General features: G+C 53.5%; 1 protein-coding gene across 7 annotated transcripts; it reads left to right on the forward strand.

Annotated features, from left to right (window-relative positions):
* The first annotated feature begins 4,693 nt into the window (after positions 1 to 4,693).
* FBXO25 (F-box protein 25) lies at positions 4,694 to 57,320 on the forward strand. 7 transcript variants are annotated; one of them, XM_044225732.1, is made up of 11 exons: positions 4,694 to 4,776; positions 12,949 to 13,089; positions 34,266 to 34,369; positions 35,307 to 35,356; positions 37,736 to 37,828; positions 47,439 to 47,532; positions 48,333 to 48,517; positions 51,302 to 51,481; positions 53,422 to 53,557; positions 55,733 to 55,759; positions 56,293 to 57,320. In XM_044225732.1, the coding sequence occupies exons 2-11, from the start codon at positions 12,956 to 12,958 to the stop codon at positions 56,490 to 56,492; spliced, it is 1,203 nt and encodes a 400-aa protein (XP_044081667.1). In that variant the 5' UTR covers positions 4,694 to 4,776; positions 12,949 to 12,955; the 3' UTR covers positions 56,493 to 57,320. The 7 variants fall into 7 exon arrangements, with proteins under 7 accessions (XP_044081667.1, XP_044081668.1, XP_044081666.1 ...); XM_044225733.1 differs by having other exon boundaries at positions 4,700 to 4,721; XM_044225731.1 differs by having other exon boundaries at positions 4,724 to 4,812.
* The last annotated feature ends 12,304 nt before the right edge of the window (positions 57,321 to 69,624 follow it).

A 69,624-nucleotide genomic window follows, 5' to 3' on the forward strand; every position in this document is an offset into this window, starting at 1 on the left:
TTCAATCCATGAGGATCGTCTATCTTTCCATTTATTTGTGATTCAATTTCTTTCATGAATGTCCTATAGTTTTCAGAGTATAGGTCTTTCATGGTCTTGGTTAAATTTATTTCCAGGTATTTAATTCTTTTGATGCCATTTTAAATAGGATTGTTTTCTTAATTTCTCATTCTGATAGTTTATTGTCAGCATATAAAAAAGCAATATATTTTTATATATTGTTTCGTATTCCACAGTTTTACTGAAGTGACTTATTAGTTCTAATAGTTTTTTATGGAATCTTGGGGTTTTCCATACAATATCATGCCACCTAAAAATAACAGCAATTTTTTAAAAGATTCTTGTTTTTTTTTTAATTTATTTGACAGACAGAGGTTACAAGTAGGCAGAGAGGCAGGCAGAGAGAGAGGTGGGGAGCGGGCTCCCTGCTGAGCAGAGAGCACGATGTGGGGCTCGATCCCGGGACCCTGGGATCATGACCTGAGCCGAAGGCAAAGGCTTAACTCACTGAGCCACCCAGGTCCCCCAAATAACAGCAATTTTTATTTCTTCTTTCCAATTTGTATCCTTTATTTCTTTTTCTTCCCTATTTGCTCCAACACAGCCATGCTATGTTAAATGGAGGCGGCAAGCATCCCGTTCACCGCTGTGTGTAATGGCAGCTGTGGGCTTGTCACAAAGTTATACCGGATATTCCCCTGATGTTCACTTTGCTGCAGTTTTTTATCACACACAAACATGGAATTTTGTCGGTTTGTTTCTACATGTGCTGAGTTGATCATGTGATCTCTACCCTTCATTTTGTTGACATGTTTGTCACACTGACTCCAAGATGTGGAACCCTAGTCACCGCCCTGCAGTAAACCCCACAGGACTGCGACAAACGATATTTTTTTGACGTGGTACTGAGTTCAGTTTGTTCATAGCTTGCTTGGGACTTTTGTATCTATGTTCATCAGGGTTATCGGCCCGAGATCCTTCTTGTTGTATTCTCGTCCAGTTTTGGTATCAGGAACGTGGGCTCTTTGGAAAGATTCCTTCTATTCTGCCTTTTGGAGACATTTCAGAAGGATTGGTACTAATGTGTTTCTGAGTGTTTGGCAGAACTCGCCAGGGACGCCATCTGGTCCTGGACTCTTGCTTGTTGGGTGGTTTTGATTACTGATTCGATCTCCCTACTAGTTATCAGTCTGTTCAGATTATTTTTAATTTCCTCATGATTCAGTCTTAGTAGGTTGTGTGTTTCTAAGAATTTGTCAGTTTCTTCTAGGTTGTCCAGTTTCTTGGTATGTAAATGTTTATCTCAGTCTCTTGAGGGCCTTTGTATTTCTGTGGTATTGGTTATAACATTTCCTCTTCCTTTCTTTCCTGATTTGAGTCTTCTCTCTTGGTGACTCAGCTAAAGGTTTGTCAATTTTTTTAAAAATTTTTCATTTTTTATAAACATATATTTTTATCCCCAGGGGTACAGGTCCATGAATGTCAATTTTTTTTTTTTTTTAAGATTTTCTTTCTTCGAGGGAGAGAAAGTGTGTAAGAGCACAGGGCAGGGGGAGGGGGAGAAGCAGCTCAATCTGAGCAGGGAGGCTGACGCGTGCTGTGTCCCAGGACCTTGGGATCATGACCTGAGCTGAAGGCAGATGTTTCATGGACTGAGCCCCCCAGACGCCCCAAGTGTTTGTCAATTTTGTTTATGCTTTCCAAAGAACCGGCTCTTGGTTTTATAAGTCTTTCCCACTGTCCTTTTAATCTCTATTTAATTTTAATTGATTGATTGACTGAATTTACTTCTGTTAGTGCCCTGAGGCCGGTAGCCTGCTGAGAATTGCCCAATTGTTACAGCGCTGTTACAGCACCTAGCAGTGCACAGCTCCTTGGTCTCCAAGGCCAGGCAGTCAAGCAGGTGCCTGAGGGGCAGCCACAAAAGCCAGGGCACCGGATACACGTGAAGGCTGCCTGCCAGGAGACACTGGCACTCTGGAACGCAGCGGAGGAGGGGACACAACATGGCACTTGCCAGTGGGACTGAGGCAGAGCGGGAGTGTACAAATGGTGCCCACCAGCTGGAGCAAGACACCGACAGCAGGAAGATGGTGCTGCCAGTTTCTGTCCCTAGAAAGTCTCCCAGCAGGTTCCCGTACATGTGTGCTAATTAGGTGCCTGCCCCATGGTCTTACATTTAATATAAGCAAATGATCATGCTTCACGTACAGTCTGGGCACAGCTGGCTGCTCTGCACTGGGTGCAGAGCCTTTCAAAGGTCACTTCGCAGTTCTCTGTACCTTCATGGGCGTCATGGATAGGAGTCACATTACTTTTCAAAGCTAGATGTTCTGGGGGCTCCTCTCTCAGGTGCAGGACTTAAAAGTTGGGGTTCCCAGTGTGGGGTTCAGACCCTTCAGTCCTCAGGAAGAGTCTCTAGGATTTGAGTTCCCTCCTGGGTGTGGGTCTCTGAACCAGCGTGGGTTCACACTGAAATTCAGTCTCATTCTCTCCGACCTGCTTCAGTGTGTTCCATGAGCATTTGCCCAATGTATAGGGCTCTGTCTGCTGGTTTTTAGGTTGATTTCAGAGGAAAATGTTGATATGGAGCTGTAGATTCTGTGTCTGTGGGAAAAGGGGAGTTCAGGATCTTCCTGTGTTGCCATCTTGAACTAAAATCCAAAAAATATAATTTTACAACATTAATCAGCAGAAAAAAAATTCTGTAGAACTTTTGGGGTCCACGGGCTACACATTTTTACCCAAAGGTAGTTCAAGCCCCTAACTGTAGGTAAGTTCATGCAGATGTAGCAAACCCATAGATTGTAACTCTGAACTACAGAACGGAATTTATAGGCGAGTTCAACATCACTAGGAATAAGAATGATATGTCTGAAGATTTAGGTACTATGCCAGACCACTGAGGAAAGGTTTTCATTGTATGACTCTTTTTTAACCTCCAAAGGCATATTTTGTTGCCAAATACTTTGTTTCAAATAGTTTAATTAAAACTTAAATAGTCAAAACCATTGTTTCCTGGGTGACTGGCTGGCTCAGTCAGTAAAGCCTGGGACTCCCAATCTCAAGGTTGTGAGTTCAAGCCCCATGTTAGGTGTAGCGATAACTTAAAAATAAAATCTTAAAAAAAAAAGAAGAAGAAGAAGAAGAAACTATTGTCTCCTGGAAAACTCGAAATCCCATCTTTATTATTTTCTTCTATTACTTAGCATAGTGTCTATTCTGTTGAATGGATTTAAGTAAATATTTCAGATCTTTAGACCAGGAGTCAACAAATTATGCCCCAGCCAAATTCAGCCAGTATCTTTTCGTAAATAAAGTTTTAAGAGAAAGCAGCCACACGGCGGCTTTCCTGCTGCGACAGCAACGTTGCTTTGTGAACACAAAGTGAGTGGCCTCGGAGGAAACCGTTTGCGGTCCAGGCGGTACCGGATCCATGTACCAACGGCCGCCAGCACGCCAGGCGCTACAGCGTGAAGAGCACCCTAAGTTCCTCTTGCTACTTTTTTTCACATAAATTTGACGAAATTAGATTTTTAGGACAGTCATGTTTTACAAAACACAGATCGGACTATGCGGGTTTTCAGTGTCTTGATTCCGGGGACCGTCATTTACTGGACATCAGTCATGGGAGTGGACTCATCACTGACTGACGGCTTCACGCGGCGTCTCGGAACGGGGAAAATGTCTCTTGGAAAAATGTACAATTGAAGCTCCTCATTCAGAGAAAAAACTGCTTTCCCAGGATAGCAGTTGACCTTGTAAGATGGTGGATTCCGAGGGTTAATTTGGCTTGAAAGGAAGCACAGCATGTACCCGAGCCCTGGGGTCTCGGCAGGGGCCACATCTGGAAAACTGTAAGCAGTGATGCCCAGTTTCTAAGGGTACCTGTGTGCTTTGTAATCACCCACTGAGTCTCAAGAAGTACAGTCAAGGGCCGCCTGGGGGCTCAGTGGGTTAAGCCTCTGCCTTCAGCTCGGGTCATGATCTCGGGGTCCTGGGACCCTGCCCCGCAGCGGGCTCTCTGCTCAGCGGGGAGTCTGCCCCCCCCTCTACTTGCGATCTCTGTCAAGTACATAAATAAACTCTTTAAACAAAAAATAACGCGACGCCCACCCTGCAGCCCAGCCCCGCCCGCTGACCCCCACATCCCCGCTCCCGGAGGAGCCGGACCCCCGCGTGCCAGCGAGCCCCCGCGGACGATCGCCCCGCGCGGGGATCTGGACCGTCCAGCTGTCCGTACGCAGAGAATGCCTGAGCCGCGCGGCGGGGGACCGACGACCGCGGGGCGCAGGGGCTCCAGGGGTAAACTGAGGCTCGGGTAGCTCCGGGGAGCAGGCGTGGGCGTGGGCACTGGGGCGGGGCGGGGTCAGCAGAGCCGAGGGGGGGGTCGCGGCCGGACCACCCGCTGGCTCCCGGCCCTGCGCAGCGCCCCCCCACGCCCGCAGGTAAGCGCAGCGCGCCCTCCCACGCGCGGACACCGCCCCGCACCGCGCCCGCGGGTTCGCGCGCGCCCCCCCCCCGCACCCACTGAGCACGCGCAGGAGGCGGCGGCACGGGCCCATTGCGCACGCGCGCGCCTCGGCCTCGGGAGCCGGGTAGCAACACGGCCACGCGGAGCCGCAGCTGCCAATCGGCGCGGCCCGGGGCGGGGCTTGAGGTCGGCGCTCCCCGGTAGGCGGCGGACGACTTCCGGCAATAAAGCTCGGCGCCGCTGTCAGGTGGGGCCCGAGGGCGTCTGCGCTCCCGCGGGGACTGAGGCGGCGCGCGCTCCAGGTGGGGACGGCGAACCCCCAGCCCTCCCCGCGCCAGGTAGGGTCGGGGGCCCGGGGCGCGCCGGTGAGGACCGAGCGGCCCTGAGCCGCGCGGCGCGGCCTCCCCTCGGCCGCCGCCCATCCCCGCGCGCTCGCGACCCCGCCGCCCCTGGCCTCGCGCTCGGCGGGCGCTGCCTTCGGGGGCCTGCGACGGCTCCCGGGGCCCCTCCCGCCGGCGTGTCCGCCCCCGCGCGCCCCGAGCTCTCTTCTCCCGGGGACGCCCGCCGCCTCCGCCTTGCGGTCCCCGTCCGCGCCCCTCCCCTGCCGCCCGACCCCCGACCCCGGTCCTCGTTCGCGTCCCACCTGCTGTCCGGTCCCCGCCTGCGGCTCCCGCGTCCTGCCCGTGCCGGGCCTGGGTCCCCTGGCCCTTGTCCGCGGTGCCAGCTCCTCCGCGAGCCTGTTCCTCGGGCCTCGGTCCCCGCCCGCGGCTCCCGCGTCCTGCCCGTGCCGGGCCCTCCGTCCTCCTCTTCGGCTCTGGCTGCGTCCGCAGTACCGGTCGGCGGCTCCCCTGGCCTCCCTGTGCCTGACCCTTGGTCCCCACCCCTCTGTGGCTCCGGCGTCCTCCCCAGGCCTCGCCCGGGGCCCGGGCGCCCTCGCCGAGCCTGCCTCCCCGCGCTGGCCGCCGACCCCGGCCCATGCGTCTTCCTCGCCCCTGGGAGCCGCTGCGCCCTGCGGGCCTCTGCCGCCCAGACGCGCGGGTTCGAAAACTCGGGGTCCCGAGAACATGCGCCCGCCTCGCCTTCCCGTGCTTCTTCCAAGTCCGCATCCCGCAGCCCCAGCCGGGGGACGCCTCCTGTTCCTCGGAAGAGCGCACCGCCTCTGGTGGCCTTTCCACGTCGCGGGCCGGGGTCCGTCGCTGGGAGGCCTCTGTGGCCGCGCGTCGGGCCCTCGGGACAGCCCCGGTCCCGGCCAGCGCTCAGCTGTCTCTGCTGCTCCTTGGGGGCCGCGCTCCTCCGCGTGACCCGGCCGTGGAGGGATGGGGGCCGGCGTTTCCCAGCACCGGACAGAGCAGGTTTTGTCCGTTTTCATTGACACAGAAGCAACGAGGCGAGACTTGGGACGCGTGTGCCGGGGTTGTCGTTGGGCCGGAGCGGGTGCTGGTGCGGCCGCCGCCGTCTTCCCCGGGCGCGCGGCCGGCGGTCTCCGTCCTTGCTGCACGTGTCGTCTGGAACACGGACCTGCCGGGGGCTCCGAGTCTGCTCACCCCCGTGTCCTGACCTGTGGCCTTGCCTGACCTGTGCGCACGATGTCCTTCGTGTTTTTATATTTAGGCCAGTCACTACTTTAGACGCCTTTAGTGACTGTGTAATATAAGGTGACACCTAAAGCCCCACCGTTTTAGGACTTTTCCTTTTCACAGGTGCCCAGGAAATGTCATAAAAACACAGGGACAGAGCATGGGCCCGGACGCTCCAGAGATGTGACCCCCGCTCGGCCAGACGCTGGGCCGCACTTGGTTCTATAAAAGGGAGGATTAAGGCTGTAAAAGGGGGGTGTCGGGCACAGCGCCTGGGGGGCTCGGCGGGTTAAAGCCTCTGCCTTTGGCTCAGGTCTGATCTCGGGGTCCTGAGATGGAGCCCCGCATCCGGCTCTCTGCTCGGCGGGGAGCCTGCTTCCCCCTCTCTCTGCCTGCCTCTCTGCCTGCTTGTGATCTCTGTCTGTCAAATCAATAAATAAAATCTTTAAAACAAATGGGGAGGTGATGGTAGCATTTTCTGTCTTTCGGGGAGGTTAGGGGCTGAGACCGTGCAGCCAAGTTGTTCAGAGGAGCGCCTGCCTCCCACTGAGAGCCCGAGGTGTGTGCGAGGACACAGCAGCCGAGAAGGGATACCCGCTGCAGGAAGGCGTTTCTTGCTTGGTTCTGCGTCTCTCCTCCCGGGATTTCTTCTGGGCCAGGCAAGCTGGGGAGGTCCTGTGCTCCCGCTTCCTGCGTGTACAACAGCGATGAAGGGAGGATGCGTAAGGCTGGAGCCCCTTTGCTGGCTGACATCAGTTCACCTGAAATGTGCAAAAATGGCAAATCCTAGTAGCTATTGCGCAACCAAGTAGCCGCCCTTTGAGTAGCTTTCTTAAGTGCTTCATTTGAGGAGTAAGTTTTGCCTTTATTTTTTGTATTTCAAATTTTTCAAAACAAATGTGATTTTAATTAAAACTTAGAAAGTGACAGCAATTCAGGTCTTTTAGCAAGGCAGAGCGATAAGTTGCCGTGAAAGTGGTGGGCTGTTCCTCAGTCCGCAAGTGTAATCGTGTTTTTTCCGTCTGCCAGTTTAGATGCTGGGAGTGTTTTTGAAAATTTGGTCCCAGGCATTTCAAATTGCGCCTTGTCTTTTTTTTTTTTTTTTCCTTGCTTTTCCCTGATGGCTTTTTGTTGTTGCTTATAATAAACTCTTCTACCAGAGTCTGCCTTAGTTCGTGAACTGTATGGAATTATAATTTCAGATAAAGCTTCATTATGATCCAGAGAACCTATGTCAGACCTATGAAGTGTGCACAGCCACGGCAAAACAGATGTTTTCGTCTGTGTTGGAGATAAAAACCTTGGGAATGTTGTGTTTTGTTTCCATGGTCTGTGGAGCTGGGCTTCATTGCTTCCAACCCGTATAAATAGAAGCAGCCCTGAGCGCTCGGGCTAACCGGGTGATTTCTCACAGGGGTTGCTGCCAAAGAGTTGATTATCTTACTCAAGACACCAAGCTGACTCTTAACTTCACGTGAAAACTTCACATAAATGTTCTGGGCGTTGCTTTGGAGGCCTGAATAGAAGTGTCTTAAGCGGTGAGTGGGCATCGTGCCTACATGGACAAGGGCAGGGTTGGTGCGTCCTCACGTTGTAAGACAGGTCGTTTGCTGAGCTGTTGGCAGGAGGTTTCTGTTCCCCAAGTTGTGCTTTCTGCCTCCGTTCTCCCACGCCCTTTACCACACAGGTTATCTGCAGAATGACACTGCTCCTACCACTACGTTGCCTAAAAACTCTTAATTATTTGGAGAGTAAAGTCCAAACAGCTTTGACATTCAAGTTTTCCACGATCTGGCTTCCGGTCACCTTTCCAACCTGCCTACCAGCCTTCCCAAAGATTTCTCTATTTCAGCCAACCTGTTCTGTTTATTATTCTCAAAGGTGTCGTGTTTGTGGGCCCACCATTTCTGTAATTGCTATTTTTTTCCCGTTGTCTCCCGTTTACTTAAGATTTAACTGTGCTTTAAGGCCAGCATGGTGCCCTGGTTTTTCTTCAGAGGTCCCAAATGATCTGCTTTTTATTCCGAATTTCTTTTATTCTCTTTATTGCTCATTCAGTACATACATATACATTGTAAAATCTTTTAAGTATATTTACATATATTATTTGTGTGAGTTCCCTCATTTGCTCTTATCTATTTTTTCAAAATTTTAAAAAATTATAATTAATGTATAGTGTAGTTTTTGGTTTCAGGAGTAATTCAGTGACTCATCACTGACATCAAACGCCCAGTACTCATCACAAGTGCCCTCCTTAATGTCCATCTCCCACCTAGTGCATCCCCCACCTCCACCCAGCAATTGTATTACTAGTATTTACCAAAAGGATGCAAAGATACAGATTTGAAGGGTTACCTCTACCCGGTGTTTCTAGCAGCATACCCACAATAGCCAAACTAGAAACAGCCCAAATGTCCTTCCACTGATGAATGGATAAAGATGTGGCTCTTGTCTTTTTAGTTCTTGGACTAGGTGGTACACCTTCAGGGAAGGGACATGCAGCATAATAACGTGCTGGTCTGTGTTTACCTGTTACTGGAGTAATCTATATCTGGTCTGTGTAGCAGTGTTCTGCGTGCTGGCCACTTTTTATAGAAATACCGGTTTTTCTGAATCTGCCGTATATGACATTGGGAGATACGTTGGCAACTGTCGCAGTTGGTCCTCAGACATTTTTCTCTCGTCTGGTTTTTATGAGACTAGATCACGTTTTCAGCAGCATCTTCCCATCATGGTTTGCACCTGCCTTGTTTGGGAGGAGCGCATACTGTTGGAGACAATTTCCGATAGCAACGGACTGGATGTGGTAGTAGCTTCTGCATCTTAGGGTGATTGGTGGCCTAAGCAAGTCTGCAGGATGATACTTACGGGGCACCTGGGTGGCTCAGCAGGTGAAGCATCTGCCTTCAGCTCGGGGTCACGATCTCAGGGTCCTGGGATCAAGTCCCGCGTCGGGCTCTTTGCTCAGTGGGGAATCTGCTCCCTCTCCCTCTGACACTCCCCTCCAATTGTGCTCTCTCTGTCTCAAGTAAATAAATCTTAAAAAAAAAAAACTTACAAAAATAGTGCTGAGATTTAAATAATGATTCTGAAGTATCTTCTAAAATGAGAGTTTGGGTGGCTCAGTGGGTTAAAGCCTCTGCCTCCAGCTCAGGTCAGGATCCGGGAGTCCTAGGATGGAGCCCCGCATCGGGCTCTCTGCTCAGTGGGGAGCCTGCTTCCTCCTCTCTCTCTCTGTGCCTGCCTCTCTGCCTACTTGTAGTTTCTGTCAAATAAAATCTTTTAAAAAAATATAATAAAATAAGAGTTTGAATGAATATGGGACTATGAAAGATGTTTTTCCTGGAAAACCAAGTTTTGTTAAGAAAGTGAGCACTTAAGAGTTGACGCAGGAATACTGTTGAAGGCTTAGAATTTTCTTCTAATTATTTTTGTTTCTTCTAAGCCAGTATAAATGTCTACTTAATAGCCTGTTTTTTGCTAGTTGTAATAAATATAGTTGGGAGATGATAGTTGAACATTTCTGTCTCTCAGGTACTCTGTTAGAAATATTCCACGTTAGCAAAATGCCCCGAGTCTATTGGGATGTGAGATTAATATGACATTATTATTTTTTTAAGATTTTATTTATTTATTTGACAGAGATCACAAGCAGGCAGAGAGGCAGAGAGAGAGGGGAAAGCAGGCTCCCCGCTGAGCAGAGAGCCCGATGCGGGGCTCGATCCCAGGACCCTGAGATCATGACCTGAGCCGAAGGCAGAGGCTTTAACCCACTGAGCCACCGAGGCGCCCCCAAGATTAATATGACATTATTGAAAGTATTTTTGGTTGAGTTGTCTGCTACCTTTTTGTGGCTAAATCCAATATATACTTTTCAGTTCTTACTGTACTAGCTTGTTAAGTGTTGTCCTCTCTCAATCATTCCTTTTTTTAAAAATTTTTATTAACATATAATGTATTATTTGCCCGGGGAGCACAGGTCTGTGAATCGTCAGGCTTACACACTTCAAAGCACTCACAATATCACATACCTTCCCCAATGTCCATAACCCAACCACTGTCTCCCTACACCCCTCCCCCTGGCAACCCTCAGTTTGTTTTGTAAGAGTAAGAGTCTCTTATAGTTTTTCTCCCTCCCGATCCCATCTTGTTTAACTTTTTCCTCCCTAACCCCCAAACCCCCCACGTTGCTTCTCAAATTCCTCATATCAGTGAGATCATATGATAATTGTATTTCTCTGATTGACTTATTTCAATCAGCATGATACCTTCTAGTTCCATCCACATCATTGCAAATGGCAAGATTTTGTTTCTTTTGATGGCTGCATAGTATTCCATTGTGTATATATACCACATCTTCTTTATCCATTCATCTGTTGATGGACATCTAGGTTCTTTCCATAGTTTGGCTATTGTGGACATTGCTGCTATAAACATTCGGGTGCACGTGCCCCTTCGGATCACTACGTTTGTATATTTAGGGTAAATACCCAGTAGTGCGATTGCTGGGTCGTAGGGTAGCTCTATTTTCGACTTTTTGAGGAACCTCCATGCTGTTTTCCAGAGTGGCTGCACCAGCTTGCATCCCCACCAACAGTGTAGGAGGGTTCCCCTTTCTCCACATCCTCGCCAGCAACTATCGTTTCCTGACTTGTTAACTTTAGCCATTCTGACTGGTGTGCGGTGGGATCTCATTATGGTTTTTATTTGTATTTCCCTGATCATGAGTGATGTGGAGCACTTTTTCATGTGTCTGTTGACCATCTGGATGTCTTCTTTGCAGAAATGTCTGTTGATGTCTTCTGCCCGTTTCTTGATTGGATTCGTTGTTCTTTGGTTGTTGAGTTTGCAAAGTTCTTTATAGATCTCGGACACTAGCCCTTTATTGGATATGTTGTTTGCAAATATCTTCTCCCATTCTGTCAGTTGTCTTTTGGTTTTGTTGACTGTTTCCTTTGCTGTGCAAAAGCTTTTGATCTTGATGAAGTCCCAACAGTTCATTTTTGCCCTTGCTTCCCTTGCCTTTGGCGATGTTTCTTGGAAGAAGATACTGTGGCTGAGGTCGAAGAGGTTGCTGCCTGTGTTCTCCTCAAGGATTTTGATGGATTCCTATCTCACGTTGAGGTCTTTCATCCATTTTGAGTCTATTTTTGTGTGTGGTGTAAGGAAATGGTCCAGTTTCATTCTTCTGCGTCATTCATTCCTTTCTTAAAATATGTTCCTCTCTTGGCTTCCTACTCCCTTCCCCATACCTCTTCGGCTCTTCCTCTTCAGTTCCCTTTCTGGCTCCTCTACCTCTTGGCCCTCAAATGTCCTGGTCCCTTAGAGTTTTTCCCTTGGCTCTGTGTGTTCTCTCCTGTGGTATCATTCCTGTGGCTTTGCTTACTACCTGAATGCTGGTGAGTTTCCTGTCATGGTCTCCAGCCTTCCTCTCTCTTCTGAGCCGTGGCTGTTTATGCATTGTTTACCCAGTGTTTACTGAGCTCCCTTGTGTGCTCCATCACCCATAGATTCTCCTGTTCAACTGTCTGGGGTGAAGCTAACACTGTATGTTCTAACAGCCTCCAAGGCTGTAATGTTAACGCACAGCCAGGGTGGAGAACCAGTGAGCAAGAGGAAGGTCACTCCAGGCAGTGGAAGAGCTAGTATTCGAGGTCTTGCTCTCACCAAATTGCGAGCTTTATGAAAGTAATAGTATCTGTGTCCTCATTTTTAAGGTCAGAATTTTTATACCTGGATTTGCACACGTGGATTCCAGGACAGTGCCTGTCGCCATGGGTTCAGCAAAGCTAACAGGCCTGTCTGAAACTGAAATCAGCATCTCTTAGGTGCCAGGAGCTAACCCGGGCTGTCTTGGGTCTCCCCTCACACATCCAGCCAGTGTGGCATGTGGCCCTGCCCGGTGGGCCTACCTGGGTTAGCTGAGCACAGGCACCTGGTCCCTTGGGCTCCACGCAAGGGCCAGACACACAGCGTGCAAGATGGAAGTCCTTGTCTGCTCCTGGACTCTGCCTCCTGAATACTTTTAGACTCTCTCCTCCAGTGCAGCCACACTCCGACCTGGTGGCCAGTGTTCTGCGACCGCCAGTCCGCGCTCCTTCTCCCTCCGGTGCCACCCCCCCCCCCCGGCCAGCTCCAGCTTCCCTCCTCACAGGGGGACCCCCGAGGCTCCTGAAAGGCTTGACTCCCAACGGATCCTTTACGTTCTGAAGTCCCTTCCTAGGCCCCTTTCTCCCTCAGGGGAAAGTCCAGTTCTTTGATCTGATCACTCCCTGTTCTCACTTCTCAACATCTCACACTGTAAGCTTCAGCCAAACTGAAGAGCGCACAGTGCAGAACAGTAGAATGTCTCGTGTCCCGTTGCTTCTGATTTCTAGTGAAGAGCATCTTCTCTGGTGTGATACTCCCCGTTCTTCCTCCTCCACTGACCCCTGCTGACTCTGCGGGGAAGAGCTGAGATGGTAGCTCTGCTGAGCCCGTCCTGACCTATGCAGTGGCCAGCTAGTCACTGTCTTGATGTGTTAGTACACATCAAGGTGCTGTGTGACCGCCAAGGTCTCCTGAGCATTTAGGGTAGTGTAGGCATTTAAGTATTAAGAACTTTATTTTTGGGGCACCTGGGTGGCTCAGTGGATTAAGCCTCTGCCCTTGGCTCAGATCATGATCTCAAGGTCTTGGGATCGAGCCCCATATCGGGCTCTCTGCTCCGTGGGGAGCCTGCCTCTCCCTCTCTCTCTGCCTGCCTCTCTGCTTACTTGCGATCTCTGTCTGTCAAATATATAAATAAAATCTTTTTTTAAAAAAAGAACTTTATTCTTTAAAATGAACAAATGTTCTAAGTGAAAGGAAACTTGTTAACTGCACATACGTTTTTAATGTAAATTACTTCTTTTACAGGAGAACTATGCCATTTTTGGGTCAGGACTGGAGATCTCCTGGATGGAGCTGGATTAAGACAGAAGATGGCTGGAAGCGATGCGAATCCTGGAGTCGGGACCTGGAGAGAGAGAATAACCCGCGTGCTCTCACTCGCAGCGTGTAAGTTACAGCTGCACAGACCCTGTCCTTTGCCTGCCGCCCACGTGCGGTGAGCGCCTTGTCATTGGCTGAGTTCGCCTGTACTCAGGGCTGATGAGAAGCCACACATTATTTAGGGGAAGACTGAGCCTAGTAGATGATCTAGAACCTTCCCATAGGTGCTGCTTTCTTCTATTGAAGACATTTAATCCTTCCAGTAATCTGAGAGAAGGGATTATGTTAACCCCACGTTCTAGCTGAGGAATCTCAGTATATCAGGATGTGGTTCTGGCGGCATACGTCCGAGACCTTGTGCAAGACAAATGCATTTTTCTCTGTTGGGAGCCTGAGCGGGTGGAGTGAGTTTGATCTGGGAAGGAAGGACATTCTGTGTGGCGGCTGTGCTGTCCCAAGAGCGTAGTGTCCTCTGCTCAGCCTGAGGTGGAGTATCGCTCCCAGCGTCTGCGTCCCGGTCAGTAGGGTAGGAGACGAGGAGACGTGGTCACGCTTGCTCATACCTCATTGGCTAGAGCACTAGACTCCGAGGAAGGCGGGGTTTTCTCTGTGCGGGGGAGCATCCCGATGACACAGGCTGTACAAGCTCGGAAGCGCGGCGAGAGAAGTGGCAGTCTGCATCATTGGTGCTGCTGGGGCAGCTGGAGAACTGGGGAGGTCTCAGAACCTCTCCTTCAAGGTGTTGTGGGTCACGCAGTGGATTTTATTCTGTGTTTTTACTTGGCATTTGCATAATTACCAACTGTATTTTTAACTGACGGGCAATCTGATTTTTTTTTATCACTTTATTATTTTTCATCATGATAAGTGTACTTTTCAGTCCCCCTCACCTGTTTTCCCCGTCCCTCACCACCTCTGCTAACCAACAGTGCATCTCTGTTGTTAGGAGGCTGTTGCTGGGTTTGCCTCTCTCCCTTCCTCCCCGCCCCCACTTTGTTCATTTGTGTTGTTTCTTAAATTCCACATATAAGTGAGATCTTATGGTACTTGTCTTTATCTAATTATATTCAGCGTAATCTCCAGTTCCATCCATGTCGGTGCAAATGGTGTGCGTTCATCCTTTCTGACGGCGGAGTCCTATTCTTTTTTGTATATGGACCACATCTTCTTGATCCATTCATCTGTTGATGGACATCTAGGTTCTTTCCATAGTTTGGCTATTGTGGACGTTGCTGCTATGAACATTGGGGTGCAGTTGCCCCTTCGGATCACTACGTTTGTATCTTTAGGGTAAATACCCAGTAGTGCGATGCTGGGTCATAGGGCAGTTCTATTTTCAACATTTTGAGGAACCTCCATGCTGTTTTCCAGAGTGGTTGCACCAGCTTGCATTCCCACCAACAGTGTAGGAGGGTTCCCCTTTCTCCGCATCCTCGCCAGCATCTGTCATTTCCTGACTTGTTAATTTTAGCCATTCTGACTGGTGTGAGGTGGGATCTCATTGTGGTTTTGATTTGTATTTCCCTGATGCCGAGTGATGTGGAGCACTTTTTCTTGTGTCTGTTGGCCATCTGGATGTCTTCTTTGCAGAAATGTCTGTTCATTCTGCCCATTTAAAAAAAAAAAGACTTACTTGTTTTAGAGAGCGAGCACATGAATGCATGTGTTGGGGGGTTAGAGGGAGAGTATCTCACACAGACTCCCCACTGAGTTTGAATCCCAACAAAGGGCTCAATCCCATAACCCCGAGATCATGACCTGAGCTAAAACCAGGAGTCAGACGCATAACTGCACCACCCAGGTGCCCCATTCCACTCACTTTTTAGTTGGATCATTTATTTTTTGGGTGTTGAGTTTGATAAGTTCTTTATAGATTTTGGATACTAGCTCTATATCTGATATGTCGTTTATAAATATCTTTCTCCATCTGTGGGCTGCCTTTTAGTTTTGCTGATTGTTTCCTTCTCTGTGCAGAAGCTTTTTATTTTGATATAGTCCCAAGAGTTTATTTTTGCTTCAGGCCTTCTGATTTTTTTTTGACAGAAGTTTAGTAGCTTTAGCTTAGAGATAGGTTTTTGTAGTATTTAAAGCAGAAATTAATTTATATTTCAGATTATAGTAAAGATAACATGTTACATTTACTGAGCTTATAGTGTGACATTTCTCTGCCATTCTGAATTTTATTCAATATTCATGGCTGTAAATTTTATATAAGATTGGTACTAGTATTAGATGATATTACACGGCTGTGGATTTTCGAAGTTACTTTTTTTTTTTTTAAAAAGATTTTATTTATTTATTTGACAGAGAGAGATCACAAGCAGGCAGAGAGGCAGGCAGAGAGAGAGAGAGAGGAGGAAGCAGGCCCCCCACTGAGCAGAGAGCCCGATGCGGGACCCGATCCCAGGACCCCGAGATCATGACCTGAGCCGAAGGCAGCGGCTTAACCCACTGAGCCACCCAGGTGCCCCTCGAAGTTACTTTTTATCTTACAGTTTTCATGGCAAATTATTTAAATTTGAGCTTGATCAAATACATCCAGAAATGTCTGGTGTCTGATGGACCCTGATGCTGACTGAATTGTGGGGGTCCTGCAGTCAGCGTTCTGGGGGGTCAGCGGGCTGTGCGTATCAAACGTCACTACCGCTCCTCCTTCACTCAGGGATTTGCATGTTTGTGGGTTTTTTCCTCATGCATTTTCCTCCCTCATCCCACACATTTTAAACATCTGAGAATTAAATGCCTTCTGTATACACACAGTTAGAGAATACAGTCAGACCCATTTTCTTTGCATAATAGACTCTGTGTCCGCCTGGCTCACTCCCCCCTCCCCGACTGCTTCCAGAGCCCCTTGAAGTCAGACGCTTCGCGCGCTGGTGCTTCTCCGCATGTGGTGGAAACTGCCTGGTGCCCTTACTGACAGGGCTGCCGTGCATCCGCCGTGGCCCACCCGCCGAACGCGAGGCGAAGGGAGAGTTAGCACTCCGTCTTTACGATGTCCGGGCCAGTGGCTGCTTCTTCCCTACTCCACCTTTTTTCTTTGTCTTTTTTCTTTTTTCTTTGCTCCTTTTTCCTCTTCCCATGAAATGTGTATCCAGACCTGTAGGGAGAAGCCACTGATGACCCAGAACTCCAACAAATGTCTGATATTTTTCTTTCTCTGGAGGAAAAAGCAATTTAATTTTGAACCTAAAATTTGATAGAGTAAAACCATAGGTAACCACCGTTTCAAATTGCTGTGTAAAATGACCTTGTCTTCCCCTGAATGTCTTTGACTCAAACAGCACTCCCAATTCTTTGGTTTAGGGTAGCCTTTCTAAAACTAGGAAAATTGCTGTAAAAATCATTTAGGCAATCAAAATTCTAACCATTTAAAAAAATTTTTTTAAATTTTTTTATAAACATATAATGTATTATTAGCCCCAGGGGTACAGGTCTGTGAATCACGATCTAACCAACTTTTTTAATCTTTTTTTTTTTTTGTAATGGGCATGAAAATAGAAGACCTTTAAATATCCCCCTATTCTCTTTTCGCCTCATTTTAGTATTAAAAGTGCGGAGAAAATAGGTAAGAAATCACCCAGTTCAGCATGGTGGTTCAGGTAGCCAGTCGGTTCACACTTAGAATCCTGATTAAGCTGCTTTTCAAAGCAGCATTCATGATGTTACGGAGGTTAGTGATGACAGAGCAAATGTCCATCCCGTTCTGATGGTTTGTTCACGTGAGAGACGCGTGGGCTTACCACGTCTCGTACTGCAGAGCACAGTGTGCTCTCCGGGGGTCCGTATTTTTTCTAGCAGACGCAGACGGGTGAGGGAGGCTGAGTGTGTGCCCATCGCAGCGTGCATGCAGCCGGACGGTGGGGAGGTGCAGAATCAACGAGAGAGTAGCTAACGGACGGGACCGGGAGAAGGGGAGCACCCAAACAGACCTGGAGGCTTAGCCGTGGGGAGAACGTACTAAGGAGTAATCCGGCTCAGCCTCTCCAACAGGACCTGGTTGGCATGTAGTTTTCTCCCTGGTGACAGTCTTGTATGATTTTTGCAAAGAGAAGGCAGCAGAGGAGTGTCTGGACACTGCACGTCTCTGAGACTTCAGAGCCTTTCCCATCGATTGCACTGTCGTCAGGAACTGCAGTCTCGGGGACTCTGGAGACGGGAGGCCCTCCTCGTCCTGGGAGGCTGCAGTGTGATGGGGGGGTGTGCTCAGCTCTGTTCTAATGGTGACGTTTCTAAGGTTTTCTCCCTTTGTGGTTAGTAAACCTTTTCATTGCATTATTTTTATTGGCCTCTCCTTAACCATTGTTTCCAATCCAAGTTTGAGGGTTTTTTTTAAAATTTATTTACATACTTGAGCAAGAGCGCATGAGCAGAGGGAGAGGGAGAAGCCGACTCCGTGCTGAGCACTGAGTCCTATGTGAGACTTGAACTCACAACCCTGAGATCACAGCCTGAGCTGAAATCAAGAATCAGACGCTGCTCTGACTGCACCCCTTAGGTGCCCCCTAGGTTTGAGTATTTTAAGGCTGATTTTGCTCATTTGGTTCTCAATGGGCGGAGCATTGTAAATTTGGGGCTCCACAGAAAGTACCATCAACTCTAACAGTTCCCAGGGTATCTGAAGTTAATTGAATTCTTTAAAGAACATCTTTAAGTTGTGGGTATCCCCAAGGAAAAAGGAAAGAGGCTGTGTTTTTGGTTCCCTCATGAGAATGCAGAACGGTTCTCAGATCATGATGATGGGGAGGACTCGTGAGGTCGTCTGGGCCTTGAAGTAGGAGCTGGTCCTGTTGGCCACAGGGCCTGGGTGAGGAGACATTCCCCTGCGCCGTTATTTAGTCGGAGAAGCACCCCTGTCATCTGTGTTTTTCCCTGAGGATCTTCATTGGCTCAGCCCTCCTTGGATTGTCTCTTCAGCGGCTGGAAAGAAGCCTGGAAGTCTATGCGCCGTAGAAGTGCGGTTCAGCAGCGTCCGACGTCGCGTTCAGTGTCTCGGGCAGCATTTGCTGTTACTGCCTTGTTGAGGGATGATGTCCTGTGGATCGTCAATGCCGGGCTGACCCTGTTTTCATACTGCATTTTCGCCAGTCATAAAGCAAAAGGAGTACAGTCCTGTATCATGGAGCAGGAAAGCCAGGGTTCTGTCTCGTAGGTCGCAGCCTCTTCCGCGGAGTTAACCAGCTCCGTCCCGCTTGTCTCGTCCGATGTCCGAGGGCCGCGCTGATGCGTTCTGAGCAGAGACCGTTTATCGCTCAGCGTGAGTTCAGAGTCCGACCGGGGCGCTCACACAGCCTGGCCGCTTCCGGCTGGATCTTCATTCCTGGGCCTTCTCCTCTCCTCCCCCCGGAAGCCTGTCCCTGTGGTCTAACACCTTGAATGTCGGCGTCGTGGTCCTGAAACCGTGATTTCGACTGGCCTGTTTCCCGTCCTGCCTGTGCTCTCCCCTTGCGCCTCTGTGTCCGGCTTGCATTCTGTGACCTGTTGTTTCACCGATGCTCTTGCTGATACCCTAAGCTTCCGTTCTGTTCCTTTTTTTTTTTTTTTTTTCCAATAGACCCACTTAGCAGATTCTTAACCCTGACGTGAGCTGCCAGGCAATGGAAGAGGGGGATGTCCCACTGGGGACCCTGCGGGGCCACTGCGAATTCACTCTTCCCTCCCTCCTTTCCTCTCATCAGCTCGTTCAGTGCAGTGCTCGCTCCCTGGTGGTTCTGCTGCGCCCCCCATCTCCTCGTGGTTCCATGGATCCGGGAGACTCGTGCTTACGGACCGCCCGCTCTGTGCCCGGCGGCCCCCAGGGCTGCCCCAGTGCTGCGCAGCAGCTGTGGCCTTGTGAGGGCTCTGGCAGAGCTCCTTCCTTCCCCTCTGACTTCCGAGTCTCAGCACAACCTGAGTGCGCGCTGCCCCGGGCGTCTGAAGACAGCAGGCTTGTTCTCAGAAGCCTGAAGCTCTGTTCCTTTCCTCTTTTTCTTTTTCTTTCTTTCTTTCTTTTTTTTAAAGATTTTATTTATGTATTTGACAGAGAGAGATCCCAAGCAGGCAGAGAGAGAGGAGGAAGCAGGCTCCCCGCTGAGCACAGAGCCCAAGATGCGGGGCTCCATCCCAGGACCCTGGGATCATGACCCGAGCCGAAGGCAGAGGCTTTAACGCACTGAGCCCCCCAGGCGCCCCTCTGGCCCTTTTTTCCAGCACACTTAAGGTGTTGGAATCGGACGCTTTGTAGGTTTTAACTGACTCCCTCGTGGCCCACAGAGCGCGGTTAGCTGTCCCAGCCCCAGTGTGGACACCTGTGGGAGGAGGGCCTGGGACCGGACACCTCGCTGAGGGGAGGGGGTGACTTACAGGCAGGCAGGAAGGACACCATTTTCGCGTCCCCTCCAGGAAAGAGCCGCTTGCAGACAGGGGCCTGTGTCTTCCTCTGTCCCTTGGGCGCATGGACAGATCCTCCATGAGCCAGCCCTGAGAGCCGCCTGGTTCTTCCTGTACCGTTGTCCGTGCTCGGTACACAAGGTGTTGGCCCTGCTGGGCCAGCAGAACATGGAAACCCAAAACCCAGGCCCTGATGGAACTGTCATTCTGGTGCGACAGACAGAAGGGGGACGAAATGCGCGCAGCACGTGGCTTGTTCCACGTGACGAGTGCTGCGGAGGGGACAAGCTCGTGTCGGGGGGGGGTACGTGGAAATGTGGATGGGGGCTCCCCGAGGACGGGGTCTGCTGAGAGGAGGCTCCGGGGGGGGGCAGGAGTATGCCCAGCAGGGGCAGCAGGACACCAGATGCTGCAGTGAACCAGGGCCAGTCACGGGGACACTCTTCCTGTGCTGTGGGGACGTGGGCTTCTCCCCAAGGGAGGGGGCGGTCCCAGTGCACCATGGAGGAAGAGTCAGTTCAGGTCAGACTTTCACAGGCTCCTTCTGCCCGCCGTGTTAGGAATGGGCTGCGGGAGACCAAGGCAGAGCAAAGACTCACAGTGATCCCCGTGGCGTGGGGATGATGGAGGTGACAGGTGCAGGTTCTGGGGGAGGTGAGAGAGGTGGTCATGGCGTGGGGACAATGGAGTTGTTGGGGGGTGACAAGGTGCAGGTGGGTGTGTGTGTTGCAGCTGGAGCTCCCGGGGCTGGCTGAGAGGTTGAGGAAATGCGTGTGCTGGTAGAGGGGAGGCGGGCAGGGAGCACTGCGGGGACAGAGTTCTCCTCTTGTTCCCATGCACAGGGCTCTGCGGAGTGCTGCCAAGTGGGTGCCCCCGGGGGTGGGGGAGCAGGGTGGGCGCGTGTTGCGTGTCCCGGCATGGTGGTCTCCGTGCATGCTCCTGACGTCACGGTGTGTTCCTGGGACTGCGCGTCAGCCTTTCTTGTTGCTGTTGGTTGTGGAAGTAGTTCCACGCCAGGGCGTGTGGACTTGGCGCGTTTCGTACTGTGTAGATCAGGGAGTTCTTTACCTAGGTCTCGCTGACCCCATTTGTTTCCCGTTGTTTCCGTCAAGGTGCGCTGATGTTACCATGAGCCAAGTCTCGGGCGTGCGGCACGACTGTTCGGTGTGTGTACGCGGTGTGGAAGGACCAGCACAGTCCAGGGAACAGGGGCCCCTCCAGTCCTTACACGTTGTTTCTGGTGAGGAGAACGTGTAGGGTTTTCTCTGTCGGCAGCTTGCGAGTGTGCGTTACAGCATCCTCGACTCCATTCACCACGCCAGACCCTGTCCTCCAGGCTCACCTTTTAAGGGGAAGCTGGTGAACTTGGACCTCCAGGACTCATTTGGCACATTCCCCGCCTACCGGCTCTGGTGACCAGCGGTCAGCAATCTCTCTGGTCTCTGGTCCCTGAGCGTCACTTGTCATGTGTAGATGCACACAGAAGTGAGACCGTCTGGTGTCTGTCCTTCTGCACCTGACTGATCCACTCAGCTCGGCCTCTGAAGGGGCCCCTGTGTTGCTGGGAGCGCCAAGATGGCGTGCGCTGTCACGGCTGAGTAATACTCTGTTGTACGTACGCAGGCCCCGTCGTCTCTGTCCGTGCGTCCACCGATGGACACTTAGGTGTCCCCATGTCTTTGTTACTGTGCACAGGGCGGCAGTGATCCGGGGCGGGCAGATGTAATTTCACAGCAGCGTCTTCGTCTTATCCCCGTGAGTACCCAGAAGTGGTATGAGCGTGTCCACGCACCTAAAGCAATCTACAGACTTGGGCCGTCCCTATCGAAATTACCAAATTTTAATATCAAAACAGAGCGTGGTGACTGTTTTCAACTTTCTGAGGAACCTCCGCGCTGTTTTCCAGAGTGGCCGCCGCAGCTCGCATCCCCGCCAGCAGTGCAGGAGGCTCCCCCTTCCTCCGCATCCTCGCCAGCACCTGTCGGTTCCTGACTGGTTGGTTTTAGCCGTTCTGACCGGTGTGAGGTGGGATCTCGTTGTATTTTTAAAAAATTTGATACACATTTAAAAAATTGATGCACATTTCTGGTAATTATGATCACCTTTTCATATACCTGTTGGCCATTTGTATGTCTCCTTTGGAAAAATGTCTGTTCAGGTCTTCCGCCCATTTTTTTTTTAAAGATTTTATTTATTTATTTGACACAGAGATCACAAGTAGGCAGAGAGGCAGCAGAGAGAGAGGAGGAAGCAGGCTCCCCGCTGAGCAGAGAGCCCGACGGGGGGCTCGATCCCAGGACCCTGGGAACATGACGGGAGCTGAAGGCAGAGGCTTAACCCACTGAGCCACCCAGGCGCCCCAACTTATGCCCATTTAAATTGGAATGTTTTTATTTTGCTGTTGAGCTTAAAGTTCTTTATATATTTTGGGTACTAATTCTATATCAGGGTTATGATTTGCAGATATTTTCTCCCATTTACTAGGGTGCCTTGTCATGTGCTGTGCAGAAGTTTTTTACTTTGATGTGTCCCGCTGGTTTTTTATTTTGCTTTTGTTGCCTTTGCATTTGGTGTCAGACTAAAATGCATATAAAATGAAGCATCGCTAAGACCAGTGAGTATCAGGGAGCTAGTATCCCCCCCTGTGTTTCCTTCCAGGAGTTTATGGTTTCAGATCTTACACTGAAGTCTTTGATCCATTTTTACTTAATTTGATGGGTGTGTGAGGTAGTGGTCGGATCTCATTCTTCTGCATGAAGACGTCCAGTTTTCCCAGCCCCATTCACTCAAGAGCCTGTCCTTCCCCCTACTCTTGGCTCCGTGGATCGCACACATGAGGGTTTTTTTTTTTTTTTGCGCACTGTGGTCTGTTCCACTGGTTTCTGTGTCTGTTTTTATGCCAACTATACTGTTTTGATGACTGCAGCTTTGTGATAGAATTTGACATCAGGGAGCGTGATGCCTTCAGTTTTGTTCCCTTTTCTCAAGATTGCTGTGACAGTTCACGAGCTTTCATGGCTCCGAACGCACATTAGGATTGTTCTGTTTCTGTGAAATATGCCTTTGGAATTTTGGTGGGCTGGCCCAAGTCTGTAGATTGCTTTAGGTGGTGGGGATGTGTTAACATTTGTTCTTCCAGTCCATGAAAACTGAGTATCTTTCCAGCTATTTCTGTTTTATTTAGGTGTTTTTCATCAGGGTCTTACAGTTTTACATATGCAGACCTCCTTGATTAAATTTAGTCCTAGGTATTTTATCTTTCTTGGTGCCATTATAGTTGAGATTGTTTTCTTAGTTTCTTTTTTTGGTAGCTTGTTATAAGCATGTAGAAACCAACAGGTTTTTGTATATTGATTTTTGTATCCTGTAATTTTACTGAATTCATTTATTGTAATGATTGGTGTTTAGGGTTTTCTGTATATAGTATCATGTCACCTGTAAATAGTGACCATTTTACTTGTAACTTTCCAGTTTGGATGCCTCCTGTTTTTCAAGCCAAGCTGCTCAGCCCAGGACTTCCAGCTGTGCTGAGTCAGGTGGCACAAGTGGGCATCCTTGAGTTGTTCCTGGTCTCAGAGGAGATGCTTTTGCTCGTCATCACTGAGTGTGGGAGTGGCTGTGGGCCTGTCCTGTACCACCTCTGTTATGCTGAGGAGGATTCACCTCCACCCACTTTTATTTTATTTTCTCCCAAGTTTTTATTTAAATTCAAGTTGCCTAACGTATAGTGTCGTATTGGTTTCAGAGGAAGACGTCAGGGATTCCGCAGTGGTGTGTAATGCCCAGTGCTCTTTCCATCACGTGTCCTCCTTAATGCCCGTCACCCAGTTACCCACCCCCCAGCACTCCCCTCCAGCTGCCCTCAGTTTTTTTCCTAGAGTTAAGTGTCTCTTACCGTTTGTCTCCCTCACTGGTTCCATATTATTTTAGTTTTCTTTCCTTTCCCCTATGTTCATGTGTTTTGTTTCTTAAATACCGCATATCAGGGGCACCTGGTGGGGGCGGGGGCTCAGTCGTTAAGCGTCTGCCTTCAGCTCAGGTCATGATCCCAGGGTCTGAGATGGAGTCCGGCGTGGGCTCCCTGCTCAGCGGGAAGTCTGCCTTTCCCTCTCCCACTCCCCCTGCTTGTGTTTCCTTTCTCACTGTGTCTCTCTCTGGCAAATAAAATCTTTTAAAAAAATTCCATGTATCAGTGAAACCTTATAGTATTTGTTTTTCTCTGACTGACTTATCTCCCTTAACCTAATACTCTCAGTTCTGGGCACCTGGGTGGCTCAGTTGGTTAAGCGACTGCCTTTGGCTCAAGTTATGATCCTGGAGTCCCAGGATGGAGTTTCCGCATCGGACTTCCTGCTTGGCGGGGAGTCTGCTTCTCCTGCTGACCGTTCTCCTCTCATGCTGTTTCTCGGTCTCATGCTCGCTCTCTCTCTCTCTCTCTCAAATAAATAAATAAAATCTTTAAAAAATACTCTTGGGGGGGCGCCTGGGTGGCTCAGTGGGTTAAAGCCTCTGCCTTCAGCTCAGGTCATGATCCCAGAGTCCTGGGATCGAGCTCCTGGGATCTGCTCCACAGGGAGCTTGCTTCCTCCTGTCTCTCTCTCTGCCTGCCTCTCTGCCTACCTGTGATCTCTGTCTGTTAAATAAATAAATAAAATCTTAAAAAAACAAATACTCTTGGGGCACCTGGGTGGCTCAGTGGGTTAAAGCCTCTGCCTTCGGCTCAGGTCATGGTCCCAGGGTCCTGGGATCCAGTCTGGTGTCGGGCTCTCTGCTCAGCGGGGTGCCCGCTTTCCCCGCTCTCTCTGCCTCTCTGCCTACTTGTGATTTCTGTCTGTCCAATAAATAAATAAAAAATCTTAAAAAAAACACTCTCTAGATCCATACCCATCATCGCCAATGGTAAAATTCCATTCTTTTTAATGCCAAAGTAATATTCCATTGTATATATTACATAATATATATATTACATCTGGGCTCCTGGGTGGCTCGGTTGGGTGGGCGACTGCCTTCAGCTCGGGTCATGATCTCAGAGTCCTGGGATCGAGTCCCGCATCGGGCTCCCAGCTCTGCAGGGAGTCTGCTTCTCCCTCTGACCTTCTCTCCTCTCATGCTTTCTCTGTCTCTTTCTCAAATAAATAAAATCTTAAAAAAAAATCTTAAAAAAATTATATATATATATACACACACACACACACACACACTACATCTTCCTTATCCATCGGTCTGTTGGTGGGCACGGGCTTTCTCCATAGTTTGGCTGTTGTTGATAATGCTACAGTAAGGATCAGGATGCATGTGCTCCTTCGAATGTGTGTTTTTATATCCTTGGGTGAATACCCAGTAGTGCGATTGCTGGGTCATAAGGTAGCTCCAGTTTGAACTTTCTGAGGAACCTCCACACTGTTTTCCAGAGTGGCTGCACCAGCTTGCATTCCCACCAACAGTGCAGGAGGCTCCCCTTTCTCCGCATCCTCGCCAGCATCTGTCATTTCCTGACTTGTTGATTTTAGCCGTTCTGACTGTTGTGAGGTGGGATCTCATTGTGGTTTTGATACCTAGACCCACTTCCTTGAGAATTTTTGCCATACTGGCTATTAAATTTTGTCAGGTGATTTTTCTGTATCTGTTGATCATATGATTTTTATTCTTCCTTTGGTTAGTGCAGTGTATCACATTGATGGATTTGCAGATGTTGAACCATTTTTGCATCTTTGGAATAAATTCCACTTGATCATGGTGCATAGTTCTTCTAACATTATATTAATTTCCTTTGCTGATAGATATTTTTTAAAGAATTTGTTTATTTGACAGAGAGAGATCACAAGCAGGCAGAGAGAGGGGGAAGCAGGCTCCCTGCTGAGTAGGTAGCCTGATGCGGGGCTCGATCCCAGGACCCTGAGATCATGACCTGAGCTGAAGGCAGAGGCTTAACCCACTGAGCCACCTGGGCGCCTCTCGTTTGCTGATACTTGACTGAGGGTTTTGCATCTGTATTCATTAGGGATACAGGCTTGTAAGCTTCTTCCTCTCGGTGTTCTTGTCCAGTTGGGTATCAAGGCACTGCTGACTTCCTTAAAAAAATGAGTTTGGAAGCATTCCTTCATCTCCTTTTCTTGCCGATGACTTTGAAAAGGATCAGTTTTAGTTCTTTAAATGTTTGGCAGAATTCATCAGTGAAGCCATCTGGTCCTGACTTTGGTTTACTGGGGGGGTTTTGTTTCCTGAATCAGTCTTCTTGGTAGTAAAAGGTCTGTTCATATATTGTGTTTATTAATGATTGTCTTTGAGGTTGTAAGTTTTGAGGAATTTATGTGGATCTTTTGAGTTGTCCGTTTGTTGGTGCATAGTTGTTCCTAGTAGTCTTTTATGTTCTTTGTATTTTCTGTATCAGTTGTGATATATCCTCTTTTATTTCTAATTTTTATTTGAATTTTCTCTTTTTCTTGGTGAGTCTAGCCAAAGGTTTGTCAATTTTATGTTCTGAAAAATCTCTTAGTCTCATTGATCTTTCCTATGTCTTTTTATTTTGCATTTCACTTATAACTACTCTGAAATTTGGTACCTACTTTTCCTCTGCTTTTGATTTATTCTTCTCCTTTAGTTCCTTGAGATATGAAGTTAGTTTGAGATTTTTCTGGTTTTTCCACATAGTCGTTTACCACTCTGAAATTCCCCTGCAGAACTTCTGTATGTGTTGCTGTGTTGTTTTCCATTTTCATTTGTCTCAGGATGTTTTCTTCTCTTTTGTTTTCTTGTTCGACCCATTGGTTGTGCAGTATTGGGTTATTGTAACGCTATACATCTGTTAATTTTCCAGTTTACTTCTTACTGCTTTCTAGTTTCATATCATTGTGGTCAGAATACGTATTTGATATCATTTCTGTCTTCTTAAATTTAGGAAGATTTGTTTTATGGCCTAACCTGTGATCTGTGCTGGAGAATGTGCCATGGGCATTGAAGTAGGAATTTTGGAGGGAATGTTCCGTGTGTACCTGTTAAGTCCTCTCTGGTTTCATGTGTCCTGTAAGGCTGTTGTTGGACTTACTGATTTTCTGTGAGGGTTATCTATCCATTGATGAAATGAGGGTATTACATCCTCTGTGATTATTAGATCTGTTAATATTTTCTTTATTTCGGTACTTCTATGTTGGATGCAGACACACCTACAGATGTTGTATCTTCTTGTTGGAATGACCCCTTTATCTTTATGCAGTGACCTTCTGTGTCTGTTACTGTAGCTTGTCTTGACGTCTGTTTTAGGAGGTGTATATCACTACCCCAGCTTTTCCTTTTGGTTTCCATTTGCTTGCACTCTGTTCTTTTGTCCCCTCACTCAGTCTGTGTGTCCTTCCATCTCAAGTGAGTCTGTTAGGCCACATGCAGATGGGTCTTGTTCTTTTACCCGTTTGGCCCATCTGTGTCATGTGACAGCAGAAGTTAGTCCTTCCTCATTTAAAGTCATTACTGATAGGTCTGTACTTACTGCCGTTTTGTTAGTTTCTGGTAGTTATGTGTCTTTCTCCCTGTTTCTTGCTCCCCTGGGTCTTTTCCTTTGTGATCTGATGATTTCCTGTGTTGGTATGCAACACATACAGGGAGCAACCTCGTAATCTTTTGGGTTTTCACAATAGGTTTTTGTTTCGTGGCCACCACAAGGCTCACATAAAACAGCTCTATTTATAGCCGTCTGTTTTAATTTGATAACTTAAGTTGGAAGACATTCTAAAGCTTTATATCTTACCACTCCTGTTATGTTTTTGATTCCACAATTTACATCTTTTAATCTTGTGTATCTGTTAAGAAATAATTGTATTTTTAAAATCCTTATATTAGCTTTATTAGTAATTAACCCACCACTTTTACAATATTAGAGTATTCTGGATTTTAGTATATATTTACCTTTACCAGTGAAATTCGTGTTTTCTTTTTTTGGAATTCATGTTTTCATATTTTTCTTGTTACTAATCAGTACCCTCTCGTGTCAGCTTGAAGAAGTCCTTTGAACACTTCTTGTAAGGCTAGTCTGGCGGCGATTAAATCCTTTAAATTTTGCTCATCTTTATTTTTTTTTTCTTTTCCTTTTTCCCAATTTATTTATTTTCAGAAAAACAGTATTCATTATTTTTTCACCACACCCAGTGCTCCATGCAAGCTGTGTTTGCTCATCTTTAAAACTCTTTCTCTCTCCTCAGTTCTGCAGGACAGCTTTGCTGGGTAGAGGCATCTCAGCTATTTTTTCCTGTTAGCACTTTGAATATATTACGCCACTTGCTCTGGCTGGCACCGTTCCTACTGAAAAACCTGCAGGTAGTCTTAGAGGGTTCTCTTGTATGCAGCAGATGGTTTTTCTCATGCTGCTTAACTTTCAAGGTTCAATTATAGTGTGTCTTGGTGTGCATCCCTTTGGGTTCATCTTACTGGAACTCTGAGCTTCCTGGGTCTGGATGTCTGTTTCTGTCCCCAGGGTAAGAGGTTCTCAGCCATTTTTTCTTCAAATGAGTCCCCTGCCTCCCCCTTTTCTCTCTGTTCTTCTGGGGAGCCTGTAATGAGAATGTAGGTCCCCTTGGTGTTCATAATTCCCTTAAGATCACTTAATTCTTTCTCCTTCTTTTTCCTTTTTGCTTCTCTGACTGGGTGGGTCCCGCTGTCTGTTGGACCCCCTCGCCTGCTCTTTCCTTGAGTCTGCTGTGGGCCCTCCTGCGCCGTGTGCGGTGCGGGACTCCTCCTGATCCCTCCGCCCATTTTCTGTCGCTGCCCAGCCGTTCTTCCTGGGAGCTCAGGGAGCACGCGTGGGACCGTGACTTTGAACTCTGTCAGGTATTGAACGTTTTATCAGGTAAGTTACTTCCCTTTGTCTCACTAAGGTTTGTTTCTCGGGTTTGATCTTTTTGTTTCATGCATACGACTCTGTTTCTTCATTTTACTTGACTCTCCGTGTGGGTTTTTCTGCATTAGAGGAAGCCATCAGCTCTTTGGCCGCGTCTGGGCGATGCAGCTTCGCAGTCAGCCCTGCCCTCAGTCTTGGTCACCTCGCAGGTCTTCATGACCGTCCAGGCTGTCTCTTGCTGCTTACGGGCTCCTAGTCCTTGAGAGTGCACCCCAGCCAGGCCGTGCTCCGGGGGCGGGTCTCAGGCAGCCCCCGATTCCGGCTGATGGGCGGCCAGACCCATGGGCAGCAGTGTGACAGGACGCGAGTGTGACCCTGCTGGCCACCAGAGCCGGGAGATCTGACCGTGTCCCTGGTTGGCAGTCACGGAAAGCCGCCTGCTGGGTGCGTGGATGGGCTCCTTTCCAGCTTGGTCTTTCTCGTGGAAAGTGTGTGCACAAACACAGAGGCCCGCGCCGAGGACGGACGTGTGAGTGCGGACAGTCGCGGGAACTGCCGGAGCTCACACTGCCGCGGCGCTGTCCGGCTCCATGTCGCCGCGGATGCACAGCTCGGGGCCCGACACAGCTGCCAGAGGACGTCAGCCTGGACTCGTTCGTTTGAGGGCGTCACCGGGTTTTGTTCCGTTTCGAGGGAAAGTGGCCACATTTTTATCTGAGGTTGGCTGTGGCTTGTTTCTGGTGAGGCATCAAGTCTGCTGAGCTTTCTCTCCCAACGTCTGCTGTGTTTGATAGCAGAGTTGATAGCTCACGTGCGCTTTTGAGATCCGTACTGAGCTCGGTAATTTAAAGGTACGCTTTGCCGTAACCATAGCATCAGTGGTGTCAGAGCCAGAAGTCCAAAATGCAGGTGTGGACAGGCTCCGGGGGCCATCCCCAGCTTAAGGTGTTTGTGGCAGTCCTACGGTCCTTGGCTGGTGGCTGCCTCATTCCAGTCTCTGCCTCCACGGTCACACGGCCTTCCCCTGCCAGTCTTCCCGTGGCTTCTATGCTCTTGGAGTTGGGGCTGCCGTGGTTCATCCAGGGTGATTTTATCTCAAGCCCCTTCACTTAATTCCATTGCCAGAGATCAAGATCAAGATGACAGCGTAGGAAGCCCCTGAATTCACCAGCTCCGGGGACCCCCCCAAATCCGGCACTATTGACTGAGCAGTTGCTCCGGAAGAAGAACTGACCGAGGAGATTCCGCACAAAGACCTAGAGAGCGAGCAGAGACTGAACAGAGGAGGACACCGTGGGGGAGGGGCCGCCCCCGGTGCCGTGAGCACCAGCAGGGAGAGCCAAGAACTGTGGGCACACGTGTCGGCCATGGGGCACAGAAAAAAGCCACCGTTGAAAAGATAATTAGCTTATAAAAGAGATATCCTTACAATTGTACCAAACCGTGGAGAGCTGCTGGACTCTCTGGGTTTGGGGCTGGTGAGCCTCATGGCTTACATTTCCCTCCCCTTGATAGTGTGGATGGGGGCAGGGTTCAGGCCCCCTGACCGGCCTGCCGCATCCCTGCCCAGGTCCCTGAGCCCACAGCAGCCCCAGCCGCCCCCGGGAGGAATCCCCAGCACTGTGCACCCTGGGGCACCCCCGCTCAGTGCTCACTGCAGCTCCCGCCGTCTCACCAAGGTGACACAGGTGCAGAGCACCCAGGAACACTGTAGACCCTCCCCGCCTCAGCTTCCGATGCTTGGCTCCAGGCCCTGCCAGCCAGCCCCCCAGGGCGCCCCTGCACTGAGCACCTGGGACGCCCTGGCTTGCCCCCACGCTGCCATCTGCTGTCTCGTCAGGATGCCCCCTCCACGGTCGGCCCGGAGACCCCCATGGCCCGTGCCCACTTCGGCAGTAGCAGTCCCATCAGGACACTCTGTGCGCAGCCTGGAGCACCTTGGTGGCCCCCTGCCCGACCTGTCCCTCCGGGGTGCCCCCCGCATGAGAGCCCAGAGACTGCATCGGCCTGTGTTTGCTTCTCCTCATGTACTGTCCTGTCAGGGTGCCCACACTGGGAAGGCCCTGGGACCCCTCTCTGTGCGGCTGCTTAGCGCCACCGTCTTGCCAGAGTGCCGTTTGCCTGGGGAGCCTCGGGGCTGTCCCCACCCACTCCCACGGTGGCCCTGGCCATCCCACAGGGCGGCCTGGCACGGAGAGCCTTCCGACCCCCAGCCTCCACCAGCCACAGCTCTGTCCAGCTTGCCCAGTCGCCGGCAGGCACAGTGCCCTTCCTCAGGTTTAGGACTCACGAAAACACACAGAAGGCCAAGCAGAATGGGTCGACAGAGGCCTGTGCTCCAGGAGAACCGGACACAACGGCAGCAGAACTGCCCGACACAGAGGCAGGCCGTGCCCGAGGAAGAGCCGAACGGTCATGCAGATGCTTGCTCGGCTGGAGGGAAGGCTGGGTGGACTCAGACCCTCAGTGGACACAGGAGACACAGACAGAGCTGGTCGGGGCCGGAGGATACGGTAATGCCAGAGGGGTCCACAGCAGACGAGGGGACGCAGAAGGCCGGGGCAGGGATCAGGGAGATGGAAGGGGAAGACGTCGAGAAAGAGGCATAAGACCTCTCTGAGGGCTGATAAGGTGGCGTGCCCCGGAACCGGGGTGAGCGCTTAGGCGTGTTCTGAAGGGCCACTCCTCAGCCCCATCCGTGCAACAGACGCCTGCGTCCATGCAGCAGCGTGTGAGGTCCCGGCGGGGAGCAGGCGGGCGGGGCTGGGTGCTGCAGCGTCCCGCCCCGAGCAAAACCCGGGGAAGGAGAGAAGACATGCGTCACCGCGGTGCCTAAGTGTGCTCGGAAGACAGCGGGCGGCTGGGGAGAAGGGCACCGACGAGGTGCAGCTGCAGGCGGACGGGCTTCCTGGCCAGAGTGTGCGGCCCTGGCTCGTGGTGGGGGCCGCAGGCAGCTTCCTGCGGAAGCAGGGCGCACACCGCAGGCGTCGGGGACACCCCACTCCCTGCCCGGCGGGAGCTTGTCTGTGAAGAGACACTCGCCACACCTGCCCAGCAGGACTGGGGTCATCCTGAGAGAGAGCCGTCGGGGGCTTACCTCGGAACAGTCGGGGTGGTAAGGGGACCTCGACTGGCAGAGAGGGAGGGCCTGAGCACTGTGGGGAATAAAGCACACCTCGCCCCGTGTTCACCGTCTTCTGGTGTTGGGGGCACTGAGTGTGTGCGTGCGGCTCTGCAGCCCTCCCCATGCCCTCCCCACTGATGCCCCGTGCCCGTGCTTGGACCCCACGCCTCCTCCCAGTTCCAGCTCCATCCACCCTGCTCTCGGACTCCGTGGCGTCCCGCAGGCTCTCGGAAGCACGGGGACTTTGTCCTTCCGTGACTGCTTGTTTCACTCGGATGATGTCCTCTGAGACCCCACGTCCCGGCGTGTGCCGGGATTCCCTTCTGTTTCGAGCTGGAGGACGCCCTGTTGTGTGCAGGGACCACCTTCCGTTGTGCTCGTCCACCCGTGTGCGCAGACACGAGTGGCTCTGGCTGCCGGCCGCCAGGAGCGCCGGGGTGCAGACGCCCGTGGACAGTCTGCTTTCACTCCTAGGCACCACCCGGGAGGGGCTGGGGTCAGCCAGGGGTTCTGTGCTTGCTTTCTGTAGGGGGCGCTGTTAAACACGCGCTTCCCAAGAGGCTGCCCTTCTTCATTCCCACCAGCACAGGGGCTCCTGTGTCCTCGCCGACACTGTGTGGTGGCCGTCCTGCAAGGTGGGGGCTGGCCGCTCACTGTGTCCCTCGTGACTGGTGACGGAGCATCGTTTCCTGTGCCTGTTGACCTCCAGTGTGTCACCTTTGGAGAAATGTCTGTTCATTCTACTCATTTTTATTCCAGCTGTTGGTTTTGTGTTAAGTTTCCCGACTTTTAAATCCGAGTTGGTGCTGTTGATCTCGGTGGTAAAACCAGAGGTGATAAATGAGGGCGTTTCCTGTGAACTGCGGTGGCTCAGTGGCTTGTGTGCGCATGAAATGGAATGAGAGTTTTTTCTCTTCCTCCCTCCCTCCCTCCCTCCCATCTTTCCTTCCCTTTTTTTTTTTTTATAAACATATAATGTATTATTAGCCCCAGGGGCACAGGTCTGTGAATCGTCAGGCTTACACACTTCATAGCACTCACCAGTGCACACCCTTCCATGTTCATAACCCCACCCCCGTCTCCATACCCCCTTCCTCCGGCAACCCTCAGTTTGTTTTGTGAGATTTAGAGTCTCTTACGTATGGTTTGTCTCCCTCCCGATCCCATCTTGTTTTATCCGCCCCCCCATAACCCTCCGCCCTGCCTCTCAAATTCCTCATATCAGAGAGATTATATGATAAATGTCTTTCTCTGACTTACTTCGCTTAGCATGGAATGATGTTTTTAAATGTTGAATTTTAATCTTGGAAGCATTTCTTTTTCTTACCTGCTTATATACGTGTATGTTTTTACCTGGCAGTATAAAAACCACTGAAGATATACTGTGTGAAAATGGCAACTTCGTTTCCTTAGAGTGGGTGTTTTCTCTTGATTATCCGTGTGGACCCAAGTGGGGTGCCATGCCTCGTGTGGCCCCGGGACCTGACTGAGTCCAGTGAGCACCTTCACACTACCCACATGGCCACGTTGTGTGTGTGCTCGCATGCGGAGCCCCAGGGGCCATCGCCACACCGTGATACACCTGCCAGAAGGACAGCTCCTACAGCCAGTCCTGCTTCGTGTCTGCGGGATAGAATGGGATCTCCTGTCGGGGAGGGTCCGTCCTGTAGGCTGTGTCGTCTGTGTGGCGTGGTCAGTAGAGAACAGCAGATGTTTGCCCTTCCTTGGTGTGCTCCTGGCTCTAGTTTGGAAAAGCTGACTTGTGTTCAGGATCTGGATCAAGGACACCCGACTCCCCTAAGGTTGAGTGTGGCACCATGGGACCAGCCAGTATCCAGGAGTTCCTTTGGTGGAACCTGCCACCGAATGGGAAACTTCGCATGTTTTTGTCAAATCACTTGCACCTGTCCTGGTGATTTACAGCCGTTGCCAGTGCGGTGTGAGTGTCTTCTGACCGTGATAAATGGATTCCCTTGGTGCAGGCAGCTGCGTTCGTAAGCGCTGGCTAGTGGAGCTGTCACCGCCTTCTTGTCGAATGTGCTGGAAAACAGCAGTGTGAGCCCTCGGCCCGAGCGTTGGGCCCAGACCTCCACCAGCTCATTGTCTCTCTGCGAGCCTCTAACTGGCCCACCGCTGGTGTGTTGAAAATAAAAGTTGTGTGCACCTTTACCTTTGACGGGGTGGAATGCTGTGTACTGTTAGTATGTTTTTAAACTATAAAGTACCTTTTAAAGAAAATGTATTTAAGTTGTTGAGTTACTGCCTTATTGTTTCCTTATTTTAGCCAAAAAAAAAAAAAATGGGGAAGAAAGAAAAAGAGAAAATGGGAAAGCTTTTATTTAGATGTATTTAAGTAGGAAAATCAACCTTTTCCGTCACCTGGCTTCAGTTCAGCGCCTTAACAGTTCGTATTGTTCGGTCGGTGCTTCCTAAGCCAGCGTCCTGTGCAGTGGTGGTTAGGGGTGAGTGTGGGAGCCTGGGGGATGAAGGAAATGTTGGCTCAGGAATCGGTATGCCATGAGTCTGTACTGGGCACCCTGTTTTCCCACTGACCTACTTCCCGAGTGTTTGTAGTATTGTCTGTGACGTCCGTGTCACAGTGAAGGCCGTCAAGTGTGAGCCTCCCTTGGTGGCGCGTACCCAACACCCTGGCCTGGTCTGACCGCGTTCTGCCCTTCCTGCTCTGACATCCTCAGAAGAACCTGGTAAACCTCCGATTTCTTACCGCAAACAACAGAGGACACATTAGCCTTGTAACATCAGACTTGGAATGTGCTGCTTTGAAAGTCCATGGTTGCTTTCAGAATTTCACAATTTTTGTTTTGGTCTCCTGAGTTGCAAACCAATATCTTGTTTTATAAAAGAAAAGCCGAATGAAGATCTCCGTGTAAAAGTCTTTAATAAAATGTGTCTTTATTTCAGTATCTTAAATAGTGACGATGAAGAAATATTCAGTAACGAAGAGCAGGAATACACGTCCAAAAAGAGGAAAAAGGATCATTTTAGAAATGATACAAATGCTCAATGTAAGATCATTTTTATTAACAATTTCATGGTATTTTACTTGTTTAATATATTGACATACTAAATTGTTTCGACGATTTGCTGTCTGAAGACGTAAGGGACGACACGTGAATAACGGCTCTGTATGCAGTATTGCCCACTGACTTGGTTGTCAGACTCTTTGCAGCTTCACCATTTAGTGAGCAAGATTTGCTAAAACAAAAAAGATAGCAAAACCCACAAAGCAGCTCACGCACGTGTAATCACTGAAAAATGGTCGTGAGCTCAGTTACCTGTTCGCTCCCAAGCAAAAAGCCCAGGTGGCAGGGGTTTTGACTCTGGACTCTGTGCAGAGCTGGACTGGGAGCCAAGGGAAGCACGCAGGCCCGGCCGGGCAGGGAGCCTCCTGGCCGTGGCTCACCTGCGGGACAGGGCCCACTTCCCACTGTGGCCTGAGCAGGAGTCGCTGGCCTCTGTCTTAGGGTATTCAGGCTGCTGGGGAAGACGGGGTCCTGTGGAGAACAGAGTCGCCACGTCCTTGAGGCTCAGGGACTGAGTTGCAGAGTTGCATGAAAAAGGCAACAGTAGAAGAAGAAAAATTGTTAGGGTACACAGAATTAATGACTAATCAATTTTTTTTTTTTTTTTTTTTACAAATCACGTTTTTATAGTCCTTTATGTTTTGCTATTAACTGCAGTTTCTCATAGGGCTAGTTTTCTTCTAAGTTGCTAAGATGTGACACTATCTGACGTCATTTTTCATGTCAAGAAGTTTCAGCAGCTCTTAAACTGGTGTCAGGAAACAGAGCAATTCTGTTGACATTCAACCAAGTGATAGCATCTCTTGTCTGTTTTAAGTCAGATTAATTTTGTTACCATGTACAACTGTTGAAGTTCCATAAAAATCTTCATTTTAAATGATTTGCCAGATTTTAAAAACAAAGTTAATTTTTATTCTAGGTTTTTATCGTGAGAAATGGATCTATGTCCATAAAGAAAGCACGAGAGAAGTAAGTATTCCATTATAAATGAGAGTGTATTTGGTGTTTTCTGTTGAACACATAGTGTCATATTAAATAAATTCTCTCTTTTGCAGTATGAGATCTCTGGCTCACACTCTAGCAGATGAAAACCTAGGATCTTTGAAGCGGTGACTCGTGTGTGCATGTGTGTGCACGCACGTGTGTGTACCTGTGTGTACCTGTGTGTGGTTAGTGCCCCCGCCGCAGATCTGTGTCAGCCGGAGGGCTGTTTCAGAGCAAGGATGGACCCTTAGACGGTGTGACACTTTCCCACCGCCTCTCCCCAGAAGCTGCTGGTGGGGGCTCAGGTGCTGCTGGCATGTGTGTCCTTGCTCTTGTGGTTGCGGGCAGTGAGAACAGGGGTGGCCCCCATCTAGAACCGGTGTGACATTGTGGTGAAGTCCGAACCTCTCCAGACCAGTGGGAGCCCGTCCTGCTCCTGTCTTCTGCCACGTTGGCTGCAGCTTTTCTGTGGGCCGTGGGCCTTTCACTCGGACTCTGCCTCCTTCTCTCCTTAGTACCCACCGACGCCTCCTCCCTTTCGCAGCCTGAGAAGCTCTTCCTTTCCTTACTTGGTAGCAGTGGGGGAGCACGGCTGAGGAAGTAGTTGTTCAGTGTAGGGGTAGGATGTCCAGAAGTGTTAGTGATGGTTGTTCTGATGTGGACCCACTTCCCAGAAGCTTAGGGCTGGCTTCTGAGCCGGAAGACTGATCCGGCCGGTTGGTGGTGAGGACTGCTGTGGGTTTGAGCTCGCTCTCGGCTTACGCACACGCTCATGACACCCGTCAGAGGAGCGCTTGGCGGACTGACTGGCTGCCGCTCATGCCTGTGCAATGCTTGATCTGCTCTGTGTTACCACACTGACTGCAGAGCAGAGAGCCAGTCAGGACAGCGTGAGCAGCAAAGGGAAATTTCTGGTGAGACTGCAGAGGTGTTGCGTGGGCCCCGGGGCAGGAGCACAGCCAGGCTTCTTACCCTTGGCTGCGTCTCTGGGCTGAGCACCTGATATGGACCAGGTACTGTTGCTGCCTGTCTGCGTGGCCCCCTGGGGCTGCCCCACAGCCTCTGAGCTTCCACGTGTGGTACCAGGCCCCCCAAACACAGGCGGGCTCGTGTGGCCCAAACAAGTGTTCCATAGTCTGTCAATTAGATTTAATTCCCCCCGAAAAGAGGCCGCTGTGGCATGGGTGGCCGCCTGAAAAGGAGTCTGTGTCTATACCAGCATTTACAGTTCCGTTCAATGAGGAGTAGAAATGTCAGCAGTGATGGACTTCAGATTATAATCCATAATTCACCTTTGCTTCCTGCACAGCTCCCAGGAAAAGAGTCTGCGTATAGTAGATACTCATTAATAACGTGTATTGTTTAAAAACGTGTCTTGTTGGTTTGTGCACACAGTAGGACCATTCTTAGGATTTGGGCTCAAAACCAAATCCACTTTCATGGGGTGTGTTTGGTCTGAGAGTCGGGCGTGCACTCCAACTGCTTCACTAGTGCCTGTCCCACCATCCGTTTGAGAGGCAAGGGGTCATCTGTCACCTCATGTTTCTAGGACTGTCACGAGCTCGTCTAACCCCACAACCGTGACTTGAAAATCTCCGTATACTCTCAGGGTTTCCAGTGCAGAAGCTCAAGTTTGGAACGACTCCTCACTCCCAGTGCACAGCTCCGTGCAGACCGGTGCAGGCTGCAGGGCCCGTCGTGAAGGACACGCAGCTGAAATAGGTGGCAGGGTTTTCAGTACCGAAAACACGTTCTCCGTGTCCACCTGTGCCCTTGGCTTCTGGGTCCTGTGGGTCTGATGACCAGCTCCTAGTATCGCTGCCAGCTGTCTTCTGCTCCCCCCCGGACACTGCACGTAGTCACCCCCCAGCCCTGGGCCTCAGGCCTTGGCCCGGTGTGCGGGATGCCTTCCAGACCCATGGGGAGCCTTCTAGACCCGTGGGGCAAGGAGCTCCCTGCACAGGGCATGGGCGTTTCTGCGTGTGTGTCGGCAGCAAACCCCTCTTCACAGTGGCCGGGCAGACGGCCTGTGCATCTGTAGGAGCTTAGCCTAGAACACACCCCAGTGGGATTGAAGTGCCCCAGCTTGTCCGACAAGAGAAATCAACAGGCTCCTTACCAAGTGTTTGTCTTTGTCGTCGTGTCTGTAGTGGTGGAAGAATGGCAGAGCGTAGCGTCTTAATTATACGTGACATATTTACCATCGCTGTTTTTACTCCGCACTAAGTATGGAATAAATCACAAAAACAAATGCCCTTTCCCAAAATTAAAAAAAAATTGCACAGACTGATCACATTGACTGTCACTCCATTTTGACTAAGTGACTAATTACGGATCCCAACTGCTCTGTGTCTGATCTTGCAGAGGCACGGCTATTGTACTCTGGGAGAGGCTTTCAACCGCTTGGACTTCTCCAGTGCAATTCAGGACATTCGGAGATTCACTTACGTGGTCAAAGTAAGTCTTCGTTTCAAAGCCGTTTCGAGGACACTTGATGGGCTGGGATTTGAAGGTGACACGTGTACATATTTAAGGCGCTTCTAGTGTTGGTGCGAGGTTGTGCTTGTTTGATGGCAGAGCAGAGCACGAGGCGCGAGCTCAGGAGGACACAGAAGTGCTGGGCGCTTCTCCCGCACCTGCGCCCTCACGCCACGCCCTTTCTCCCGGGGCCGCCTCACGTTGCCCGTGTCACCCAGCCGCACCCTCGGGGGCGTTGCCGTGGGAGACGCAGGGGCGAGCGCGGGTGGTTTCACGTGCGCGCTCTACTCCGTGTCATCCCAGGCGTGCGCTGCCTCAGGGACCAGCAGCGAGCGGACCGGAGAGAAGAGTGCGTCTCTGCGGAAGCCTGGAGGCATTGCCATCTGTTTGTACAGAAAACTTCTGTCTCGGCTCACAAAGAATATATACCCCGTGCGATGTGTGTTATAGGCAGAGTGTGAACGATGGTTCCTGATGCTGTTATTTTCGGGTTTAATAGGACTGTGAGACATTAGAAATAGTTTCCTTGTAACGGTTTCTAGGAAATTAAAAGGATTAGTGATGGGACAGAAATATTGCGGGTTAAATCACTCTACACCTGAGGTAATAGTACCGGTTTGGTTCCGCCCCGGTCGGAGTTTGCCAGGGCGTCGTCGGTGACCGGTGTGCATGGGCCCCTCTGCTGCCGTGCGCTGTCTGGAGTCCCGCGCTCTGGGCCCTGCGGGCTGTATTCGGATGCACGGCCTGGCCAGCGGGGCGCCCCGCCTCTTCTCCGGTGAGGCCCCGTGGCTGCGCTCAGCAGGTTCGGAGCGCGGCCAGTCCGCCAGCAGCTGTGCCAGAGCGCGGAGGTCTCTGTTCGGTGAGGATTTCTCCGCGCACTGTCTGCGAGCGCAGGCCGTCCAGAGCTGTCCCTGGCCACTGCTGAGTGCCTCCCCGTCCCGGGGGAGGGCGTCCTCGCCGGGGTGGAGCTGGGAGCTCCCCTAGGGTGCGGGTGCTGAGCTCCGACGAGGTGGGTCCCCGGGGCCAGAGTCCGTCCTTCCAGCCGCCTGAACCTGCTCACGGGTCATTGTTCCCTCTGCGTGCCTCACTCCTCCCGCGGAAGAGCCTTTCCTCACGAGCCTGTCCTCTTTTTGGAAATGAAAATACCTGCGTTAGCCTCTTGCCAACAGTAACGGCCATGAAACTATGTTTCCTCTGCTGGTTGTTTTCGGATACATAGAAAACGTGCAAGTGTAGAGTTAGAGCGTGCCGTGTGCATTGCCCCCCGAAAGGGCCCTGAGCCCTCCTGGAGCACTGCAGTCTCTGTGCCGGTCCCTGGAGATGGGGTGCAAGGAGCCCAGGGACTGCGGAGGCGCCGAGGCCACGTGCGTGAGGCTTGACCCGCTCAGTCACTGCCCGGCGGGAGTCCTCGCCTCTCACCCCCCAGGCCTGCCCCTTGGCACCCCTTCAGAGGTGGCAGGGTTGCCTTCCAAAGGCCCACTTGCCGTGTCTGCCTTCTGCGAAAAGCAAAGACAGAAGGCATCCTCCGCGATGCTCTGAGTCCGCGCCTGCCGCAGACACACCCGTGCGGTCCTGGCCCCCGGCCCGCGCTCTGGCACCTTCTCCGCCCACGCCGGCTCTCCAGCTCTCCCCCAGCTGCGTTGTGTGCTCTCACCTCCGGATCTGCTTGGGGCCCCCGGGACACCCCACTCAGCTCACGGCCACCTCCACGGGGAGGCAGGCCCTCCGCGTGCTTGCTGCTGTGCATTCTTTGTTGCGCTGCGGGGCGTGTGCTCAGGAGCGGGCTTCTCCGGCGCGTGCTCTGGAGCCCACTGGGGGCGGCCGCGGTCATCCGTGGGAGCGGCTGCGGGTTGTCGTGATGCTTAACGGGTCTACGGCAGCTCGTCCCGCGTCCGCAGCTGAGGCGCTCGTCCTGCGAGTGACGTGCACTCGTCTGCGCCCGTTCATGTTGGGACGCAGAGGAACGAGAGGGAGGCGGCATGTGTCTGACATCCTCGGTCATTTCCTTATGTTTCTCAAGGCGTTCAGTGATGGTTTCCTTGAGGGTTCGTGTGGAAGAAATTAATAATCCGTACTCTTCAGTATGAAAATGTGATATGAGATGCTCTTGTTCCCCAACGTTAGCAGTTTAAATGGACACTAATCGATGATTATAACATGTTTTCTGAATAAAAATTGGTATTATTTTAGCGTCCAATTACAAATTGTTTCGGTTGCCGAAGCAAAGGTAAGCATTTTGGAGTGGAGGTGTGGGCCTCATTCTCACCGTGTTAGGAGCGGAAATTTGATATCCTCTGGGAACAAATCCAAACTAAGTGATCTCCCCCACAGTCCTGTATGCGCTAGGAGAAGCCATTCTTGGGATTCCCTGATTGCTTTATACTAGATTAGTAATTTTAATAATGTTTGTCTGAGCTTGAGGAACAAATGTTGTTTTTTCAAGCTGTACTCACTCTGCTTCGTAGAGGAGAGAACATAATGTGAGGTGCCGTGTTCCTCAAGCTCGTGTAGCTGACTTAGAATTGGGGCTGAGCCGTTGGGTCACTTGTGTGCCTGGTGTTGGCCGGAGCTCCGGGGCAGCCGGGGAGCGGGGAGTGACTGTGCGGGGAGAACCCGGGGCAGGCAGCAGCGGCCGGTCCTGTTCCTCCTGCGCCAGGGCGGGTTCCGGACTTTGTGCGGGTGGGGAGGTGCATGTGGCCATGTCAGGCAGCTGGCAGCGGAGTCCAGACACCAGTGCCTGCTCTGGGCCAACACGGACGCCTCCAGCAGTGCTCACGCCGCCTGTGCTGGCTGAGCGTGTCATCGTCCTTATTCACCGGTGCCCACGTTGCTTTTCATGACCGTGCTGCCGTGCGTTAGTTTCCGGCTAGCTGGTCAGCGTGGCGTCACAGTGCTTTTAACACCGGTCTCTACTTCGAAACCAGCTGCTTCCTGTTTCGTTTTAATATTTAGACTTTATTTTTTCAGTGTTCCAAGATTCATTGTTTATGCACCACACCCAGTGCTCCATGCAGTCTGTGCCCTCCGTAATCCCCACCATCAGGCTCTCCCAAGCTCCCACCCCTGACCCCTCCCACCCCTCCGTTTGATTCTCAGAGTCCACAGTCTCTCATGGTTTGTCTCCCCTTCTAGTTTCCCCAGCTCCCTTATCCTCTCCTCCCGTTGTCCTCTGTGTTTTAACAGATTGTGAAAATCGTCCTGGCCAGTTACTTTAAAAGCCTTAGCATAATTTATTGAGCTATTAAATGTACCTTCACAGAATCAATGCTAACAAATATTTTCACTTAGTAGTAATTTTTCTCTTATCAACTCTTTGCAACTAATATTTCATAATATGCCATGAGAAATTTCCTTCTTGATAAAGAAAAAGACAAGTCAAGTTACAGCTTAGATTTGACCTTGGTGGGGCGCCTGGGTGGCTTCAGTCGTTAAGCACCTGCCTTCAGCTGAGGTCATGATCCCAGGGTTCTGGGCTCAAGCCCTACATCCGGCTCCCTGCCCAGTGGGAAAGTCTGCTTCTCCCTTTTCCTCCTTCTGCTCATGTGCTCTCTCACTTATTTTCTCTCAAATAAATAAAATCTAAAAAAAAAAAAAAAAAAGATTTGACCCTTAGCGTGTGAACAGTTTTTGTTGTTGTTGTTGTTTTTTAAAGATTTTATCCACTCATTAGAGGAGAGAGAGGGAGCTTAAGTATGGGGAGCAGGAGAGGGGGAAGCAGACTCCACACCGAACAGGTTGCCTCACGAAGGGCTCCATCCCAGGGCCCTGGGATCACAACCCGAGCTGAGGACAGCTGCCCAAGCCGCTGAGCTCGCAGGCGCCCGAGTGAATAGTTCTTAATATTGCGTCCATAATTCAGCTCACATTTCATTTATCCCATTTATAAGTCATGTTAACAGCATTTCTGGTGAGTTTTATGAGCTTGCTTTCATTAAATTAAGCACAAATTTGGTGGAAGTTTGAAGATTTTACTTAAGAAAATTAAGCATACACGTGGAAACATAGGAAGCCAACACTTTCAGAGAATCTTTGGCACCAGTTTCCGGCTGTGCTCTGCCAGAAGCACTTGTCCTCTCTGTGAGTGAAGCCACGTTGAGGGGGACGGCATTGCAGGGCCGACTTAACCCCAGCTCCGGCTCCTTCCTGCATGGGTGGCCTGTGTGCCAGCCTGGTCATCCTGAGCGTGGGGCCCGGCCTGCTTTGCTCGCCACAGAGCCCCCTGGGTGCGAGGCCTTGTCCATCATGGTGGAGTGAGGGCCCTTGGTCAGACAGCTGGCAGCCTAGGACAGACACGGGCTCGTCTGTCCTTGCTGGAGCTCGGGTTGGGTCTCTCCTGTGGGTGTGGCCTTCATCCACCTCCTGTTTCCTGTGGGGTCCCAGGCCCTGCCCCTAGCGCTGGGAGAAAAGAACAGACCACACTCCCCTGCCCCGTGTTGGGTACAGCAGGGCAGTGCGCCGGTGGCTGGAGCAGCCATGGATTGAAGGGCTGCGGGCGTTTTCCAGGAAGGTTTGAAAGCAGCAGCTGCCGAGGTTTGCACCGTCTTAGACGTGCTGTGTTTCCTGCAGCAGGGACTCCCCGGGGAGAATCCCCTCAGAAGTATAAAGTGCTTACGCCTTCGTCTGGGTTGCGTGGGACGTGTGCCTGCGGCCCGTGGTCCTGGGCCTGCGGTCCGTGGTCCTGGGCCTGCGGATGGGCCTGAGGCCTCACCGCCGTCGCTGGCACACTGCTCCCTCTTCTGCTTCCTGCGCTGGCTCGCTGGTGCGGTAGGTTTGAGAGGACAGCACACGCTCAGGAAGGGAGCTGCCCCCCATCCCTCCCCAGGCTGCTCCTACCCGGCCCCCTCTCCCCCTGCACCCCCTTCCCCCGTGGCCCCGCCTCCCCCGTGGGCGGCTGCTGTTCATTTCCAGGTGTTCTCCAGGAAATGCTCTCTTTTGTAAACAGGTGTGTGTGCCTATTTGTATTTTTGTGGGGACGCACAGAATTTTAAGTCCCGGGTAGGACCCTGCCATGTGTTCTGTGATACCGAGGACGCGGCTGGGACTCCTCCAGACTAGTGCGTTTGTCGTTACGTCCTGCGTTTCCCAGATGCCCACTGTTCATCTTCTGGTGGTGGCAGAGCTGGTTCTTCACTCCCACTCCCTGGGAGCCTGTAACCGGAGCATCTTAGGTACGAACAGTCGGTTTACTGAGGCTTTACTAAAACCCTCGTAGGAACACCTGCTTTCCTATGCGATGGTAACTCTCCTATCCAGCTTGTTCTTCCGGTTCGCGTTAGCCTGTGGTTGCCAGCGTAAGAGGCCGTGTCCCCCAGCGTGGGAAGCCGCTCCCTCGCCCACCTGTCGGAACGCGGTGGACACTTTCACGGTGTCGAGTGCAGGGTCCTGTACTGGATTCTCTCCGGCTCTGTGAAATGGGAGTGCGCCCTCCACGATTCAGCCGCAGACACACTCAGCAGTATAGCAAACGTTCCGTTGTCCCCAGCGTTCGTGACCTGCTTGGGGAACAGGTGTGGCGGGGGATGGGACAGTCCGACTCTCTAGGCCCCGACTCCTCCTGGGATCCCGTGAGAGGAGTTCGTTAATCCCTCCGCCGCCCTGGGGGGTGAGCCAGTCCTCACTGAGTGGCCGTGTTTGCACGTGGCTGACGGATGGTCACCGAGAGGTGGGTCGTGGGGTGGTGTCTCACGGGACTGCTGGGTGAGTGGGGTTTTCTGAAAGTGCAGTCTTCTGAAAGAGTATTTTAGCAGCTTCCTGACTTGGAAGAACGTTAAATGGTGGCTGGTCGAGTAACTGACCAGGAGGATAGAGTAGGTCGGGATTGAGCCGCTCTGGCCCCATCTGCCCCCAGGAAAGATGCAGTGTGAATGGCCAGGGGGCCGCACCCCCGGGATGCCCTGAAAGGCCCACGTCTTGCCTACAGTTCACACATGAAAAGTTCAGAGTTTGGGGGTTTCACTTAGTCCTTTACTACTGGGTACTTTGTTCCACTATTCCATGTAACTGCTGCATTCGAATCATCAATTTTTTTTTTAAAAGGTTCATTTTTTTAAAAATATTTCATTTATTTATTTGACAAAGAGAGATCACAAGTAGGCAGAGAGGCAGGCAGAGAGAAAGAGGAGGAAGCAGGCTCCCCGCTGAGCAGAGAGCCCAATGCGGGACTCGATCCCAGGACCCCGAGATCATGACCTGAGCCGAAGGCAGTGGCTTAACCCACTGAGCCACCCAGGTGCCCCGAATCATCAATTTTATATGTTCCTACAAAATATTTCTAAGTAATGAATCTGTGGGGTTGAATAGCAGTCCCTAAAAGTCTTATGTCCACATGAAGCGTTAAAATGAGAAGCTGGGGCGGCCGGGGGAAGGGCCTCCCTAGGAGCCTGGGTAAGGCAGGCTCTGTAGATCCCAGGTGGCCACAGGGCTTGGTTCCCAGCTTCTGGAGTGGAGCGAATGCGTGTCCTGTGTCCCCAGCACCCCGTGCCTGCCGCATGGCCCTAGCAGCTGGGCGACACTCTGGCAGGAGGCTGGTGGGACCGAGGGCTGTTTCACTTGCGGGCACAGCACCCGTGTTTTGTGCGTATTCCGTCTTCCCGGAGGGCCAGAGCACAATTGTTCACAGATGTTTTGAAGGAGGATGGTTTCAGCTGCGGAAGCCTTGGGATGCCCTCCTGAGTGGAAGGTGCAGTCCACGTCCACGGTGATGGCAGGTTCACGGCCGTGTTCAGTGATGGAGACCGTGCTGCTCTTAGTTTTAGGAACTTTCCTTCTCAAGGGGAACAAGTGACCTTCCTAAATGTGTCCTGTGACATCTTGCAGTGGTGGCCTTTCAAGCTCAGTGAAAAGGCCTGTGAGGTTCCCGGTAGTGCGGAGTCCCCCGTTTACAGGTCGCAGGTGCGTGATGGCCGTGTAGGAAGCTGCTGCCCCAAGCTCCGCAGCCAGCACAGCAGCTCAGTGGGCGCATGCTCTTCCCCGAGTGAGTAAGCAAGGGCCCAGTGAGCCACTGTGGACTGTTGGGTGAACTGTTGGGTGGCTCAGGCCAGGGATTTCCTACCGCTGTGAAATACTCACCGCGAGTTCTGCTGAAGGTACAAACTGACTTGTAGGGCACTCTGAAATAATTAATTTATTACTGGTTGTTTTACTGAGTCCACGGTTCCTTCTCTTTTCAAGAAAACTAGGTGTTTAGAAATGGAGAAAGTTATAATACATTATATGTTGATAAAAAAATAAAAAACATTTTTAAAATAGAGAAGGTTGGTTCTGTATTTTAAAATGTAGATCCTTCACAGAAAGATGTCTTCTCTGTTCCTTAGCACAGAAAAGATACGTTTTTCTTAAATCTTCCTTGTTGTCAGTTCAAGAATTGGTGGTAGGCCACTACACCTGGTGTTTGCCAAATCTGCTCCCCAGAAACTTGTTGGGTTACAGCATACCAGAAAGATCTGTCGATTCCCTAAGAACAAGATGCGTTAAAGAGGAAGGACCGAGAAATACGTGTGGGGCCTCACACAGATGCTTGTTTACGTTAGTAGAGAATATATTTACTCTCATGGGGTAGTATCGGGAGCGTGTGTGCGTCTGGCGTGAGGCTGCACAGGTAGGGTGTTCCCAACAGCGTGTCGGCGGACGTGCCGTCTGTGGACATCTTTGTGGCCCGATTTCCTTCCTCAGAGGTTGACGCTTACCTGATTTTCCTGTTTATAGTTCTGTCACCTTTGGAAGATAGTTTTATGATTTTTGTCTTTTAAAATTGTATAGTAGTAAAATCCTATCATACGTAATTCTGAGAAACTCGTATTTCTCATTCAGTATTATCAGAGACGCCAGTTTCCAGTCAAAGGAGACACTCTTCAACTAACTTGATACTTTGACCTCAGTAAGGTTAAATTAGATGCTGTAGCTCTGACGTTTTTAAGTGATACAGCATAAATTGATGGTTATGGTAGGTGGCTATGTCCCGGCGTGGGGTGTCCTGGAAGTGTGGGCTTTGTCCTTTAGAGGGCGGGTTAGCAGAAGCCCGTCGTCCAGAAGCCTGAAATGTCCCTCTCGTGGGTCTGCAGGGACCTGGCCCACCTTTAACAGGCCACACGCTGGTGCTGTCAGCAAGAACACCCGTGTGATGAGTAGACCCACCGAGGGGTCCTGTAACCCGTGTAAAATTGTAAATTGTGTCACAGTATAATTTAAAGGAAATAGCAGCCCTTCCTTCTGCCCCTTCTAGAAGTCTGTGAATAAGATGAGAGTCCTTGGGAAAGGGGGAAAAAAGGGACAAAGCAAGAAGTGGGAGTCCCGACTCACAAATCATCTACTCAAGGTGATCCCCAAATGGGAGGCTTATTTCCAGTGCATTCTGTGTCATTGTGATACGCGTTGGCCTCTGAGCACAGGGACAGGGTCCTGGGCCCCGAAGTCTCCTGGGAAACCAGCCCAGATGGCAGGGTCACGGGCTTAGGACGGCTGCTTGGAATGCTCTGTATTACAGAGTTTCAGTTACATTCCTTTTTTGTTAAATGTGTGAGATTGAGAAGACTTAAAAATCACGCTTCTGGAATGTTACATGACTGAAGGCTGAAGCTGGCGGGTGGGGGCAATACATGGGTGAGAAGAGGAGGGGCCGGGAGCAGGTCTGGGCCCGTCTCCAGGTTGTCCAGTTTGACGTGACCAGAGCTGTGGTCGCCTGTGCCCCGCAGCGTATGTGTCTGCGGTCACTGCCGCAGAGGAGGAGGACTGCTTATGGAAGCATTAGTAGGAGCTTTGTCCCCTCAAGGTCATTACGTGGTCGTCCTACTTGTAACATCTGCTGTCTCCTGTGTCCTTTCTCCGTCTGGAAACCGGCAGGGTGAGCGGAGGGAAGGTGGAGAGTCCCGCGTTCAGGGAAGCAGGAGGCAGGTGCGGTTACCCAGAGCAGCCTGGACTGGGCAGCAGCAGTTTGGGGGGATGAACGGGTGTGCCTCCTGGGCCAGGGAGGCCTGGCTCTGGGTTCCCTATGAGTCCTGCTGGTGCGGACAGTGGCTTTCTGGGTAGCGGCATTGGGGTGAGGTGCCTAGGAGGCCCCGCAGAGCAGGTGCAGAAGGGAGCTGGAGCAGAGGTGTGTGAGGGAGCCCATGACCCCGCCACCTGACATCCCGACATCGCACCAGGAGTGCGGACGGGAAGGCAGACCCCAGCCGGGGCTGCAGGGAACCAGACGTGGGTCCATATGGGCACAGGGGGTGCTGCGGGGTGGGGGAGGGGCCCGAGAGGAGCACACACTGGGATGCAGGGCAAGGGATGGGGGGGCAGGGGTAGGCGGATGAGGAAGGCCGACACAGGGTGAGTGTGAAGGGGAGACAGAAGGTCCTTCCAGCTGCCGAGGCCACGGGAGATGGCCCGGTGCTCAGAACGTGAAGGGAGCACTAAGGGAAAGGTGGGCCCAAGGAGAACCTGCCTGAGAGGAAAACCTCGTGGAATCTGCCCTTGGAAACAGTGTCCCACCCTCGGAGGCGACGGAACACCACAGACGTGACAGGTGTGGGGTCTCTGGAGAGGACAAGGCGGCGTGGGGGCTTCTGCTTCCATACTAAGTAATGCATGTCCTTTCCTCCTCCAGCTCCTGCAGCTGATTGCGAAATCCCAGTTAACGTCACTGAGCGGCGTGGCGCAGAAGAACTACTTCAACGTTTTGGACAAAATTGTCCAGAAGGGTAAGAGGTGCCCGATGAGTCCGAGAACAGGAGGAGTTGGGGCTGCCTCTGATCCCCAGGGTGGGTGACGCCGTCGGATCGGGACGAGGGAGGGTCCCTGGGTTTCAGAGGAGTGTCTCCTGTCGGCGGCCGGTCGGTCACCTCAGCCGTGCGTCCCCATAAGCAGCGCGGCTGCGTCGATGCCGCCAAGGCCTCAGGAGAGCCTGTGGCTTTGTGCTTCAGTCTGTCTTGCTCCATCCTCAGCCGACAGTAAGAGGGACCTGAGGTGCCGTACCGTGAGTGTGTGCGTCCGAGTGTACTGACACGCACGTGTGTAAGGTCCTCGGGACGACGGTAAAGGAGAGCAGACGCGGCTAATTCTAAAGCTGAAATTGCACAGCCCCAGAATCACGCTGTCCAGCAATATTTGACGTTCTTTTAAATTCATCCTACTGGCGGGGTCTCAAAAATGATGCCAGTTTGGGGTTGCATTGACATTACATCATTATCTTTATCGTGGAAAAATGCACACACTCCGAGTTTAGCATTTTAATCGTTTTCAGGCACACAGTTGGGTTGCATGAAGCATGTTCTCCACCTGCTGCCAGAACATGCCGTGGTCCTGCACAGACCCCGTCCCCTGGGAACCCCAACCCCTCCTCGCTGACCGGATCATGCGGGGTCCGTCGCTCAGCGCCAGGCCTCTGGGGTCACACGTCTCCCCTCCTGCAGTGCGTCCGTGCTGCGTTCATCGGGGCCACGGGGACGGGTGCGGCGCCGGTCTCTGTCACCTTCCCACGGTGTGTGTTGCTGTGTTCCAGTCCTTGACGACCACCAGAACCCCCGGCTCATCAAGGACCTCCTCCAGGACCTGAGCTCCACCCTCTGCATCCTCCTCCGGGGTGTTGGGAAGTCCGTGCTGGTGGGAAACATCAACATCTGGGTCTGCCGTCTGGAGACCGTCCTCCGCTGGCAGCAGCAGCTGCAAGACCTGCGGGTCACTAAGGTACGGGGCGTGCTGGGTCCCAAGTGTGAGGCCTCAGCCCCACGGAGGCACTGGGGAGACTCTTTGTTTCCAGGTGCATCGGAGCCAGAGGCCGTGGGGCGGCTTAGACTGCTCGTGGGAAGGCAGTGGGGCTGGTCGTCATGGAGACGGGGATGGGTGACGAGGTGTTGTGATGAGCCTTCCCGGGAAGATGAGATGTTGGAAACGAAAATAGCTGCCCAGGAGTCATGGCGCCTCATTTGCCAGTGATCCCCCCCCCCCCCGATGCAGGGTCCGTGCTTGCCCCCGTCCCCGCTGTCCTCTGGGGTCGTGTGTGGTTCTCGGAGGAGGAGGTGGTGCAGGTGGCCAGCGGGGGTCTGTCGTCAGCAAGGAGCTCGAGGCTGGGAAGTGCATCATTCAGAGAGAAGTGTGCGTTGAGGAGGGGGAGAAGCTGCAGAGCTTGGCCAGCACACGCTCCGGTGGGGAGAGAACAGAGGCCAGGTCTCTCCTCGCCTTGGCCGGCTCGCAGGACAGAGAAGCCATGGGCTTCCTTTAGGGTCTTCCTGTTGTTGACACTAGCTTGGAGGCAGCACAGACGGAGGGCAGCGGTGGGGACGCCCTCCTGACTGGGGTACAACCGCACACTCAGAGCTGGCTTCCCTGTGGCCTCGTGCCCTGTGGCCCATCAGGGGGTGATGGTGTCGCCTGCGGTCACGCTGACTCTTCACAGCATAGATGTGGTCCCATGAGCCCGGGCGGGCAGCTGCACAGCTGCTGCAAACCAGGGGCAGAGGGCCTTTTGGGGGAGAGAACTGTGTGGCCAGATGGGAGGGAGCCTGGATTCAGGGGGTCACTGTGGGCAGGGAGCCTAGCAGCCCCCGGGGCAGGACAGCCAGGACTGTGCGTGCCTTGGGGTCAGGCCAGCTCCTGCCCATGAGGGGACTTGGTGTGTGAGTCCTGGGACCTGAGTCTGGGGTCCAGTCCATGGGGACGGACCCCTTGCAGCTGCGGTCCGCTGGCAGGTGGCAAGGACTCCTCAAGGCAGCAGCGGGCAGTGGCGGGATAGCCCTCTGCGGCCCCTCTCACGCCAGGTCCTCTGTCCTCATCTCCTGGGTACTGTAGCCCCGCAAGGCCGTGGAGTGAGGACAGATGTGCTTCCACAGGAGTCATGGCGGGGCTGGTGCACTGGCCAGACCTCCCAGAGCTGTGTTCCTTCGCACACGGTGACACGGTTACGGGGTTTGCGGTGCAAAATGGCTCAGCCGGGAAGTGGGGGGCTGAGCTGAAGGCCCTGCGCCTCAATGGACTGTCCGGCTGGCTGCCCGTGCCCCTTCCTGTTGGAGCGGTCACAGCCGTCTCTGCGGAAACCGCCGGCAGCTGTGTCTTGTGAGCAGTCACCGCGGGCTGGAGACCGGTTTACGGTACTGGGTTCTGGTGCCTCACGCACCAGGGTTTTTCCTCCCTCCTCATACACCTGGACGAGCCTCAGCGTGTTTGTGAGCTCCTGTCTGACGCAGAGGCTTGTCTCCAAAGAAGGAGGCACGAAGGAGGCGTTTATAGTGAGTCTCGGTAGTTTCTGTCACGGCGCGAAGGCCTGGTCAGGAGTGAGGCACTCGAGTGCCATGTTGGGGGCCCGCTGTGCGCCAGCCTGCGAGAGCCTGAGGTCACAGCTGCTCCACGAGCCCCTGTCACCCGCGCATGCTGTGCAGCCCGTTGGGGGCGCTTGCGCACGTGCCCGTGGTGGTAGGGTCTGAAGTGACCACATGTGACCATGCTGCATGGTGAGGTCTCAGGCGCCGGCTGTTCCCCAAAGAGGCAGCCAGTGCCGAGGCCTCCACACCCAGGGGCTGCCCCTGAGACATCTTCGGAGATGAGCCCTGACTTGTCACCCCGCTGTGGGACACAGGACGCCTCCTCCCGGGTCCCCGCACACAAAGGGCCGGGAGAGCATTTCTGGAAGAAGACGGCCACGCTGCGGCGGCAAGGACATGAGAGCAACGCGGCCGGCCTCCCCGCACCTCCCCGCAGCCCCGCTCTAGATTGCTCTGTGGGGTGTGCTCTGTGCGGGGCTGCGGGCCACTGGAGAAAACAGAAGCCGGAAGGAAGCCAGCCGGCCTTGGGGCTGACCACTGGGGACAAGGACAGTCACCCTGCCACATCAGAAGCGTGTGGCCCTGGCCAGGTGTGCAGGCATCCCTGAGCCCGCAGGATCTTTGCCGTGAGGGGTCAGAGCCGTTGCCCCGTCTCCGTGAGAGGCGGCGTGGGTGCGTGCCCAGCCCACGGCTGCGACCCTCGGCTGCCCACGTGTGTGCTCCTCTCCCTCCCGATACCACACACGGGTTCTGCACGCTGTGTCACATCCTTTCTTGGGACATATGCGCAGGCTTGTGGGGGGCAGGTACAGCTCCCGCGTTGGACAGCAGATGCTGACGGCCGGACGGGCCTCCGTGGCAGATCAGTGGCTTTATTTGCTCCATTCTCAGACCCCGCCGTCTCTCCACCCCATGTCCGTGGCACGTCTGACGAGTGAGTCCTGCACTCGGTCGGGGTCTGGGGGAGCCGAGGGCACAGACTGGCCTCCGTTCTTTTCTCGCCTCTCCTCCGGGGTCCTCGTGAGGCCAGCCCTCTCTCGACACAGGGGCTCAGGGCTCCCATGGCCAAGTGTGAGGGACGGTGATGCTTCAGCTGTGTCTCTTCGGTTGTGTTGTGTTTTGAAGAGCTGTCAGGGGACTGCGCGGTGTCCTTGTAGCCTGGTGCCCCTGGGTGTCGCACGCAGTGAAGCCCTGTCTGGTTCCACCCCGGCAGGTGAACGACGGCCTCACACTCAGTGACCTCCCTTTGCATATGCTGAACAACATCTTGTACAGATTCTCTGACGGCTGGGACATTGTCACACTGGGCCAGGTGACGCCGACGCTGTCCATGCTCAGTGAGGACAGGCGTCTGTGGAAGAAACTCTGCCAGTACCACTTTGCCGAGAAGCAGGTGAGTGTGGTGGCCTCAGGGCCCCGTGGGGTGGGACGTGTCCCCTGGAAGGAGACTGGCCTGCGCCGTCACGATCCCCAGCGCCTGCACGTGACTCTCCGAACTTCCCTCCCCGCTCACTGCGCCCGCAGACCCAGACGTGGGGGCCTGCTCAGGGCACATCTGCGTGTGACCTCCTGGGCGTTGGGTGCACGTACTCGTCACGCGGGGCTCCGTGAGACCCGCACACGCACGGGGCATCTGCTTGGTGCAGGGCGGTGTGGGGCGGGCAGGGTGCAGGGCAGCGGCTCCCTGATGCATTACTTCCCATCAGAGGCGGGTTTGGCTGCGGCCGGGTGGGCGGGAGGGAGGGTGGAGCCACAGAGTCGTGGACACGTGGCCCCTGGGAGACTGTCCTTCTGAGAGGCTGAGGGGTGGGGTGTCCTTGAGAAAATGGCACCTGTGGCCCTCAGTGTTGTGCACCAGGGTGCAGCGACCCCACCACGTCTGGGGTTTTCTGGGCGGATGCCCTGGGGCAAGTGCGGTCTTGTTCGAGGAGCTCCTGGAGCCAGGAGGAGCCACGTCCGAGGCTGGAGGAGGATGTGGGCTGGGAGTGCGGGCGCGGCTGAAGCAGCAGCCGGGGCGTGGGGCTGGCCGGTGCAGGGGTCCCCAGCGCTGCCCTGTGAGAGGCCCTGGGGGCAGCGGGCAGAGCAGCGGCCTGGGGCCGGATGGCTGGTGCATGGGGAGGCCACTCCGTCTCCCTAGGCCGCAGCCCTCCCTCACGCCCTGCAGCGGTTCCTGAGGGACAGAGGCCCCGCCCCGAGCCCTGGCCCCACACCAGTCTCTGGTCCACCAAACCTCCCCTCCCCGAGGAACTGCCCTGTGGGCCCCCTGCTCGTCAACCCGGCCGCACGGCGCTCCGTGGCCGGACCCCGTTTCCGCTGATTGTTGCGCAGCTGGTGGACATCTGGGTCGTTTCTGCCTTGCGGCTTTGATGAATTCTACAGCGGTGAATGCTGGCGTCCACGTTTCCGTGTGGACGTGGGTGTGCACCTCTGAGTGGAAATCCTGGGTCACGTGGCACCTGTGTTAAAGTTGGCAGGAGCCACCACGCTCTGTCCCCCCGGCTGCGCATCATATATTGCCGGCCACTGAGCCCGGGCTCCGGTTCCCCACACCCGCACGGTGCTCCTGGTTTCTGGGTCAGGTTTGGTTTGTTTTTAAAAGATTCTGTTTGGGGCGCCTGGGTGGCTCAGTGGGTTAGGCCGCTGCCTTCGGCTCAGGTCATGATCTCGGGATCCTGGGATCGAGTCCCGCATCGGGCTCTCTGCTCAGCAGGGAGCCTGCTTCCCTCTCTCTCTCTACCTGCCTCTCCATCTACTTGTGATTTCTCTCTGTCAAATAAATAAATAAAATCTTTAAAAAAAAAAAAAGATTCTGTTTATCAGAGAGAGAGCATGAGCAGGGGCGTAGAGGGAGAAGCCGGCTTCCCGCGGAGCAGGGGCCCGACGCGGGGCCTCTCAGGACCCTGAGATCATGATCTGAGCCAATGGCAGACGCTTAACGACGGAGTCCCCCAGGCACTTTTGTTACAGGTTTTTGTTTTTTTTTAAATCATGTGCGAGCTAGTGGGTGTGCAGTGGCACTGTGGGGTCCTTGGTGACAGAGTGTGGCACCCAGGCCATCTCTGTGCTGGGTCCTTGGCCCTGTTTTCAGTCAGGTGGTCGTTTCCGTACGGAGATGCAGGGGTCGAGACACCGGGCATGGGACGTGATTTTCCCATAATACGGGTCGTGGGCGTCACTGCAGACCAGGCTCTTCCCGCCTGCCTGTGCTATCCCGTGTGCTCATGCCACGGGGCCCGGGGTTCGCCCCCTCTGCCTCAGTCCACGGGGGTCTGAGTCCACGTCCCGGGGCCCCTGGCGTGGCGCTCAGCAGCGTGTGGTGTGTCAGTTCTGCAGGCACCTGATCGTGTCAGAGAAGGGCCACGTGGAGTGGAAGCTGATGTACTTCGCGCTGCAGAAGCACTACCCGCCGCGGGAGCAGTACGGGGACACGCTGCACTTCTGCCGACACTGCAGCATCCTCTTCTGGAAGGTAACGTGGGGCGGCTGGGGGGCTCCACGGGCTCTGCTGCGGGCGTGAGGGGAGTGGGGCTGAGAAAGCGAGCTTGATCTCCCCAGATGTCGGGGTGGGGGACAGAGTCACGGACGTGAGCCGCACAGCATGGGGTTGGAGTCCTAAGTGTCGGGCTGCCACGTGTCTGTCTTTGCTCGGGGGACATTGTCCCCAGGGACAGCCCGTCCTGGGTGGTGCCGCGTTCCTGCCAGCCCTTAACCCGGGAGAAAGGGGCCAAAGCGTCTGGAGCGGGTGCCCCACACTGGGCCTCCAGCCCTGCGCCTCCGGCCCCCTGCCAGCGCCTCCTCACGGGTCCCCTCCACACCCAGCCCCTGCGGCAGGGAGGTCCCAGCCTTTCAGAGGGACACGTGGTTTTCGTATTTGATCAAAACTGAACCAGCATCTACTGACTCACATTTGGAATCGGAGGACTCAGGCGCGCTAGAAGCCCTCCGCCCCTTGGCTCCCTGCCACACGTCCGGGCTCGGTCTGTCTGCAGCGGGAGGGGAGCTCATGTCCCGGGTCATTTGCCTTCACCCTGGGATGTGTGCCCATGGTCTCCCTGACCACGAATACGCATGTGTCCTGAGCTCTCCCTGCTCCGTCGACGGCAAGTGAGATCCGTGTGTGCACCCGCGTGCGGTGGCCCCTCGTGCTGCGGGGACAGCCGTCAGCTTCTGCCTCGTCAGCACCGTCCCTGCTCTTCGCTTTGCCATACGTTTACCTCTAGCTTGTCGGATGGAGCGTGGGGCAGATGCTGCATTGTTGCAAAGGAGACGACCCCTGGAGGTTTCTCTCCTCTCCGAGGACGTCTGTGATAGTGTCACCTGTGGTTTCCTATTACCTGTGGGGGGTCGTGAGTGCGGTCCTGTGGAGAGCGTTTCCTCTGTTACTTTAACGGAGATTCACTGATGCCGTTTGCACGAGTCACGTGGGATTTTGTTTCCCAGTCACTGACGTCTGTTAGTTGGATTCCCACCTCGCGGTGAAGACACGGTACAGGTCCCGTGTTCTGTGGTCACAGCTGTTCTGTAGGACACGGTTCCTCAAGGGCACAGAGTCTGTGAGCAGGTGTCTTCTTGCCTCGGCCTGATGGGTGAGGGAGGCACAAGTCTGTCTGTGGGGAAGCCTGCGTCACAAGCCCCAGGGCACGAGGGAGGCTTGTGTGCACCCCACACCCAGCAGGTGCTCGTGGACGCAGACAGAGGACCGTGGCTCCCTGCATCCCAGCTTCTGAGGGTCAGGGCCCCCGACACAGACCCATCGCGGTGACCTCATGGGGCCGTGGGGGTAGGTCCCGGAGTGGGATCTGGGCTCGGCCTCAGGAGGGAAGGCACCTCCCTCCGTGGTTACATAGGCGGCTCTGTGCCTCCTCCCGTCCGTTCTGCAACCGGATTTCTGTGTCGCTGAGCTTCCCGGAACTGTGGTGCAGGTGACGTGGGGGGTCACTGCGCAGCCAGACAGAAGGAGTCCTGTGGGAGGCCAGGACGAGGGTCAGGGCTGTGTCGCCACCAGAGAGCATGCAGGAACCAGAGTGGACGCTGCAGGGGTGGGGCTCTGGGCGGGACCAGGCGGGGTCACGGCAGGTCTGCGCCCACGTGCGGGAGCAGATCCCCCAGGTGGCCTGCACACGGTGCCTGCAGGACGCACGGTGGCGGGCACGCAAGGGACAGCGGGCGGGTGGCTGGGTAGCGTGTGGGGAGGTCGGCAGGCTGCTCGGTGGGGCGCGGACAGAGCACGAGGGAGCAGGAGCGACACTAAGGTGGACAGCAGGCATTCGGCAAAGCAGGTGCTGGGCTGCGCGGGAGACGCGGGACGGCTTCCCCAGACACGGCCCAGGCGTCTTCGGCACAAGCCGGGAGACCGCAGCCTCGCACTGCCTGTGCCGTGGGGAGTTCTGCGGTTGGGGCTGCAGCCCGGCCCGCGTTCGGCCGAGACTCCGAGGCAAGGGGAGTGTCGGTCCCGGCTCAGGACGGATGGGCCCTAGTGGTCGTGCGCGGGCTCCGAGAACGTTCCCACCGCCCGCCTCAGCGCCGGTGGCTCCCGCCGAGTGTGCAGATCACGCGCAGGCGCTCGCCGTCCGCTAACGTCGCTTTCCCTTTCTCTCCCTCCCTTCCCCGCACTCCTCCTGGTGCTTTCTCCACGACCTCAAAGGACTGCCGCCTTGCTTTGTTGTTCAAGGTACCTCCGTGCTAGACCAGGCCTCGCGTCGCGCCCACGCATGCTCCCCGGCCGGCCAGAACCGCCCCCTGAGCCGCTTGCGGGATGTCCTCGGGGCCAGTGCGTCAGGGGCAGGCTCAGTCTGAGGGGGACTTGGACGCGTGTCCGTGAGCTTTCGTTCAGGCACGGGGCCACATGGCAGGTGCCTCGACCCGGCGTGGCCTCCAGCTGCCCCCGGTCTCTGCTCTCTAGCCTCCTCCTCCTTTCAAGTTTGTCAGTCTGCGGAGCGCCTGTTTCTTGAGTCATTGCTCCTGTGAAACAGGGTCCCGGTCTCCCGCTGAGTGCGAGCTCCCGGGGGCGCCCTGCTGTTGGCGCGCGCGTTCTGGGGCCAGGCCAGGGAGGCAGAGAACCCCTGGTCCCGGCCCTCTAGTTTGGCCCACCTGCCTCTGCTCACAACCCCCCGTGCCCATCTGCCCTTGTAACGCGGGTCCGTGGCCTCCACACGGCGCCGTGGCCTCGGTGCTCCGTGGTGACCCCTCTGCCTCCTCCCGCAGGACTCGGGGCACCCCTGCACCGCCGCCGACCCCGACAGCTGCTTCATGCCCGTGTCCCCACAGCACTTCATCGACCTGTTCAAGTTCTGAAGGCGGAAGGGGTTCTCCGTGCTGTGCTGTCACCAGGGAGCGACAGGAGCCTGGAGAACGCGCCTCCCCCTCCCTGCATGGACAGGCCACAGGGCGTTGGTTTGTTCTGAAAGGGGATCAGGGAACCCAAGCAAAATCATTTCACTTTCTCTAAAATCCTCTTCCTTTAAGTCTGTGAAGGTTTGCAACGTTGTGTATTTATTACTATGGCTCAGCAAGGTCCTGGGTTAGCAGCACCGCGTTCTGTGCCACACGGACACGTACGGCTGCTACTGTGCTTACAGTCAGATCATAGTTTCCCGATTTCGTAGTAATTAGGGGCAGGGACAGAACAATGGGCTGTTGTAAATACGGGGTGCAGAATATTTATTTTTCTTAATATGTATTTTAACTGCACTGGTTGTGTCCAAGTGAGTCCTCACTGATGGAAGTGAGCCCAGGGCAGCGTGTGGTACCGTTGTGTTCGTGGTCAGTCTGTGGTCGGTCTGTGGCCAGCCACGGTGCGGGTGGTGGGACCGCCCGGTGCAGCTGCCCCTTCACTGTCCTGGAAGTGCTTTCCTAGACAAAGTAATAACTCGTCTTTATTTACTCATCTGACTTCCTCGATTTTACACCTTCCTGAAAAAGTAGTGTCTGTGGTTTTGATATCGTTGATTTAAACCTTTAAAAGATTGTTTTATTTTTAAAATAATGCATGTCTATTTTGGATATTTTGGGGAATAGGTTATGAAAGAATCTACAAGTCACCCGGGACCCTGTCCCCCGAGACCCTGCTCCGGCCACATAGATGAGCTCCCCCCCCCCCGGGCGCTGTGGGAGAGGGGTGGGAGCCCCCGCAGATCATCTCTCCTTCCTGCCCTAAGTTTTTCCTCTTCTAAGCATATAAAAGTGGTTTGCGGTTTCGCGTCTTTGTAAATAAAGATTCTGGATTTTCAGTATCACTGTCTGTGCTGACCTGGTGCTGAGGGCCAATGACGTGCTTCCCCCGGGACGTCTGTGGGTCGCAGGAGGGGCTTTTCCTGTTGACCCTTCCCGGGTTCTGCTGGCTGTGCACTGTCACAGGAGGCAGGGTGTCACTGACACAGTCACCTCCACTGCGCACGGAGGAACTGGGATGGGCACGCTGTCGGCAGCTCGTGGGCAGCTCTCCGGCCCCTTGAGACGAAGGAGGAGCAGAGCCCAGGCATGGCATCACGTGTTGGAGGATGTGCCCAGACGGCCCCTGTGAACGGGGGCAGTTAGGGTTTTCCCAGGCAGCGACACATGGAGCACCTGAGCTCCCCGAAGAAGGCTGCTGCGGGCTCCCTCCCCCGGTGCTCTTGGCCGAAGTGAGGGACAAGGTGTGTCCACATTTCTTTGTATGATCGACCGTGGGTTTTTGTTTTGGGTAAGTTTCCTAACGTGTGTCTTTTGCCGGTTTTCAGTGTTGGTCTTTTTTGGTGTTGATTTCTTCTTAAAAAGACGTTGAAGTTTGAGCTCTTGTCCCCCAAATGTGTCGGTAGCACAGAGGGGAGGGGAGCACAGCCGCTGCGCTCTGCTAGCCCGTCCGGGTGGTCCACGGGAGGCCGGCCGAGCTGCGGACAGTGGCAGCTTTCTCAGCGGCCTTGGGGAAGAGACGGAGGGAGTAGAGGCCACAGGCTGAGCAGAAGGCAGACGGCATCCAGGCAGCCCTCAGTCACGTGCAGGAGGGGGTGCGACGCAGAATTGTCCTGAACTACACGCTGGAATGCGGGTGTGTTAGGGGACACTGTGAGCTGGAGACCGCACAGCATGTCTCCCGTGCCTTCAGCCCGAGGGGGCCAGGCTGAGGCATCCGGTTTTGCCTGATGTGGGACACGCACCCGGTGGGCCTCAGCAGGCACCGCCAGCCAGGAAGGCCGTCCAGACGCAGCCTTGCCCCTTGTGTGGCACAAAAAGCTGTTTCTCACCCAGTGTGTGGCCACAGAGGACGGAGAGGGCCTCTAAGCCCTCACCACGCGCCCCTGTTGATGGTTCAGGTGTCTGTACGAGGAGCTAGGTCTGCTGTAGGACACTTACCGTCTGACTGCCAAGCGTGTGCCGTAAGTGCTCCCGTGAAATGGTGGTATTTGTGCCCTGTGACCTGCTGAGCCCAGACCGGTGGTCGCTGCGCAGACTCCCACGTTGTCCACACGCAGCTGGAGTCCGGGCACCCTGTCGGCCTGGGCTGGGGCCTGTGGTGCCACGCCAGCCGCAGACGGTCGTGCTTCCCGCCGATGGAAGGCTTTGTCTTTCCTCTGGGAGTGCGAGGGTGCCGTGTGCTTCCTGTGGACGCCTTTATCAGGTTGGGGCTTAACCTTCTAGTCGTACTTTCTTGAAGATTATTTTTAATCATAAAAGAGTATTGGATTTAGTCATGCTTTGCTGCATCTGTTGAGATCACGTGGTTTCGTCCTTCAGCTTGTGTGGTACGAAGTATCGATTGATTTTTGTTCCTTTAAAAGGTCATTTTTAAGTGACCTCCACACCCACTGTGGGGCAGAGACTCACAATCCCGATGTCAGGGGCTGTGCGCTGCACTGACGGAGCCTGCCACGGGCCCCACATTGGTTGCTTTTTGCGCATGGGACCATCCTCGCCTTCTGGGCTGAAATCCCACTAGGTGGTCTTGCTAAATTGTCCTTTTCGTACCGACTCGCTGGTTTTGGTTTGCTGGCACCACACAGGCTTTTTCACGGGGGATCTCAGTCTGAATTTCTTGGGTTGTCTCCGTCCTGTTGTGGTGTCAGGGTGAGGACGTCCCGGCAGACTTAGGATGAGCTCGCCTTGGCAGTGGTCGCTCGGCTGTTTGAGGGCAGAGTGTGAGCGGGACCCCGTGTTACTCTGCTTCAGACGCTCAGTCGAGCTTCAGGGCTTGTGCTTCTGGACGAGCAGCTTCCTTCTTGGAAGATCCTTTCTCTTTCAGAGGCAAAGGCCCGCCACGACAGCCCGCCGTCACACGGACTCTGCTGCTTGCCCCACAGTGACCAGCAGGAGGGCGTGCTGTCCTCTGAAAACCAGTGTGCAGAGGCAGAAGATCCGTGTTTATGAAATACAACTTGAATTCCTCCGTGAACCGTGTGCCGGTGCTTGACCCCACCCGCTACCCTTGGTCCTGCCTCGTGTGTCAGACGCTGCCTAGTGAGAGGCCCGACGGCTTGCACAGGGTACCGGGAAGGCCGTTAGGATCTGCCTGTCCTGGGCGCTCACCTGTCCCCATTCGACACTAACTTCCCGGCTCCGGCCCTCGGCTCCCGCCGCCTCGTGTTGCAGTGGGGAGCCTGACTACCCCGGACGCAGGATGTCCCCGGAATCATCTGGTACTTGGCCTTTTGTGACCGGCTTGTTTCACTGAAAGTCATTCCTCAGGGTCCATGCACGCCGTGGCCCGACGCAGGATTTCCCGACTCCTCGGGGCTGAGCCGTGTTCTGTTGCCCGGGCGGACCGCAGTTGGTCTGTGGAGACGCTGCTCTGAATGCAGGTGTGCCCGTGTCTCTCCAATTCTGCTTCCCCTTCCGTTGGATAAACACCCAGAAGCAGGATCGGTGCGTCAGATGCTAATTCCATGCTGCTCTTATTTCTAGCGGATCCTGAAGGACGTTCCACAGACGCCGCAGTCTGCATCCCGGCAGCAGCGCGGTGCCTGTCTCTCTCCACGTTCTCGCCAACACTGTTTCTGGGGCGGTCACCGTACAGGGACCTTTCTGACAGGCGTGAGGTGGTATCTCCTGCGGGTCTGGGTTTCTGTCCCTTGGTGATCAGTGGTCTGGAGCCCCTTCTTGTGTCTGTCTGTCGTATTTGGAAAGATGTCCGTTCAAGTCCTGTGCCCATTCTGTTGTGTGTTTTTACTGTTGCTTGAGTTCCCTGTATGTTCTAGACACGAACTCCTCACAGGCTTGTGCGTGGAAGATGTGCTCCCCTATTGTGCAGGTCGCCTTTTCACTGTTGTTCCTTGACGCGTGCAGGTATCAATTTGATGGAGCCCGTTTCCCTTTCTCCCGGCATTGGCTGACCTTTTCATCTCCTGAGAGACCATTGACAAACCTAAGGTCGTGAAACTTCCCGCTTTTGCCCAGAACTTTTACAGTTTTATTTAGCTTTTACATTTAGGCCTTTGGAGCACTGAGGCCATACTTGTGTCTGGTGTAAGGTAAGACCCCACTTCATTCTCACATGTGGACGTCCAGTTTTCTCACCAGCATTTGCTGAAAACACTGCCCTTTCCCCCACTGAATGGTGTTGGCACCTTTGTTGAAAATCATGATTGTGTATGTGATAGTGTGTTTCCGAGCTGTCTTTCTCGTCCCACTGGTCTGTGGGTCTTGTATGTTCTTACGCTAGGACAAAACTATTATCATTACTGTAGCTTCATAGTGAGTTCTGAAATCAGGATATGGGAGTCCTCTAACTTTATTCTTCTTTAGGATTGTTTTGGCTATTTGAGATCCCTTGAAAGTCCATGTAAATTTTAGGACTTTTCCTATTTCTGCAAAAACTGCTAGATTTTGATGAGTGCATTTAATCTACAGATCACCTTGGGTGCTGATGTCATCATAAGTCACACAGCCACAGGCACGGTGGGTTTTTCCATTTGTCTGTGTCTGCTCTAATGGCTTTGAGCCACGTTCTAGTTCTCAGTGTACAATAATTCAGCCTCTATGGCTGAGTTTATTCCCAACCATTTTATTCATGGTTGCTGTCGTAAATGAGATTTTCTTAATTTCCCTTTGCAGTTTCTCTTTGTTCATGTATAAACACAGCTGTTGTTTTTATATTGATTTTGTGCTCTGCAACTTTCCTAAGCATGCCTATTCTACTTTTTGGTGGTGGCTTTTGGTTTTCTTGGAATTTTTTTTTTTGGGGGGGGGGTGTAGAACCTTCAGGGTTCTCTGCAACTAAAATCGTATCATTCATAAGTAGTTATACTTTTTAGAGTTGGGATGCCTATTAGTTTTCTTGCCTAATTGCTGTGACGATGCGTATGTGGTAGGAGTGTGAGTGGACTTTCTCATCTCGTTCCTGACCTGAGAGAAAACGCTCAGTCTTTTCTCACCAAGTAGAAGGTTAGCTGTGGCCTTTTTCTATATCCCTTAGTAAGTCAGGGCAGGTTTTCTGTTCTGAGTTAGTTTTTTTGTTTTTTATCAAATGCTTTTTTCTGCATCAATGAAAATAATGTTTTCCTTGTCATTCTATTAATGCATGTAGTGAATTATCACTTGGTGGATTTTGTCCTTTATTGAAAGTGGAGGATTGATGTCTCTCCTGCTATCCTGGAGCTGCCTGTTTCCTCTCTCAATTCTGTCACTGTTCGCTGCAGGTATGTTTGTAATTATCGTATTTTCTTGATGAATTCCCAACTGTTTTTTATTTAAACTTGAAGATAAAATTCTAGGATGTCTGGGATTCACTGTCATATCATAGTTCAGTCAGGAGTACCTATTAGGAGACAAAATTGGATCATCACTGGGCTAGGAGGGTCGTTCACCCAGGAGTTCCTAGCAGGACTCAGCAGACCCGCTCTGTGAACACGCGGGGCCTTGTGGGCCGCGCGTCCCTCCTCCACGTGCTGAGCAAAACCCCGGACGGCAAGCAGCCTGTCCACGAGCGAGCGCGCTGTGTTCAGTCAGACTTGACCGACACCAACATGCGTTTCATACACTTTCCATGTATCATGATACAGGAGTAAGTTTTTTCACCATTTAAAAATGTAAAAATAATTCTTATGGGCCATGAAAAAACAGGTGGTGGCCCAAATTTGGCTAGCAGGCCGTAGTTTTGCCATTACTTACGCTTTCTTTTCTTTTCTATGTTTGACACCTAACATTTTATTTTTAAAATAACTGTTCTCTTTCTCTTTATTAAAAATAGATGGGGGCACCTGGGTGGCTCAGTGGGTTAAGCCTCTGCCTTCGGCTCAGGTCATGATCTCAGGGTCCTGGGATCGAGCTCCACATCAGGCTCTCTGCTTTGGGGGGAGCCTGCTTCCTCCTCTCTCTCTCTGCCTGCCTCTCTGCCTACTTGTGATCTCTGTCTGTCAAATAAATAAATAAAATCTTAAAAAAAAAAAGTAATAGATGTTCATTGTAAAAAGATTTTTTAATTTTTTTTTTCATTTTTTAAAAGATTTTATTTATTCCTTGGATGGAGAGAGACACAGCAAGAGAGGGAGCACAAGCGCGGGAAGTGGGAGAGGGAGAAGCAGACTCCTTGCTGAGCGGGGAGCCTGATGCGGGGCTCCATCCCTGGGATCACAACCTGGGCCGAAGGCAGACCCTTCACCACCGAGCCACCCGGACGCCCCTGTAAAAAGCTTTCTAAACAAGTACATAGAAAAATTTAAATGCTAGCCATGATTCTGTCGGAGGTAATTTTTCACATTTAGATAGATTTCCCTAATATTTCATATGACTTCTGAAGCCACCTAAGCTCTTAACCAAAAAGGGAAAGGAACAGGAGGAAGTGACGCCCTTGTAGACACCTGGAGTTGTGCGTTCCTGACGGGGCGTCCCCTTGTTGGTTCCTTAGGAAAGCGGGGCTTCTCCGTGCAGCCCCTCCGCGCCGAGCTTTGAACACTCCTTACGGAACAGAAGCTCTTGGCGTCTCCCGCTCACCTCCGGCACCAGCCCTGAAGCCTCCAGGGAGGAGACTTCTGAAATTCTAGTTTCCGAAGGAGAACGAACTTCACTTCTCAACGCCCTGAGTGAGTGGTTTTTCCCATCATCCCTCCCACTTCAGACTCGTTCAGCTTTCTTGAAAAGTTAAATTATCTAAACTTTGGACTTTTTAAAATCTTGTCAATATTTTCCTAAAACCCCAACACTGATTGTGACTTACTAAGGAAATGACATTCGGTGGAAGTCATCCCAAAGAGGCCAGTCCTGGTGACTCTTGGGGAAAGCTGGAATTCTATCCAGCCCGTCTCCCAGAAGACAGTGTCTCACCCGCAGTTCTGAAAACCACGTTAATGACACACATTTTTCCACCCAAGGTGCCAGGCTTGGTGTGTTCTAAGCGTAGCTGCTGCCGGACACACGGGAGAGATTGTGACCTGAGAGGCAGAGGTTTTAAGGGCCTCTCAGTGCGATCAGAACCCCAGGAGGTTCTCGCACAAACCGTGCAGGGGGCACCGACGGGGGGTGTGCGATCCGTCAGAAGCCGCGGCAGCGGAGAAACACGGCGGGCGTGCTGATGCCAGCGCCCACCCCGGGGAGGCTGTGTTGGCAGGAAGCAGGGTTCCCAAGGCCCCAGCAGGGCCCAGCAGCCCTCAGCCCCGCCTGCAGTGCCGGGAGGACAGCCCCTGACGTACCGCATTGGACACGGACGCCGTGTCGCAGGGGCCCGACGTAGCTTATGCGCCATACCCTGGTTTTGAGGAAAAGGTTACGAGGAGCTAGACGGACATTGTCCAGCCAGCTGGGGACGTCTGTGTCTGTGAGGGTGTCTGTGGACTGCCGGTGAGGAGCGCATGTTGGTCGCATAAATGTAGGGTTGAAATGTCACGATGTTTGTAGCTTAAACACTTCAAGAAATCCGATTTTGAAACAGCCCAGCCAGCTACTGAGGGAGCCCCTGTCGGACTGCACGTCACCCAAGGTCACGGGAGGAGGGCGGTGTGGGTGCTGCCGAACCTTCCAGGGGGTCTGATAGCCCGGACCCTCACGCCAAAGCCAGCCCTGCGGCCTCTGGGGCCCCTCCTGCCATGGCCCCAGAGGCCTGACCACTGCCCACCCTCTGTAGGTCATGGGTGTTCTGTGCTCTCCCGCCTGCACGGGATGTGGGTTATCTAGGACGGCGTCCCCGTGACCCCCCCTCCCCCGCCCCACCGCAGCTGACAGTCACGCCGCTGGCCGGGTTCCCTGTGCTTGGTGGCTGCAGGCATCAGCCAGGTCAGCTGGCAAGGGGAGGGGGTCTGTCCACCCACACGGCACAGATCCCACAGCCCCGGGGAACCCGACCAGCACAGTCTACCCTCGGCTCTGGTTTCTGGGAAGGTGGAGGCACGGGGGCCACGGCGGGGCAGGGTGGGGGACAGACCTGTGAACCCCTTGTATGTAGTAGGAGCCCGAGGACAGGACTGGAGGGCAGGGCGCCCCCCCGACGTACCTGCACCCCCAGATCCCCAGATAGCAGGGCTCCACTGGCTGCGTGTGTCCCCGGTCCCTGAGGTATGTACCCGTCTCCTCTGGAACAGGCCACTGTTCCTCGCGGACTTTCCTCTAAGACATGGTGAGGAAGTGAAACTGCTGGGAGGCTCGCGGCTTCTCCACTGGGCGCCGCTCTCCGTGCCCGACCCCAGAGTCCACTCAGAGCACGGGCATGCCGCTGGCTCCCCACAGACTGGCACAGTGGAAGCCGGTGGCTCCACTGCTCGGAGATGCAAAAGGTACGTCCTGGACACTTTGTCTCCTTGTGTTGTTTGCATTTCAAAAGGAGGGTTAAGGTATCAAGAAAAGTGCCATCAGCTTTCAGTGACTAAAGTCACCTTCAAGTCGATGCCGAGGACCACGCAGACGAGTAACAAAAGAGGAAATGAATGGTACTTTTATTTTTTTAAAACCTTAGCTGAGAATGAATTCTACTTTCTTCAATGCCAGTCACTCCCTTACAAAATAAGCAACAGTAGAAGGAGCACAGATCACTGGCCCTTTACACAGTGATGTCATGTGTTCACAGACAAAAACCCCCAAACATCACACAGCTGCTTGGTAAACTCAATCAAGAAAAATACTTTTCTCCCAAAGCACAGCAATAAATATATTAAAAAACCACAAACATACTTATTTTCATTTAGTCTGAGACAACAGAAGAAAAAGCTTGTTTTTACATTAATCTTTGTGATAGGAAAAATGTCATTTACAGTGCGTATTCCAATTCCGATCCGGCTTTGTCTTCGGATGTTCGGAAACAGTATTACGAAGGCGTGTCCCCAGCCTCCTGTCACAGACTCGCACAGAGGTGAGTTACAGGCACTTAGCGTTGCCACACGGGTGTGCGGCCACCTGCCGCGGGGCTCGGGTTCCAGACACCGCGCCTCCAGCTCTGGCTCAGACACGCGTGCCCGAGTCCGGCCAGCCTGAGCAGGGCCGCAAGGCCACCGCCGCCTACTGAACCCTTTCCCTGAGGACTTGTTCCAGCTTCCCTCTGTGTCACCAAACACCCCCAGCATTTCACGTCCTAACAAACTTAAGACCTGCCCCCGTTCAGAACTCAGTCAAGTAAGTTCCTTGATCTACTAAAGAAAGATGGACAGATGGCGGATGCGGTTACCGCCAGGAGTCCTGGCACTGGGCCTGCGCGGGGTCCCACAAGTGTTTTCCAACTGGGGGGGGGGGGGCTGTGTTTTCTCATAAGAGGTAAGCACGGTGTCACTGGAGGTTTTGTTTTTAACCAAAAAAACCCTCTAAACCTTTTCCTCCAAACCACCACTGCCTCAGGCAGCCGTGGGCACCGCCTGCGGACACGGCGGTCCTGCCAAGGAGCCCTGAGCCCAGTGCGCGGCCTGTCCTTGCTCGGCGGCCACGGCAGCTGGCTCACTAGGAAACCAAACACCTGCACATTATAGAAAAGAGGCACTTGCAGTATTTTATAGAGTTTAAACTCCATCAGCAAATCCGTGCTTCCCAAGAGTAACTGAGACGATCGAGTTGCTAACCCCGACCCACACGTCACGGCACTCTTGAGTCTGCAGCCACACAACACCACGCTTTCGGCAGAACGTGAAGATCACAATGTCGACGTCTGGGACGAGTAAGAGGAGCCCTAAAGGAGGAACCACTGTCCCCGTCCTCCGTGCACACGGGAGACTCCTCCTCCCAGCGCAAGAGATGAAGGTAAAGCGGAGAGTGGCATTTCATGCTGCACCGGATGTAACCTTTGCTTTCCTGGTATTTGTGATGAAAAAAAGTTGAATTCGCTGGGTCGAAAGCAGTTTAACATAACCTTTGGAAGAGCGGCTTCACGGCTGGATCGCGGGCTTCTGGGAGCAGAAAAGGGCCCGGCCCGCCGCGACAGTCGAGTGTCACGGACACACACGGACACACACAGACACCACATGCAGGACACGGGGGGGACCACGGAGGGGAGGACAGCAGGGTGCAGCTCACGGGACCATGCCCAGCGGCGCTGTTAGAGGCGGACGCTCCCCAGGAGGTGGCTGGGGCTCCGTCCGTCAGCCTGCGGGCAGGCCCGTGTGGACGCGGGCAGGCGGGGAAGGCGCTCCGCTCTCGTCCTCACAGAAACACCAGGGCAGCGGCGGGCGTGCAAACAAACAGGGCGTGAGACAGCACACTGGGGCCTGCACGGAGAGAGAGAGGACACGGGGCCACGTTCGCGGTGGGTGGGGAGTGCGCGCCCCACGCACCTGTCCCGTCTGCGGGGCCGGACGTCACTCCAGCTCCTCCCACTTGTCGGTCAGGTGGCCTCTGCTCTGCCGGCGGATGCCGACCAGCTTCCCCGCTGACCGCAGGCTCCAGCGGGAGCTGTTCCCTGAGCTCGCCAGGCTGCTGTACTTCCTGCAGCCCTTGCCGTCCTCCTCCCAGCCGGGCCGAGGGGGGCGGCCGCTCGCCGTGTCCCCTGCGTCGGCCGTCACCTCCTCGAGAGCGAGTGCTGGCGGCTCCCAGCCTTCGATCTCATCTGGTTTCTTCGGCTGAACGTTTGGTTTTAAAGCCAGATTGTCCCAAAATCCAGACTTCTTCTCTGTCTTCAGCTCTTCTCTTAACCGTAAGTTAGTTCTGTGGGAGACAAGACAGCCGTGTGTGGGTGGGCCCGTGATCCGGGACCTCCGTTCGGGTCTGCTGTGCACACAAGTGTAAGTCATTTATAAAGTAAACGCAAATCTGTACTTATATCTGAATTAAAGTTAGTAAAGTAAGTCCCTGCCTATTAACGAAGCTGGGGGAGCCGCATCTGAAGGAACACTTGGATCTACACAGCCAAGAGCGAGTTTTCACACAGGGAAATGCTCCAGTGTTCGCGCAGAGCAGTAGCAGGAAGCTGCAGATGCGAACGAAGAGACGGGACCAACACTCCGTTTACCGAGCCGTTGCCACGGCTGTTCACGCGTGCAGCTCGCCCGTCGGAAGCTGCGAGTGGTAATTCGCTCAACACAACTGAGCCTCAGACCCTGGGTGGGGGGAGGGCTCGACAGCAGGGGGCGGAGCCAGGCCGGCGTCCCTCCAGCCCGAGACCAGGGCCGTCCCCAGGGTGTCAGGGCGCACGCACAACCCAGGCCACAGCCCCGGGCAGAGGCACCCCCCAGATGCCCACCCCGGGGACCAGGAGGGAGAGTAACGAAGCGTCCCGGCTGTGGGGCTGGAGCAGGGCTGCCTGGGCGCCCTTGGCCCAAACAGCAGCGCCTCGTCTGCGGCCAAGCCCTCAGACGCCGCTGGCGATCCGGCTCAGCTCCCAATGACTCTATCTTTTCATGTTTAAATATACTTTACAAAATTCTGCTTATAATAAACAGCAATGGGCCAGTTTAAATATACACAATTTTCCAAAAATCTTTTCCCCACCTTGATTTTCTGCAGTTAGTGAACGTCTCACACGTGCCTAGAGGCTGTTTGAAGACCAAGTGCCATTTCCAACTCTGCGTTCGAGAGCTGGTCTGGGGAACCTTTCCATCATCCCGTGAGCTCTCAAGGGGCTTCTGGCCGCCCGGTGACCCTCTCCCCGAAGCGCATCCTCCTCACTCTGTGCTGCAGCAGCGTCTCTGTCGCTCCCCGCCCGCCGCCGCCAGCTCTGCCCTCCCGCGGGCCCACGCAGACTCACCCTTTGGACTTGGGGGATTTGCATCTTTCCAGCAGGTGCTGCTCGTCGTCTCTACTGAACAGAGAGGTCACGTCTTTCCAGCCTCGGAAGCTCGCTCCCTGACCCTGAGACAGAGAGAGCTGCTCTGAGGGAGGAGAGAGGAGGCTTCTGCGTCCGGCGACCGTGGGGCCCCGAGCCAGCCGCCGGCGCAGGCCCCGCCCGCCGCTGCTGAGCACGTCCACGCGGTCCCCTCACGGCGGGGGCCCCCGCTCCGGAGCAGGGGGGGCGCTCGGCTCGCCCCACAGCCCGAGTCAGACGGGATGCCACACCCGTCGGGCGGCGTCTCGGCCTGCGTGTCTGGCTCTGTGCGGGTCCCAGGGTCTGCAGGAACACGAAGGAAGGAACGGGGGCAGGGAGGTCCCTGGGCCAGGTGCCTGACCCGTGAACTCACAGGGCGCCCGGGGTCGCACGGCAGGGCCTGGAGGAGGGTGCCTCTAATGCTCTGAGACGTGAAACACGTCACGGGACCGAAAGCAACCCCGGAAACCGGACCAGGAGGCGATGCGACACCCTTGGCGGCCACGCCCGAGAGTCTGACGCCACAGAAGCCACTCACGGGGCCTGTGACCCGGGGTCGGCTGTGGTAGGCAGCCCGGCGCCCCCCGTGATGCGACCGGGGGTGTGATCGGTCAGGGCCGTGCAGCGCGGAGGAGACTTTGCCACATGAACCAGGAACACAGGCAGACTCACGCGGGGGTCCTCGGCAGAGGGGTGTTCTCAGCAAGACAGGAGCCCGGGGCGGACGGCGATACGCCGCTGAGACCGAAACAGCCCCGGGGGAAGAGGAGGACACATGTCCGCTGAGCACTCAGGAGCCCATGGGTGGGTGGGTGGGTGCCAGGCCGCAGGCATCAGCACCCACCCTCCCCTGCAGGACCTCCAGGTCCACCAGGACCACCCTGCCCTGCTCACTCCCTGCTGAGCCGCTCGGGGCAAGGCCACGTCTTTCCCTGGTCCCACAGCTCTGGGGGGATGGGGGGCGGGGAGTGCCTGACGGACCCACACGTGCCAGGGGCCGCCGCTCAGCAGCACGGCTGCCCTGTGTCGCCCAGGAAGTTCCCCAGGGGTTCACAGAACCCTCAGTGCTAACTTAGTCTCTCGCCCACATTGGAGGCCCCTCCTGAGGCCGGGAGCTCAGGGCCCCTCTCTAGATGTGCACGGACACGTAGGACACGGTTCACTGGGTGCCGCGGCAAGAACAGCAGGTCTCCTGAGGGGCAGGGTTCTTGCCCATCACATCGTGCCCCGGGGCCAGGTGCGTTGGCCACCCCACCCCCACGCCGTGGCTGCTCCAAGGACACACACCACGTGGGGGTAGACACCATTCACAGCACTTCTGGGGGACACCACCCAGGAGACCGCCAGCCACAGACATCCTTGGGAGCTCCTTACGGCGGAGGGGACGGAAAGCGGGCAGCACGCGCCAGGGGCGCGGG

This window comes from Neovison vison, chromosome 11 (assembly GCF_020171115.1).
Source record: "Neovison vison isolate M4711 chromosome 11, ASM_NN_V1, whole genome shotgun sequence".
Taxonomy (NCBI): domain Eukaryota; kingdom Metazoa; phylum Chordata; class Mammalia; order Carnivora; family Mustelidae; genus Neogale; species Neogale vison.

Excerpts from the sequence above, each read along its gene's own strand:
- FBXO25 (XM_044225732.1), top strand. The coding sequence starts at position 12,956 with ATGCCATTTTTGGGTCAGGACTGGAGATCTCCTGGATGGAGCTGGATT. Across the intron at positions 53,558-55,732 it reads GCAGCATCCTCTTCTGGAAG|GACTGCCGCCTTGCTTTGTT; the intron begins GTAACGTGGGGC and ends ACGACCTCAAAG. Across the intron at positions 55,760-56,292 it reads GCCTTGCTTTGTTGTTCAAG|GACTCGGGGCACCCCTGCAC; the intron begins GTACCTCCGTGC and ends CTCCTCCCGCAG.